The 72,089-nt window shown below is 38.1% G+C and overlaps 5 protein-coding genes across 6 annotated transcripts; 4 read left to right on the top strand and 1 right to left on the bottom strand.

Annotated features, from left to right (window-relative positions):
* The first annotated feature begins 14,087 nt into the window (after window positions 1-14,087).
* Window positions 14,088-18,306, top strand: LSM3 (U4/U6-U5 snRNP complex subunit lsm3). Its single transcript, XM_051214696.1, has 5 exons — window positions 14,088-14,129; window positions 14,176-14,274; window positions 14,313-14,423; window positions 17,436-17,531; window positions 17,573-18,306. Exons 2-5 carry the CDS (start codon window positions 14,242-14,244, stop codon window positions 17,648-17,650), a joined length of 318 nt encoding a protein of 105 aa, XP_051067879.1. The 5' UTR covers window positions 14,088-14,129; window positions 14,176-14,241; the 3' UTR covers window positions 17,651-18,306.
* Window positions 18,307-18,509: 203 nt separating this feature from the next.
* Window positions 18,510-49,427, bottom strand: ABHD13 (Alpha/beta hydrolase domain-containing protein 13). Of its 2 annotated transcripts, XM_051214692.1 has the most exons (14): window positions 49,330-49,427; window positions 49,168-49,295; window positions 49,043-49,132; window positions 48,852-49,001; window positions 48,629-48,818; window positions 48,549-48,595; window positions 46,816-46,896; window positions 46,084-46,380; window positions 30,423-30,586; window positions 29,474-29,750; window positions 28,697-28,856; window positions 26,598-26,887; window positions 24,954-25,100; window positions 18,510-23,237 (listed from the first exon to the last, which is right to left on the bottom strand). In XM_051214692.1, the coding sequence occupies exons 1-14, from the start codon at window positions 49,373-49,375 to the stop codon at window positions 23,145-23,147; spliced, it is 2,160 nt and encodes a 719-aa protein (XP_051067877.1). In that variant the 5' UTR covers window positions 49,376-49,427; the 3' UTR covers window positions 18,510-23,144. The 2 variants fall into 2 exon arrangements, with proteins under 2 accessions (XP_051067877.1, XP_051067876.1); XM_051214691.1 differs by having other exon boundaries at window positions 28,697-29,750; window positions 46,527-46,896.
* Window positions 34,730-42,961, top strand: MS3_00006526 (uncharacterized protein). The gene is made up of 2 exons (XM_051214693.1): window positions 34,730-37,795; window positions 41,707-42,961. Exon 1 carries the CDS (start codon window positions 35,680-35,682, stop codon window positions 36,205-36,207), a length of 528 nt encoding a protein of 175 aa, XP_051067878.1. The 5' UTR covers window positions 34,730-35,679; the 3' UTR covers window positions 36,208-37,795; window positions 41,707-42,961.
* Window positions 49,428-58,106: 8,679 nt separating the features above from the next.
* Window positions 58,107-59,778, top strand: MS3_00006524 (uncharacterized protein). Its single transcript, XM_012945097.3, has one exon. It carries the CDS (start codon window positions 58,197-58,199, stop codon window positions 59,337-59,339), a length of 1,143 nt encoding a protein of 380 aa, XP_012800551.3. The 5' UTR covers window positions 58,107-58,196; the 3' UTR covers window positions 59,340-59,778.
* Window positions 59,779-65,693: 5,915 nt separating this feature from the next.
* On the top strand, window positions 65,694-68,211 carry MS3_00000274 (uncharacterized protein). Its single transcript, XM_051208104.1, has one exon. The coding sequence runs from the start codon at window positions 67,695-67,697 to the stop codon at window positions 68,007-68,009; it is 315 nt and encodes a 104-aa protein (XP_051067875.1). The 5' UTR covers window positions 65,694-67,694; the 3' UTR covers window positions 68,010-68,211.
* The last annotated feature ends 3,878 nt before the right edge of the window (window positions 68,212-72,089 follow it).

Below are 72,089 nucleotides of genomic sequence, written 5' to 3'. Positions count from 1 at the left end.
AACTGGTCGTCTATATTAACTAATTAGCTTTGATGGTTCGTTAACAAGCTTTAATAGCATTTACATGCTTCAGCGACATAGACTTGTTTAAGCATCAAGCTCTAGCAAATATGACCTGTAAATAACGCAAATATACATTGACTAACAATGCAGCAAGGACTAAATAGTTACATGGATCTAATATTCAGTGTTCCTTATCTTATCACCTCATCCTGTTTTAAACTATGCACTATCCTGTAATATCTTTTCTTCCGACCACTGCCTGCCTAATTTCATATTCTTGAGTTCCATTGCCAAACAACAAGGACGACACTTCTCCAAAAAATACGGTGAGTTCCAGCTATAAGTTTTCTGCAATCATAAGTTCATTTTAGATGGCTCATTCAGTGGCACACACAATTATCTGGATTCATTCAGTTGTTCTGATCAGAGCGAGTGGCAAAAACCTCAACAACATCAAGCACCCTGGAATTAATTGCCATACTGCATGTTTTATTCTGGATACTTTTGGATCATTACTACTCCTCACGAATGGCGTTGTATGTGTCGTCCACTGAATAATCTAATTTTCAAAAATAACCCAGGCGAGTTCAACTATTTTACTTAATGATTTTTTTACTTAACATGTATATGTTTTCCGGTTCCTTTTGCTATATATTTGTAAGTGTCCCTAGGCTAAATGCAGTAACTTCTTATGGAATGTTTATAACGCATCATATTCCTGCCTGAAGTTTCACAAGCAGTCTAAACTTTAAAATTATTTTCTGGTCATGTTCATTATTTTTAAATCGTCATATACGTCAACAACCTGCATGTTAACCTAACCCATACATACGTTACACTATATCTCCATGTCTTCTAAATTTAGAAATCATCTGGATCGCCTTTAACATTTATCAATAAACCCATCATAGTCGTTGTTGCTAATCGTATTTGGGTTTATGGATTAGTTTATCATATTAGCAGCCTAAAATGCGAACATAGTTTAGATAATAAGATTAAAAATTTAGGTACTATCAACTGCACTAGTAAAATAACTAAATCCCCAGGTAGCTGTTGGCTTAACAAACGTTTAAAACAAAACTCCGTAGCCTACTAGAATTAACACTAAACGAATATTTCTGAATTGAAATTTACAATTAAATTAGGCGTCTCGGATTCTTTAACGTTATAAATTTCTGATAATTTCGAATCACCTAAATCAACAATATCTATTTTTCCACTGACTAATCCTCAATCAACATTATAACTAGTTAAACGAAATAGTTTCAGGATATCGTCATAAAGCATTGTCATGACTTGGCAATCACGTAATATGACTGATAAAATTAATCAAACTATTAACAAAATCGGTCAACAAATTGACTTATAATTACCATTAAATGGTGTTGTTTTCTTGGTATCTTCATCCATCACAGATGATTACAGTATGTTTCTCTATCAGTTGCTCATTGAGTAAATATCTCAAAACCTTGTTAGTCTAATTGATGGTTTAGCAACACAATCATGCATGCAAATAATCAGTATAAGCAGTCGAGCAAATCTCCTGCAAACTGAAAACATCAATGTCGAATTTACCCCAACACTGACTAAGGTTAAAGCCATTATCATAGACATGAGTTGGGAGTGTACTCCCTTGGTTACAACTTATGTTCTCTCTGATAATCACATGAGCATCACTCACTATTAATCATCTTGTAAAAACTTATTTAGCCAAATCCATCTTGCAGCACCACATCACCTCGTAATATGACACAGGCCTAACTGATTTTAATAACTTATAACCACCATATCAATTAAATCGTATTCCGCCTTATGATAAACTGCATACTTGCAACTAACTTGTATGCCCAATCAGCCAGCAAGTATAAATATAAATAAATAGTCTGCCACAGATCAGAACATCGAGTCTAGAGTATGCCTCTTACGAATACACTCATGTTTAACGATTTGTTCCTAGCTGTCTGTCCAAAATTCATATAATTATCACTCACGTATTTAAATTTTGTTTTGATATACATTCATGTGTATTAGTAGTATTACTAAATTCTATCACGGTCAAGTAAAAATGAGGTTGAGAAAATCTCCCCGTAACTAAATAAACCGTATCAAACTAACTGGAACACTAGTTGGAATTCTCCACGGCAATATTTTGTTCATTCAGTTAGCCTACTAATACAAATCCAATTGGAAATCAACTCATATGGACAACATACCGGCATAATTGTAGATTGATTTCATAATTTTAACCAAAACTAATACCGATATTAATATTTCTACAACATTCATTACTTTAGTACTTCTAAACACAAAATACTTACTACCTATACGTTAAGTTATTAACCAACGGCTATTAACACGCATCGTTTTATTACTATTATTATTGTAACCCGATTTTTTATAGCTCAAATAATCTTCACCCAAATTTTCATTTCAAGCATGTTAAGCATGAAGGCAGATATTTTAAAATTATTACATGTATTTCCCGACCAGATGCTGCCGCCTTCTTTTGATTTATCTTTCAGCTTACCAATACCCGAAGGATTCTTATTATCCTTGGTAACTTCCGGTGCGCGACGATCCCATCCAATTTGGTATCGAACCAACATCACGTTGATTCTGGTGGGAGAGTAGTGTAGTGGCATTGGACAATAGCCACACAATCCACAAAGCTGTGAACACGAGACTACTCAGAAAATAGATATTCAATATTTAACGCGGAGAAATACCTAACAATGGAGAAGGCGCGAACAATGAATTGAATGGACTGGAGTTGATCGAGTGGCATGGCTCGGTCATGCAGGCGTGGTCTCTGCTGAATGTTACCTTATATCTTCTATTCATATTAAATATATTGTTCTTTCTCTAGCCTAACCTTGTTCTACATCATGTATTGGTAATTGATACGATACAGTGAGTTGGTGTAGTCGATGGTGTGACTTCCACGTAAGATCTTATAGATTAGGCAGTTATATCATGACAAATCTACAAATTTAGGATTAGGTCTATTATTAGAGCAGTACTAATATCACAGTAGACCATAGTTTTACATTGGTAAGCCCGACTAGAGAAACGCAACCTATTATTGTTAATCTTATTTCCATTCTAAATTTCTTGATCTATTTTGTATTTATGTTAACCCAATATTCTAACAGTCCTGATTAATGCTCACATGTATTATCGTAATGTTATATTGGTTAGTTCTCATGACATACTAGCTCGATCGATAATAAAAACTGGTCGTCTATATTAACTAATTAGCTTTGATGGTTCGTTAACAAGCTTTAATAGCATTTACATGCTTCAGCGACATAGACTTGTTTAAGCATCAAGCTCTAGCAAATATGACCTGTAAATAACGCAAATATACATTGACTAACAATGCAGCAAGGACTAAATAGTTACATGGATCTAATATTCAGTGTTCCTTATCTTATCACCTCATCCTGTTTTAAACTATGCACTATCCTGTAATATCTTTTCTTCCGACCACTGCCTGCCTAATTTCAAAGTTCTCGAGTTCCATTGCCAAACAACAAGGATGACACTTCTCTAAAAACATACGGTGAGTTTCAGCCATAAGTTTTCTGCAATCATAAGGTCATTTTAGATGGCTCGTTCAATGGTGACCGCACAATTATCTGAATTCATTCGGTTGTTCTAATCCGAGCGAGTGGCAAAAACGTCAACAGCATCAAGCACCCTGGGATTAATTGCCATACTGCATGTTTTATTCTGGATACTTTTGGATCATTACTACTCCTCACGAATGGCGTTGTATGTGTCGTCCACTGAATAATCTAATTTTCAAAAATAACCCAGGCGAGTTCAACTATTTTACTTAATGATTTTTTTACTTAACATGTATATGTTTTCCGGTTCCTTTTGCTATATATTTGTAAGTGTCCCTAGGCTAAATGCAGTAACTTCTTATGGAATGTTTATAACGCATCATATTCCTGCCTGAAGTTTCACAAGCAGTCTAAACTTTAAAATTATTTTCTGGTCATGTTCATTATTTTTAAATCGTCATATACGTCAACAACCTGCATGTTAACCTAACCCATACATACGTTACACTATATCTCCATGTCTTCTAAATTTAGAAATCATCTGGATCGCCTTTAACATTTATCAATAAACCCATCATAGTCGTTGTTGCTAATCGTATTTGGGTTTATGGATTAGTTTATCATATTAGCAGCCTAAAATGCGAACATAGTTTAGATAATAAGATTAAAAATTTAGGTACTATCAACTGCACTAGTAAAATAACTAAATCCCCAGGTAGCTGTTGGCTTAACAAACGTTTAAAACAAAACTCCGTAGCCTACTAGAATTAACACTAAACGAATATTTCTGAATTGAAATTTACAATTAAATTAGGCGTCTCGGATTCTTTAACGTTATAAATTTCTGATAATTTCGAATCACCTAAATCAACAATATCTATTTTTCCACTGACTAATCCTCAATCAACATTATAACTAGTTAAACGAAATAGTTTCAGGATATCGTCATAAAGCATTGTCATGACTTGGCAATCACGTAATATGACTGATAAAATTAATCAAACTATTAACAAAATCGGTCAACAAATTGACTTATAATTACCATTAAATGGTGTTGTTTTCTTGGTATCTTCATCCATCACAGATGATTACAGTATGTTTCTCTATCAGTTGCTCATTGAGTAAATATCTCAAAACCTTGTTAGTCTAATTGATGGTTTAGCAACACAATCATGCATGCAAATAATCAGTATAAGCAGTCGAGCAAATCTCCTGCAAACTGAAAACATCAATGTCGAATTTACCCCAACACTGACTAAGGTTAAAGCCATTATCATAGACATGAGTTGGGAGTGTACTCCCTTGGTTACAACTTATGTTCTCTCTGATAATCACATGAGCATCACTCACTATTAATCATCTTGTAAAAACTTATTTAGCCAAATCCATCTTGCAGCACCACATCACCTCGTAATATGACACAGGCCTAACTGATTTTAATAACTTATAACCACCATATCAATTAAATCGTATTCCGCCTTATGATAAACTGCATACTTGCAACTAACTTGTATGCCCAATCAGCCAGCAAGTATAAATATAAATAAATAGTCTGCCACAGATCAGAACATCGAGTCTAGAGTATGCCTCTTACGAATACACTCATGTTTAACGATTTGTTCCTAGCTGTCTGTCCAAAATTCATATAATTATCACTCACGTATTTAAATTTTGTTTTGATATACATTCATGTGTATTAGTAGTATTACTAAATTCTATCACGGTCAAGTAAAAATGAGGTTGAGAAAATCTCCCCGTAACTAAATAAACCGTATCAAACTAACTGGAACACTAGTTGGAATTCTCCACGGTAATATTTTTGTTCATTCAGTTAGCCTACTAATACAAATCCAATTGGAAATCAACTCATATGGACAACATACCGGCATAATTGTAGATTGATTTCATAATTTTAACCAAAACTAATACCGATATTAATATTTCTACAACATTCATTACTTTAGTACTTCTAAACACAAAATACTTACTACCTATACGTTAAGTTATTAACCAACGGCTATTAACACGCATCGTTTTATTACTATTATTATTGTAACCCGATTTTTTATAGCTCAAATAATCTTCACCCAAATTTTCATTTCAAGCATGTTAAGCATGAAGGCAGATATTTTAAAATTATTACATGTATTTCCCGACCAGATGCTGCCGCTTTCTTTTGACTTATCTTTCAGCTTACCAATACCCGGAGGACTCTTATTATCCTTGGTAACCTCCGGCGCGCGACGATCCCATCCAATTTGGTATCGAACCAACATCACGTTGATTCTGGTGAGAGAGTAGTGTAGTGGCATTGGACAATAGCCACACAATCCACAAAGCTGTGAACACGAGACTACTCAGAAAATAGATATTCAATATTTAACACGGAGAAATACCTAACAATGGAGAAGGCGCGAACAATGAATTGAATGGACTGGAGTTGATCGAGTGGCATGGCTCGGCCATGCAGGCGTGGTCTCTGCTGAATGTTACCTTATATCTTCCATTCATATTAAATATATTGTTCTTTCTCTAGCCTAATCTTGTTCTACATCATGTATTGGTAATTGATACGATACAGTGAGTTGGTGTAGTCGATGGTGTGACTTCCACGTAAGATCTTATAGATTAGGCAGTTATATCATGACAAATCTACAATTTTAGGATTAGGTCTATTATTAGAGCAGTACTAATATCATAGTAGACCATAGTTCTACATTGGTGAGCCCGACTAGAGAAACGCAACCTATTATTGTTAATCATATTTCCATTCTAAATTTCTTGATCTATTTTGTATTTATGTTAACCCAATATTCAAACAGTCCTGATTAATGCTCGAATGAACAAAAATATTGCCGTGGAGAATTCCAACTAGTGTTCCAGTTAGTTTGATACGGTTTATTTAGTTACGGGGAGATTTTCTCAACCTCATTTTTACTTGACCGTGATAGAATTTAGTAATACTACTAATACACATGAATGTATATCAAAACAAAATTTAAATACGTGAGTGATAATTATATGAATTTTGGACAGACAGCTAGGAACAAATCGTTAAACATGAGTGTATTCGTAAGAGGCATACTCTAGACTCGATGTTCTGATCTGTGGCAGACTATTTATTTATATTTATACTTGCTGGCTGATTGGGCATACAAGTTAGTTGCAAGTATGCAGTTTATCATAAGGCGGAATACGATTTAATTGATATGGTGGTTATAAGTTATTAAAATCAGTTAGGCCTGTGTCATATTACGAGGTGATGTGGTGCTGCAAGATGGATTTGGCTAAATAAGTTTTTACAAGATGATTAATAGTGAGTGATGCTCATGTGATTATCAGAGAGAACATAAGTTGTAACCAAGGGGAGTACACTCCCAACTCATGTCTATGATAATGGCTTTAACCTTAGTCAGTGTTGGGGTAAATTCGACATTGATGTTTTCAGTTTGCAGGAGATTTGCTCGACTGCTTATACTGATTATTTGCATGCATGATTGTGTTGCTAAACCATCAATTAGACTAACAAGGTTTTGAGATATTTACTCAATGAGCAACTGATAGAGAAACATACTGTAATCATCTGTGATGGATGAAGATACCAAGAAAACAACACCATTTAATGGTAATTATAAGTCAATTTGTTGACCGATTTTGTTAATAGTTTGATTAATTTTATCAGTCATATTACGTGATTGCCAAGTCATGACAATGCTTTATGACGATATCCTGAAACTATTTCGTTTAACTAGTTATAATGTTGATTGAGGATTAGTCAGTGGAAAAATAGATATTGTTGATTTAGGTGATTCGAAATTATCAGAAATTTATAACGTTAAAGAATCCGAGACGCCTAATTTAATTGTAAATTTCAATTCAGAAATATTCGTTTAGTGTTAATTCTAGTAGGCTACGGAGTTTTGTTTTAAACGTTTGTTAAGCCAACAGCTACCTGGGGATTTAGTTATTTTACTAGTGCAGTTGATAGTACCTAAATTTTTAATCTTATTATCTAAACTATGTTCGCATTTTAGGCTGCTAATATGATAAACTAATCCATAAACCCAAATACGATTAGCAACAACGACTATGATGGGTTTATTGATAAATGTTAAAGGCGATCCAGATGATTTCTAAATTTAGAAGACATGGAGATATAGTGTAACGTATGTATGGGTTAGGTTAACATGCAGGTTGTTGACGTATATGACGATTTAAAAATAATGAACATGACCAGAAGATAATTTTAAAGTTTAGACTGCTTGTGAAACTTCAGGCAGGAATATGATGCGTTATAAACATTCCATAAGAAGTTACTGCATTTAGCCTAGGGACACTTACAAATATATAGCAAAAGGAACCGGAAAACATATACATGTTAAGTAAAAAAAATCATTAAGTAAAATAGTTGAACTCGCCTGGGTTATTTTTGAAAATTAGATTATTCAGTGGACGACACATACAACGCCATTCGTGAGGAGTAGTAATGATCCAAAAGTATCCAGAATAAAACATGCAGTATGGCAATTAATTCCAGGGTGCTTGATGTTGTTGAGGTTTTTGCCACTCGCTCTGATCAGAACAACTGAATGAATCCAGATAATTGTGTGTGCCACTGAATGAGCCATCTAAAATGAACTTATGATTGCAGAAAACTTATAGCTGGAACTCACCGTATTTTTTGGAGAAGTGTCGTCCTTGTTGTTTGGCAATGGAACTCAAGAATATGAAATTAGGCAGGCAGTGGTCGGAAGAAAAGATATTGCAGGATAGTGCATAGTTTAAAACAGGATGAGGTGATAAGATAAGGAACACTGAATATTAGTCCTTGCTGCATTGTTAGTCAATGTATATTTGCGTTATTTACAGGTCATATTTGCTAGAGCTTGGTGCTTAAACAAGTCTATGTCGCTGAAGCATGTAAATGCTATTAAAGCTTGTTAACGAACCATCAAAGCTAATTAGTTAATATAGACGACCAGTTTTTATTATCGCTTGAGCTAGTATGTCATGAGAACTAATCAATATAACATTAGGATAATACATGCGAGCATTAATCAGGACTGTTTGAATATTGGGTTAACATAAATACAAAATAGATCAAGAAATTTAGAATGGAAATATGATTAACAATAATAGGTTGCGTTTCTCTAGTCGGGCTCACCAATGTAGAACTATGGTCTACTATGATATTAGTACTGCTCTAATAATAGACCTAATCCTAAAATTGTAGATTTGTCATGATATAACTGCCTAATCTATAAGATCTTACGTGGAAGTCACACCATCGACTACACCAACTCACTGTATCGTATCAATTACCAATACATGATGTAGAACAAGATTAGGCTAGAGAAAGAACAATATATTTAATATGAATGGAAGATATAAGGTAACATTCAGCAGAGACCACGCCTGCATGGCCGAGCCATGCCACTCGACCAACTCCAGTCCATTCAATTCATTGTTCGCGCCTTCTCCATTGTTAGGTATTTCTCCGTGTTAAATATTGAATATCTATTTTCTGAGTAGTCTCGTGTTCACAGCTTTGTGGATTGTGTGGCTATTGTCCAATGCCACTACAAACTAATGGTATTAATGTTAATTTGTAATGCAAAAATCGTGTTTTTGGCGCTGAATTGGTTTCAATTCCTGCTGAGTAATCCTATCATAGCAAAACTAGACAATTTGCCAAAACCACAGCCATTTGTGTATCAGAATACCGTTTTCAGTATTATATCTTAAAACTTTACACAATCATATACTTTCAGCTTCTTCTTGAATCACTGTAGTGGCAATGAGCCCTAAATACACGATCCTCAAAGCTTAACATGAGACAACTGAGGAAACAGACATTCAACATCTTACGTGGAGAAAAACTCAACGGTGAAGAAGGCGGGAACAATGAATTAAATTAATTCGAACCGGTCGGATGGCATGGCTCAGCCTCGCAGGCGTGGTCGCTCTGTACGGCTTAATTTTACTCATATTAAATATATTGTTCTGTCTCCAGCCTCAATGTACTCTACATCATATATTGGTAATTGTTACGATACGATGAGTTAGTGTAGACAATGATGTGACTTCCACGTGAGATCTTATAGATTAGGCAGTTATATCATGTCACATCTGCAATTTTAGGATTAGGTCTATTATTAGAGCAGTACTAATATCATAGTAGACTATAATTGTACACCACCTCCATTTATACACTTATTTGTCCATTCATTCTTTATTTAAGTTTGTTTCCATTAACCTGCTAGAATGATCCTGCTTAAAGTGTACCTTATCAATAGATTAGGTAGTCAGATCTTCATTATTTCGCCACAAGTGACCTTATTTCAATATGCATGAAAATTGTCTGGTTTGCTTCTCGTCCTCGCTCTTTCGCGCCCACATTTTCAGCCCCCTCGCGATATGCCAACGAAAACGCTTATGTAATTGGTGACTTTGTCCTGCACCATCGTTAGTGCGTCGGATGTTCCAAAAATATACGAGGTTTACAGAAGCTCTCAAATTTACATGGGTTTACTCCTGATTATCAGTTGCGCGACGCGACGTAAACTCAACAAAGCGCGTCAACTGTCATATTGACAATACGGACCTTTCTGATATTATTTACATTCATATGTGGGAAACGTTATTCCCCATAACTGAGTAACCCACCAGAGTGAAGACTGTATCTTCTGTAACAGTTTGATCTTGCCTGTAAACTGGAATGACTCATGTTACAGACTCTCTTGGGTGTACATTATTATCATTATTATTACTAATATTATTATTATGAGCATAAATTTGGTAAGTGCTTGTTCTGTGGCAAGTTTCGCCCACGTAATTCATGTACGTTTCGAAATTCTAAATGCTTAAAATGTATTACGACTGGACACATACAGGCAGTTTATAATATTACTATTCATTTTGCTGCAAGCGAAATTCTGTTCCTATTAAATTGCGGATTTGTAATGATCATTTATTTTTATGCACGATTTCGAAATGCAGCATAGAGTCACATAGCAGTCCAGAATTAAATAACACTTATAATCATTGTAGGACAAAAGTTCCTAGTCAACCAACTTCTTTTCCGATTTTTCATGTTAATGTACCAGATATAGTTTTTCCTTACGATTCACATATTTCAATGAAACGTCTTATTAATCTGAGGAAAATGCGTTGAATGAGTCAAATCATGATCGAAAATCTGAAGTTTTGATAGATGTTGATTTTTCTAATGATACATTATCCTTTAACGACATTCTTAATAGACTTGGGGAAAATATTTCAAAGTAATCAAATCCTGATATCATATCAAACGTTATTTGTCCTCACAATCGATTTATCTTTAGTGATATCCCTAATGAATGTGATGAATATTTTCCGAATCAATCGAATCCTAGTCACTTTTCGGATGTTAGTGTTGAAGACTACAGTCAAAATTTAGGAAACTCCTCTCTAGAAGTACCCCAAGTTGAAGTGCTAGTACCCTATGATTTGAAGTCTTACACTGTGACAAAAATGCCTTGCACTGGTAACATTGAAGCGCATTTTTGGCCAGATTGACGGAAGAACTTTCCGTATATTCTTCGACAGTTTTATCCGTCTCCATTTAGAGTACGGAAACATAGTATTCCCCCCCTCAATACAAAAGGATAAGGGCACTCTGTTGCATATCCAACGGCGAACCACGAAATCAGTTCGAGGACTCAAATTTAAACCTTATGAAGAGCACCTCCAATCACTTAACCTTTACCCATTGGAGTATAGGCGTCTTAGAGGTGACCTTCTAATGGCTTACAGTATCCTTAACACTTCTGGGCATTCTATTAAACACCTACTTAAGTTTATTTCCAAAACTAACCTAAGTGGTAACACCCAGAAATCGAAGACACAACATAGCAGAACGGACTGTAGACAACTTTCACTCCTTAAGAGTTGTCAAATGCTGTAATTCGCTAGGGATGAGATAGTTCAAGCGACTTCCCAGGAGTTCTTTAAGAGGCAACTTGATCTATTCTTAAGGATTAAGGATAGTATCATACTATGATTTGCCAATTTCTTTTTCTTCTTTTATTGTTACTATACCTAGGTTCCTGCCTAGAGGTTTTGGTGATCCCCTGCTCTTAGAATCGGCAGCCTAATAAGCTAAAGCTTCTTCTATTCCGTCCACAACCATTTGAACAGCTTGAGACAATTGTGGTATTCTTGTTTAAATGCCTCGAACTATGTTGTGTAATGTTTCAGTTTCAGCTTCAGTTTGGGAAGGACAGGAGGCTTAATGACCTGTGTTAGTCCTGGTAATGGTGGTCTCTCAGTTGATCCAGCTTTCTTTTGAAACAGTTGACGGATGGAGCCTCAACCACGTGCTGAGGTAATGAATTCCATTCGTTGATGATTCGATGGGAAAGTCGATAGTCAGCTGACAAGTAATTTGTTCTGGGTCTGTGAACTTTTGGAATATCCTCGTAAATTCTCTGTTTTGTAAGACAAGAAAAATGAGGGCATATCAGGTGCGAATTTGGCACTAAGCAATTTGAAAACTGTAATCAAGTCGCCTCTTGTTCTGCGATATGACAACGGGAGAAGGTTCAGCTTGGCTAGTCGAGCTTCATACGGAAGCTTCGCTATTCCGGGAATCAGCTTAGTTGCCGTTCTCTGAACCTTTTCCAGAAGCTCACTGTCTTTTTTTAAGCAGGGGCTGGCCGCTTGTATGTAGTACTCAAGTTAGGACGTACGAACACTGTATACAAAGTCGGAAACGTTTTAGCGTCGACATGACCAAAGACCCTACGTATTGACTATAAGGTTCTAAAACCTTTGGAGGCTATTGCACGGCAGTGTGCAGTAGTCTTTAAGTCTTGGCTAACGATGACTCCTAAGTCATTATGTGTCTGAACGACAGGTGGCTCAGTGTTATTCATCGTGTTTGTATCTGTACCTTGATGACCGATATGCATCACAACACACTTGGAAGTATTAGTCGGCAACTGCCAGGTTTGAGACCATTCAGGTCATTTCTTCAGGTCATTTTGGAGTTCCAAGCCATCACCCTTACATCGTATCGTTCTCCATATCTTGACATCGTCAGCATATAGCAAGACTGATGATAGGAGACGAGAAAGGTCTTACAACCCGAAAATTTACAATTTTTAGGTCCTTTTCACCAGCGTCTAACCTAAGTTGCAGTTCTTTTTCGACCTCCTGTCTTTTTACACGGTCTGCCAACGGTAAGTCCTTTCGTATAAAGACTCCTGAACCCTTTATTTTGTAGAATTATGGTCTACTATGATATTAGTACTGCTCTAATAATAGACCTAATCCTAAAATTGTAGATTTGTCATGATATAACTGCCTGATCTACAAGATCTTACGTGGAAGTCACACCATCGACTACACCAACTCACTGTATCGTAACAACTACCAATACATGATGAAGAACAAGGTCAGGCTGGAGAAGGAACAATATATTTAATATGGATAAAAGATATAAGGTAGCATTCAGAAGGACCACGCCTGCATGGCCGAGCCATGCCATTCGACCAACTCCAGTACATTCAATCCATTGTTCCCTCCTTTTTCATCGTTAGGTATGTCTCCGCGTTAAGTATTGAATATCTATTTTCCGAGTAGTCTTGTGTTCAATTTTGAAGATTGTGTGGTTATGGTCTAATGCCACTACAAATTTGTGTCCATTCCGTAAAATTAGATCACGTTCCTTCGAAGAGCTGAATACTTCTTTAAGCAGTCTGGAATGATTTGGTTTCAAGTCCGCCAGAATCCCTAGTCTGTACACCTTTAGCAAGGTGACCCCGGTCATATTTTGAGGCATGGGTTGATTAAGTAGCTGCTTAATCAGCACAATATCATGCCTAAAACGAGCTTTAGGTTCAGAGCTCTCGCTATCCTTGATTCTATGAAAAATAGCTGATCTGCCGTTATGATCAGCTTTCGATTTTACGACTACTTTCGCGGGGGTAGGATTACCTTTTATATCGCTACTTTTTTTCTTCCTTACAATCTGTACCCACTCGTCAACGGTGCTGGGAGAATCAACAACAGTTGCGCCAAACCTTGTGTTGGATTCTGAAGGGTTGTCGACGACATGAGAGTTCAGGTTATGTTCACCGCTTGAAACCGATGGCGCCTTGCTTCTAGGCGTGCTTTCAACGGGATAACGACAACCCGGACGATGGCAACTGCATTTTTACACTGTCCGGTCATTTAAAAGTAGTCCTTTTCAAAAAGGGATGAGATGCGATGATACTCAGAAACAAAAAATAATCAATGACCAAAAAGCGAAGAACTGTAGATTGTTAGGATCAAAAGTACTAACAGATACAATTGAAAATGAGGTAGTCAAGAGTACCAACGACAAAACTAATTTGGAGAACGGTAAAAACGGTACTCTACTCGAATACTTTAACTGAAATGAATCCAATTAAAGTGAAAACAGTAGTCTTGATACGTAATAAATGATCAAAACAATGAAATTTACTCAGCGAGAAAAAATACCACTGTCATTTTTAAATAGCGCGCGTGGTTCGGTTACTAATAGACAGGGAAGTATGTTGTAAGCCATTTTTATTTAATATACTTAACTATGAGATAGTTTAAGATCTGCTAAACATATTCAAGACATATAATATTTAATAAGCGCATTAGTCAATTCAAGGACATGGAAGGCAGTAACAATCGGGAAGATGAAGAGGTGCTTCTTTTTTTAAGTCTTCATACAATTTTGAGTAGGTGGAACAACCCGTGCTTGTGGAAGAGCCATTGGACCTTATTAGACTAAGCTTGGATGAAAAAATATACGTTAAAATGAAACGTAACCGTGAATTGCGAGGTGTCTTACACGTATGTTAATGTTTGATTACACACCCCTTTGATAGATGTTACAATCAATGAGTATCTCTATATCTTTCTTTAGCTTGTTGCCTTATTTTGGTCTCTTGTGAGAGTATGAACACTTAGACGTTAATTACAAGTTTTTAACCCTTAGATTAGAGGATTACAGACTTAACTCCTGTTGATTCAGTGACTAGACTTAGTGTAAAAACCACAGCGTGATATCTGTCATGACAAAACTATAACATCCGCGATCTAAACTTTCTTCTAGATCAAGATGTCACATGCACTTTCTAGTTTCCAGAGAAACTAGAAACAGCTCTGTTGTCTCTCGTTAAAATTATGTTGTGTAACTCAGTATTTTGATTCTAAATATACTCAGTATTATTTTCATTACGATGTCAAGTTTGTGTAAACATATTGGTGATTTGTGTCTCTAGATTATATTCTACAAACTCATGTTTTGGGCCTAAAAAGTCTTCGTTCTCTGGAGGAAGTCTATTTTAGAAACAGATATTTTGTTCTAAAAATATTATGCCGCTATAATACAAATCGTGTTTTCTGACATAAGTTGTCTTATAATCCCTGTTTAAACATTCCATACAGTACACAAAGGTCTTTTAAACAATCTACTTTCATTGTAATAATGTACTATATTTCCCAGGCGGTAACTAACACCCATCTTTAAGTAGCCATAATACTGGTCCCACTTAGTCCATTTCCCGGTTCGTAATGTGCTTGACAAGGTCGACTAATTTGAACCTTACTAGTGAACATTCTACTTTAATATATGTCTTGTTCTTTGTTTCTGCTCCGTCATGGCTTCTCACGTTAGGTTTCGCAAGTCAGTTTATTCTGTAGATTTATTTTGTATACACGTAAGTCTTGTAAACATAGAATTGGGCTTTTCATCCTTCGGCAGTCCTATGCTTCATGTATCATTGCTTTTTTGCCAAAATTTAAATCGACGTATGTTACGCACTATCTGTAGTTAATAATCACACGATGGTATTTCAAAACTATGCAGTTTACTAATTGGTGACCTTCCTTATTCAAATAAGCTTAAAGTTACGATTTTAGTGGTCAAGGCACTATACTCTAATCCAGTCGACCCCCAAATGCCCTGGTATGGTTAATGGTCGAGTTCGCTCTCACATGGTCATACGTATATAGCCATTGTCGGGAAAGTCCTACTCACTGTTTACGAAGTTGAGAGAACGGAAAGCAAATGTCCGGTGCTTTGACCGGGTCGATGGAGGCAGAGGGTACACCTGGGGGAGTCGGAAAATCCTGGTCCCAAATCAGTGGTGCACATGGGCTATAGTATCCTAAGTGAACAAAAGGCGTACGCGCCTACTGTTGACCACTAGCTACTATAAGACTGCGTCTTCTGACGTTGCTCCACCACCTTGTTGATTAGACCTCTAGGTCAAAGGCTCAGGAAGTGACCCCTAATAAAACCACTTGGTTCGGTTTGGACGCTCAGGCGCTATTCCATCCTACACACAAATCGAATGATGAGATGAGGCGCATACATGTTTTGCATGTTTGAATAGGTAAATAAATTGTCGGTCACCAATTAGGATGCACTTATATTTCAAGGCAAATATTCCTTCTATATATTTCTCTTAAACTATGATTTATAAAATATATTAATTTGCTTCGTCTCTTTCCGCATTTCATTCATATTCATACACACACTATAGTCTTTTCGCGACTCCAATTTACTCGTGAGCTTTGCTCCGATGATCCTAGGTCAATAAATATCCTACGTCACCTACAATCTTAGCCATCAAATTAAATAATGTATGGATTGGCATGTGAAAATAATTGGTTCTGAAACTTCAGTGATATATAACCAGTGTGAAAACCTCATGTATTTTACACGGTGTCTGGTGTTCAAATTGTTTTGTTACTCATCTGTATAAGCATCATCATCAAAAGTGCACTATTTTGTTTTTTCGATACCCTATTTCGTCAAGTCTAGGAGTACTGGTATGCTGTTTGAATACACATTTCTCAGCCCTACTGACCCTAAATTTATATGCCAAATGTACCATCTGCTAGACATAAGTACAATATAATGCTTGGTATTATCTACCTAAGGAAGTGTTTCTTTATGATTCTAAAGATTTATCAAATGGTCTTCCGAGAAATATAATATCTTCTGTTCGTTATTAATTATGTGCGCCTACATTTAGATTCATGTACTCAGAATCAAGCCATTGTTCATAGTATGACTATTGATGGTACTTATACTGAAGGCCGGTTCCAAATTTGCAACTTAATGTTCAAAAATGGAGTGCGTTAAATACTAAGAAAGCTTTCCACAAATTTGTAATGACTTTATTATCAATCTCTACTTACTGTTAGATTTGAGACAATGTTTGTCATCACAGACAATGCTAGTGCATGTTTCTACACAAAATGTGGTTATTGATAAAGGTGTACAGAATCTCCATGAAGGGTTATAAAAGCCAACCGAAAGAATTTGTTTCCTCAGCCTGCCATCATAAAAGTTTTAACAAAATAACTACTATGCTTCATTTATTATGGCTGGGTAACGACCCTTTATTTTTTTCACCTTTGGCGATTATCAGTTAATTGTAAACAGAGATAATTGACAGGTAGTTACACTTAGCTTGTCTATTATTATTGCTAGACCAAGCAACATGTGTAGTTGATCTGTATTTAGTTTACATATATCGCTCTTCAGGTTTCGATGACAATACTGTCTTCTATGAAGTGACCTGACACTGGTAAATCCGGAAACAACTGCATTCATAGTCAATGCACGGTATATAAATTTGGTTATCCTTCTTTATTATATAAGTGACATTTTTGTTTTTGCACGTGATCTTTTAAGCGTAGATTCCATTAGAGATAGCGTCAAGTGGTAATAATGATAGGTTCAGTATTTCATAAGTCAGTTATAATACGAGTCATAAGCCATTACACAAGTATAGTATAATAAAACAGTCCCCCAGATATAAACAGTTTAATGTGTTTTAACTTAAACAGGCTTTCGACTCACATTTGAACATGATTCTGGGGAATGTTGAAGAAACTGTAACAACATTGGAGATAGATGAGGAAACATATGAAGAAGTTTACAAGGTAATCTATCTTGACCTCTAACAAAATACCCTTCATTATAGACTACAAAACGCACAATACCCATGCTGTTTATTCGCGGAGATGGTGTTATCCTAGTTTCGCCTCCACAAAAGGACTAACTCTTGTACAGTCAATTTTCATGCATCGTAATCCATATCCATCAATAAAACATGTAATTTAACAACAGTATGAATATTTCACTCAGTAAATAGTCCTATAACGTTTCAGCGGTACTGTAACATGTTTGGCACACTAATAGTTCTTTAATAACCCATCCCGATCTTGCAATCCTCTGCAAATTAAAATACAAGCATTGAACTACTCATTTTCGAAACGGCAGTGGATTTTTTTACTAGGAAGTATCGACCAGAGAATAATAAGATATTTTCAGCAATTTTCAACGAAGAACTCGATAAAAATGAGAACACAAGGATATAATATGCCGATTATTTAATAAGTAAACTAGCAATGTATATACTGATTCTCAAAGTTTCAATATCGAAGTGTGGTACTCCAATAAGAATCCAGTGAAACTTTTCTATGCTTTAGCATACATTGTTATTTAGTTATAAATTCAAGCAGGTGCTGGTGTGCATCTGACATATATGCCGAATTCGTGCATCCCAAAACCGTTCCTCCCTAGAACTCAAAATAGACTGTTTCTGAGGTGAATTTAAGAATGGTAATCAATACTATTCCAAATTTCTGGATAATAATTGGAGTTATTGGATCAAGTTCTGTATATTGTAGTCCTACCAATGACTGGTTTGAGTAAAATAGCAATAATATTTTACTATAACATTGGGTACTTCAGGTTCGAAGTGTCAGAAATTTGATTCGTCAGGCCACTAGCTAAGAAATATTTTTAAGGATAATATAGTTTCAGTGAAAATATATTTATCCTACGTGCTTCTGAAAAGTATATACTTCATCGAAAATTTGAACGTAGGCAAGTTGACCAAACATCACTTCATTAAAAAAAAACTCGCGAAATACCAAACAATAGAAATTTCAAGAGCAATGTCAACGCCACGCTTCGGAGAAGTACATCAGTAAAGATCGCAGTGATCGTTCATAGCTTAAAAAATTCAATATGAGTAAGTATCACACTTTCTGCATACTGCAATCAAAACATGGATGTAGCAAATTAATAATCACCTCCCAAACACTAACCAAACTAACCGATAGATTGTTTGTCGAGAGGCATCTCCCTGGCGAACTTTACTCGACTATTACATCTAGCTTGACAGTTGTTCTACAATTAATGATTTAAAGTTACTGATAATGAGGACCAGTATAAATTAAGGTCCAATGATTGTTTTATCAGTCTGCCAATAGAAGCGAGATGAACCATTTTTATAACCGTACTGATATTTGTGGCTGTGTAGTTTATGTACAATCACCTGAGGTTCCTCATGGTAGATAGCGAACACCACTTAGATAGCAGTTTACCAATGGTGAAAATCAATTAATCATAACCGACACCAATGAATATCGCCTAAATTATTTGTAACAACGATTCCCATTTTCCAGCATAGGCCAAAATTAAGAGTTACTCTCAAGGTGAGTGTTCATTTATAGCTCTGGAAACATAAAAATCCCACGCAAACATGATTTACTTCAAACTTACAACATGAAATGAGTAGAAGTATCTTAAGTAATACATACACTGAAATTGGAAGAGTACACCGTGATACTAAGCACGGGATAGAAGAGAAACGTTTTACAGAATTCGTATGTCAACAATTAACAGTACTGAAATTAGTTAAGCATGTAAACACTAACTGGGACCGTAACACACTCGGGTCTAAAAGAGTGGAAAGTGAAAACGTTATTCAATCTGATATTTATGCTTCATAATCTAGAGAAAGGATAGTTGAACTATAAACGTTCCCACGAAATCAAGCTATAAAAACTATTCAAAATAATTAATGCACAATGTATAAAAATTTTCGAGAAAAAAATAAAGGACAAAGTGATCAAACAGATACATTGAGATCAATTTCGTTGACAGTACTTCTGATATGTACGCTGGATTGCTCGATAAAACGTAAAATAACGTCTGACCACTTGTTACAAAGCCAAGTATCATTATGATGACCATCCGGAAAACTCACAAGACCATCTCTTCCAGAATTAATGAAGGTAACTGGGTTTTGGGAAAGCGAGTTAGGGTTTGGGGAGTCGTCGTACATTACGCTCGAACTACACTCATTTCGAATATGCTGTTTTGTCACTATATTTTCATAAGCTTCAGCAAGCTTCCACATCATTTTTGGTGGAATAATATTATCCAACTCACCTGAGATAAGCAAAAGAGGTGGGAAAGCTGAGGATTTCTTTCTAGATTTGCTACAACTTTGAAGTCTAGCCAAGGAGGTATATTGATTTGAGAACAACCAAGTGGGCAATTTACAGGGTATATTGAGGATATGACTTGCAGCATCAGTGATAGATGTAAACGTATTTTCAATAATAACACCACATATTTTGTCACTTGATATAGGATTCACTGCCAAATAAATACCTAACGCTCCTCCCAATGATCGACCAAGTACAAATATTTTTTCATTGTTCAGATCACTTCTCATGTATAAATAATTAAGAGCACACGTACAATCTGCATATAAGCCCTCTTCACTTGGCTTTCCGGCACTCTGACCATAACCTCGATAGTCTATAATAAAAATATTACATTGAAAACGGTTTTCTAAAACTTGACACATTGGTAGCCGGGTAGTAGAGTTTCCTGCATTTCCATGCAAAAGAAGCACAACTGGACAAGACTTTCTGCGACATAAATCAGGCTGAAGAAGAAGGAAACCAATAATTGTTGGCCCAGTGTTGCCATTAGGACATAATTTTACCAATTCCCATGTAGAAAATCCAAAAAATGATGGATTCATGTATAAAAATTTCGAAGACGGTGGTTCATCACAAGCATAAACTATTGTCTGTTCTAGGTACTGAAAACAAAACCATAAAGCAAGTAACAATAATAAAACAGAAATTAAGAGAGAAAGGGGCAAAATTAAATAATCGAGCGACAACGAAATTGGTATCCCAAAAACAATAAGAGTAAACAGGCCAGGAACACGAAATGATTTGTTGCAGTTTGTTAATGGGCAGAAAGGCTTTGGATTTATAATCCAGTAACTGAACTGAGAACGAATTGGCCGAAGAAGAAGAAACAAACGTCCAACTAAACCTCGTCGCATTGTTAAGCCTTCATTCAAGCATGAATTCGATTCACTCACGGGAGTTCCTGAGGTCTGAAATGAAAGCCAAGAAACACATGCACAATTACTTCGTAAAAACTGGATAAAGATTCAACTTTTGAATGTAAAGAATCTGAATGCTACTAGAAGAGCAAATCAATCAGGTGTATTCAGTTTCGCAAAAATGCGAAACATGTAGTTTGCTAACAGCAACAAGAGTAATCAAAAGAAACACAAAACGTGATTCTCCGACCAACAATAAAGTGAAGAAATATGGCAAACAGTGTTGTAAACATATGTATGGTTTTAAGACGACAATGCTACGGTGCTCATCTTCAAATGCAAGAACTTTGCGTATCTTAAGATATACTGAATCTGCGCTATCAGGGGATAAAAAAAAGACCAGTTTGTATCACATCCATACTACAACACAAAAGGTCGAATAAATGCACAACAGTCCTTTTGTGTTAATCCAAAGTTACGCCCAATCCAAAGTCACAAATAATTAAAACCATCTGCCGTAAATTTTAAAGTTTCAATATCAAATCGTTACTTCAAATAACACGAATCATAGCTACTAATAACAACATGATAATACATATTGTGTCAGTACTAATAAGGAATTGTTTCTGGGTAACCCCTAGTATTATCCGATCGGATTCGCTGATTATTAATTATTTGAGATCTGATGACAACAATCCAATTTCGACTAATTACAACCATCTAAGCAATATTGATATAAATTAAAAGATTACATCGTGTTTATATGGAAGTTATCCAGATAACCAGGGTTCTATGCTGTTAAAATAAATGGATTGTGAAATCCCAAACTTATTTCACTAAACTAGACTTTCCAGACCTGTCAGAGAAGGGTTATAACCCCATGAATTAGAGCTTCCAACGTTCTTAATAATAAATGTTAGAACGGAACACAAACTAGGTTGATAGGTAATTTGCATTTGTAAATACCTCCAGTGAAATCGGGAAGTGACTATAATTTGATACATGAATGTTCTGAAACCAATAACAACTAACAAAAAATCTGAAAAGCCAAATCCATTCTACTAAATACTGTTTAATAACCAACTCTCTTGAATATAGATATGAACTCGAAACATACGTTTCCATGTCAATAAATAATCAGGGTTGCTAAGAAAAACCAGTCGATTTCTTGGAGTATATATAAAGTCTCTACAGTGATGAAAAACATGGAATGTTCCAAAGTCTGTCAAGTAACGGATTTAGTGAACAGATCAGCTAGAAATCATGCAATTTGTATTGGTCTGAATGAAAAAAATAGGTTAAATTAGTGTGTCTCTTATGAAGACATTTCCCAGCTGAGGTCGCAAACAATTTTGGTATTCAAATTTTAGTATAAAATATTTATTTCGGAGTTGGTTATGTGGGATTTAGTGCCTAAACCATTCCGCGGAACAGACTCAAGAAACATGAGAAATTCTGATTTATGAAGATCCAACGTTTTGGCCTACATGTCATGAGTGACTGCTAATTATAATCTTCGGGTTTTTAACTTGTTCTACATTTTAGTCGTCGAAAAATTATATTGAATCAGTAGTCATAAAATGACAATAAAAGTATTCGGTTAAGTTCAAATGTTGACAGTATTATAGAATGAAAAGTATCTTGTGCTATCAGGATTAGTGTCTTTCAGTCTAAATTTTTCAATCTCAACTGGATTCATCGAAAATCAAATAACTATGTTTAGCGTCAATGCAGATAGAATTAGTCTAAAAAATGCGAGTCAATAAGCCACATTGCTAGCATATTCGTACTACATCCGAAGTCAGCAAAACCGAAAACTAAGTTAGAATAATATTAACCTAGAGTAAGTCAGTTTTTCCAAGTGAAAAATAAAACACCGCGTACCATCTTCAGCACACTTATACTCCAAATACTAATAATATGGTGGTGATCATCTCGACACGTAACAGGGAACCAAGAAGAGCATAAGTGACCTACAACATAGAAACGCGATCATCATATGCCAAAATTCACAAATCTGATAGTTAATAAATTCGCTTTATTCTGCTATTCTACATGTAAGTGGTTACACAGAAATGAAAATAGGTTTTACGCTGCATGACTGTATGCTACTGTCTAGTGGTACGAAATTCTCAAGGTTTATAAATAGCCACATGCATTCAAATGCAGAACAAAAGAAAACGCAAAAGTGATAAACCTTATCCTGAAATTCAAAGAAGATTTGTGGATGATATGTACGTCTAAAGTGGATTACGAACATTTATGGTAGTTATTAGGGGATACAAAAAGCAACGTAAAAGAAAAAGAAAAGTCCTGGATAATTTATACAATTTATTTATACAAATCAGAATAAAAAACATTTGTACAAAAGTAAGTTATCTGAGTATGTTATTTAAGCACTAAGTCCAGCTTTTTTCTCTGCAATCACATATATTAACAGACGCCACATTTTTACAACAAATACTTCTGCCTCCTCATCTAAAACCTGAAGATAAAAATCACAAACCAAATGATAATAGTATTAAAGCCATATAATTAAATGCATTTGATACGATGATAATAATTTGAATATACGTATGTAATCGACGTTGCAATGAACCACATATGATGTAAACAAACACTAATGGTGTGAACCTTTGTAAGATTGTTCTATCATAAAACTAGGTCGGTAAGTTTGTATGAACGACATTACTCACAAAACTAGAAATAGATTCCCACTTAGTAGACAATTAATGTTCAACACTAAAATGGTAGGTTGGACATAGTTTGGGAAACCATAATCTGTTTGTCTAGCATAGCTCGAAGCCGAAAAGTATCTAAGAATGATTCTTCAAAGTAATCCTTTGACCACTATTTTAAATTTGCAACTGCTCTGAAAAGTTAGTGTCAGTTATAACCACAACAATGGTGACCCAAAAATATGGTAGTTCACCCCACCCCAATAACTCTGACTTAGACCCAATTGTATTTAACTACCAATCAGTGAAAATTAGTGTTGTGAATTATTTTTTATTGCATTACTTAATATTGGTCGATATGTAGCACTCTCCCATTTTCTGGCTATATTTATTCTATATTCTAATGTGTGACAATGTGATCAATTATATGAGACGTAAAGCAAAAACATTCACAAAAAGCATGCACCTATTTAGGTTATTGGACAATGAGAGAATAACGATGCGAGGAAATGGAAACGATTGGAAATAATGTTATTGATAAACTGAAGGAAAAAGTGTGAAAACCAATCGAAAATAAGAAATCGGTGGCTTCACAGAATAAAAATTAAGTATTCCGTATATTTGGGATGGATTTTGAGATCAACATCTTAAGCAATTAGTTTCTATAGTCCTGTTTATACTCACACATTTGATATAACGACAGAAACTATATATATATATTTCACGTTTTACTTCTTCCTAGCAATATATTTGTTTTTTAATGGGTAGTTTTCGATACCAGAGATAGTAAAGCTTGATGAGTATAAATCGGATTCGATAGCTGAACCATAATCGCTAAATAACCTCTGAATGTAATGGTTAATATATTTAATTACTTTATTATTTATTTTTAAGATGTGTCGAGATTGTTTATTCTCAATATGTAATACAAACCAAAGATTTCTACCTTCCAAATTAAGATATATTTTATTAGTATATACACCTTAAATCATTATGTAGTCTGAGTACCATAGAAGACATTTAGATATGACTATCGCTAGACAGAAAAAGAGCCGACTATAAAAGCAACACACAGAGGATAACAAAATATGGATAGTCATGTAATATGGATTTTGTGAATCAAACAACACAGTTTGAATAGGAATACACAGATCACATTCACTTACAATAAACACCTCACTACTTAAGAAAATAGGAAATCACGACAAGAATGCAACTAGTTTTCAAGAATCAGTTATCATCAACATCTGATGCAAACGGGAATCGTTATAAGCTAAGTACCTAATACTAGCATAGTAAAAGATGGGACGGATAAATCAAAAAGATAAAAGGGATTAACTACAACTGAAGTAAAAATCTAGTGGTGAATTATACGACACAATGACAATCAGTCTAATATTTAGGAAGCACGGAATGGATGCAACTGTTCCACCACTGGAACTGAATAGATTTATAGATACATGAATGTTTTCTAAGTAACGTTAAAGGTTAGATATTATAACTAATTTTTGAGTAATACTTACCATGGCAATGTCAGCAAGAATACGTTCTGGTGGATTGTGGTGTAGTAGTTGATCGCATATGAAACTGGATAATGTTGCTTCTGCTTCTCCGATATAACTTACAATCTTCTTATCTACCCAAGGCTTTATTCGAGAATTGACGAAATCCTGAAAGAAAACAATTGTTTGGAAAATTATTTACTGTAAATATTTATGGTGATGGATGAAAAGAAGGGATAAATTAATGTTCATATCATGAAAAGCGCATCAGAACTGATCCAATACTGCTGTAAATTTGTGGAAAATACGAGAACCTTTGTTATGATTTTTTTAAAGACGACACACTACTTCACTCAACGAGTTCCCGAATCGGAACACGGTTGAACAGAAACAGTAAGAAAAAGGTTGGTGTATTTATAATTATCATATAAGATTGTAGTCTGCTCCAAGTCTCCACTAATTGCGTTTCTAGCTTCTCTAGAGTTACTGCCGGTCCAAATACTGAGTAAAGGATGAGGGTTGAGCATGGTGTTAGACAAACAGCAGTACAAAGGTTCAATACAACCTTAGTTCGGCATACCGACAAACTCAAACAATTCAAGATAGCTCTCAACAACAGGTTCCAAGCCCTACAAGATCTACTCAAAGGACAGGAAACTAATATAGGAAACAACTGGGAACGGATCAGAGAAACATGAACTTCAAAAAGCCAAAAGGTTCGGGGCTGCAAGGAAAGTCATCATAAGGAATGGATCTCTATCGAAACCCTGGACGAGATTCAAGAAAGGGAGAAAAAGAAGACAGCAATTAACAACAAGCGAACAAAAACAGAGAAAGTCAAGGTACAAAATAAATACACAGAAGCAAACAAGCACGTGAAGAAGAGCATTAGAGCCGACAAGCAGGAATATGTGAAAGACCTAGCAACGACAGAGGGAAAAGTTTCAAGAGAAGGAAATATGAGGCAACTATATGACACAACGAAGAAACTGGAAGGGAAATATAAAGAAATAAGAGAGACCAGTCAAGGATAAAGAAGGAAAGATAGTCACCGAGACTCAAGAAGAGGTACAAATGAGCAGAACACTACGAGAAACTTTTGAATAGACCAGCTACATTGAACCCACTGGACAAAGAAGCAGCACACACAGACCTTCCTATAGATGTCACTACACCAACGACCGAAGAAATCAACATGGCCATCAAACAAGGGGGTAACGGGCGTAAGTAAGTCTCAGCTAACGCTGATTGATTAGGAAGTAGCTAATCAGTGTTCCCCAGCACAATCCTGCCCGAAGCGTGCTTTAATTCAATCTATATCTCTCTAGCACCTATCGGTAATACCATATGAATTGCATGGTGTGTATCTTTCAACTGTTTGGTAGCTCTCTTCGCATATGATTAGTAATCACTGACCCTAATTAAAAAATGGCAAAGAACTTAGTGCACAGAACAGCATTCAATAAGTGAGCTGTACTGAAATTTAATGTGACACTTATTTAAAGCACACAAATAAAAGAAACAATAACATATTTGTTGTTCAAAACAATATTACCCTATATTCAAAGAATTGAAATATAGCACCGAATTGATTGCTACTAATTCAGAATACTTAACAGAATTGATAGATTTGTAGACGGTGTACAAAAAACATACAACACTTACGGCATCAACCATATCCCAGTCAATAGGATAAGCAAATAATTCTCTTTTGTGAGTTGGTATCCCCTCAATAATTCTTTTGATAATTGCTTTTTTTTCTTCTGTTGACAATGCTGAAACTGGTGGTAAGTTGTTTGAATCATTTTGGTTTGAATCGCCTCCATTTGAAGGATTGGATATTGAATTAGCCTTTAAAGCTGACGGTGGCAGCCATGAAAGACCATGTTTTTTCGGTTTCTCATCCTGCTCTTCATCAGCGAATGCCGATGCAGTTTTGCGAACTACTGGTTCAACTAATGTAAACAAGAATTAGGAAGGTAACTGAGATATACAACCATACAAATCACCTATTACTAAACAAAATTTGCGGTATGATTTAAGTGGAGACAATGCTGAAGTAAATAGAATATACATATAGATACGAGTTTCACTCTATCCTGGTGTCCAATTACACAATGGAGATAAAAAAAGCTTTTCGTAATCCTTTCACTTTATATATTTGCACTACCTTAGAAATAATCAAATGTCTAACAGAACCCTAGCGTTCCGCTTCCGCTACACACATCAGGCAGGGTTCTTCTTAGTGAAGATGTGGCGAAAAAACTAGAAACACTTGGAGTACTGAAACTTTGAGTGAATATATTGAAGTTATATCGATCTCTAGACAATATAACTAAGATGATTAGTGAGAATATGTACTTGTTACAACCAGGGTAACCGATTCAATCAACTCATTTATCCAGTGCGAGTTTATGTACCTCGCTTTGTGAAAGTGATACCACCCAGTGGCTCAAACCCGATGTGAAGTGAAGTTTGAATCTGCAGCAAACCGTTGGAAGCCGACTGGTTTTGTCAGTAATCCACTAGTTTCATGCATAAAGAGAAGTAAGAAACTGTCCAAAACATGAAAAGTTAATTGAAGTAGACCTAAAAATTCTAAAATATAGAAACTGAAATGCAGTAAATGCGATACTAATAACGTTTGGTTTGATCTGTGTTAGTCGGAATAAATCTGCAAACTGGAGTGGTTTGAAAACTTGGGAAGTATACTTTGCACTCAATCATAAGTAAACAAGTCATGAAATCAGTGTAAAAGAGTTATTGTCAAAAACGAAAACTATTAAAGTAATGAGTATATTTGATACTTTAATCCATTTACTAAGAAATGTGGCAGCAGTTCAATATGATAGGGTGTTCTCAATATGACCATCAATTCTCAATTAGGATATTGTTTGGCCAATCAATTATAAACAATGCAGAAGCTGTCACACAAATTTGTCGGTCCAAGTTGACACACTATATCAGCACAGTGAGATGAAATAGTCAATGGTAATAGGAAAATCTTGACATTAACAATATGATTCGAGACATAAGTATCAGAGAATTAAGAACCCAAGATATGAGGGAAGATAAATAGTGAATCCATTTGCATCAATTGTGATTTTGAGCCATGCCACCCATTAATATACACTACAGAAGCGGGCAATGAAACTTCTAAATGAAAACTCCACATTAAGAAATACATATGTATATACACTTTCAACCGATAGGTCATAAAAAACCAAATTTTTCACTACATGATGAAAAGTGATAGAGAATTGTGAGACAATATCGCCTAGAAAGATATGCAGGGGTCTGGATGGTAAGAATCCCTACTTGCCTAAACTAAAACAGAGAAATGTCACTAAACAGATTTCAAGCCTCTTTATTGATAACAACAGTAATAATTATTTCAACTATCAAATTGCGTCACAAACAAGACTTTCTTCTAGACAAAACTAGCTCATTGGTTCGTCAGAGAAGCAAATAGATGGAATTGACAAATTTTACGAAGTATTTAGATTTTGGGAGCATGTAAACAACTTACCGATTTCACCCTAATAACTGAGATCGCTATATCCAATTTTCCTCACCGTACTATGTTATAATCTATCTGGAAGCTCAAGTTATTCTTTAAAAATGTTTATGAAATGCGATGAAATATAGTAGAGTTGAGTAGTTTCTGATAGTATCCCTCAAACTTAACAAGCATAACTATAAATGAAAAGCACCGAAATATAATAAGATCAACGATAGGTAGTTTAAAATTAAAACGCAATTACCTGCACTCATTGAAAATAAAAATGTATTGGAACCATCCTTCAGTAAACTGACAGACGTCTCTTCAGGAGCAGCAGGTTCGAACTCAGAGGTAACGCCATTGCATGCAGGTGATAAATTATTGGTTTCAAGTGACTTAACCACACACTCGAGGTTTTTAGACTAAAACAGAATCACAATATACTGATCACAAAAACCACAAACCTAAATAGCAAAACACTTGAAATCGTACTGAAAAACATCAGTTAAATGGAAAAGACCCTTTAGATTAATGTTCCAAGTACTAATTTTTTGTGAACTACCCCTTTTATAGTATAACGAATAAGACTACTAGTAAATCAGTAACTTAATAAAACTGACTACCGAAATAACTGCACTTATTCGTTGTACCTCCAAGGTTCCTCGACGAAGAGTTTAGTAGTACTATACATTACTTGGAAACAGTATGTTATCAAATAACATAAAACTTCACGTATGCATCAACTATACGCTAAGGATTGCTTTGAACTGTTAAATTCAAAAACAATTACTTTATAACATTGTTCGAAATCCATGAAAGCTGAACCACAATAATGAATTGCTTTGCACACTTTGTAAAGCTTGTTTTGATTTAGACTACTGCTATAAAAGAGAACATATAATATTACGAGAAAAACGAAGTGTAGAAAGAACTCTAATTATGTGATAAACAAACAAATGACTTAGCATATGGATTTGAACAAAGAACTAACTGATAACATTTACCCTATAGCACACACTATAATCGAGCTGTAACTTACCTCATCTTCAGCGCTCGGCAAATTTTCACTAACCGGTTCAGGACATTGGTTATCACTTGATTCGATGGACATATCACCATTGACCAGTAAACATCTTCTGAGATGCTCCTGCATTTTTTGTTCCATTTGAAATATAATGGATTCTGCATTCGGATCACCCTCTTCAATTAGCTTTCGACGAGCTGTTTCAAGTTGCTCGATTTCCTTTTGTCGATCACGTTCATCAGCCGCTTCTTCAATTTCACGATCTTTCAAACGCTGGTGGAGGGCACTGCCTCTGGATAAATTTTAAAAAAAAAATTAACTGCTATGTGAATTCAAAGACGTTTAAAAACATGAATTAATACGTTTGCGAGTGCTTTTTCTGAAGGATTTTAGTGCTTTAAAGTTATAACTACAGAAGCAGTGCTTAGCACGAACGGTAGCTGGCTAGATAAATACGCAAGGAAAACGGGAATTATTGAATAACAATAGTATCCACCACGTCGAAATACTAATAGCAAAATCATACGATACAATGTTAACCCTTTTGCATCCTCACGCAGACTTATTTTGTCAAGCACCAAGTTCAAAGTAACATTCAAAAGTCATGGAATACATGAACGACCAATCCACCCAACTTGTTTAGGCAATTTTTGCCTAAATTCAGCAAGGGAAATGTTAGCCGAAATGTTTACAATTCATATGTTAAAATATATAGCAAAAATACTGTGAACTTTAAAACTATAATCTCAATTTCATGTAGATTTGCGCTATCAGTGCTGTTGAAATATATATATATACTGAGTGGAAATTACTAACATACAAACACCAAGTAGTTACTCAAACGTTAGAAATTCCAGCGCCTGTCCCCAAACATTTAGTGCAAGCGATAAATACAAATGAATGCTGGATTTCGTGTACCCTACTAGACCTGATACATTGATGTTAAACTAAAATCAAATTTTACCTGTAATATTTAGGATCCTCTACATTGTCATCATAATCTTCAAAAAACTCTTTTAGCCTTTGAGCTTCGATCTGCAATTCACGTTGTCGTTTCCTTTCATGATCTCTCTCATGTTCATATTCATTGGCCTTCTTTCGTTCACGAATTTCCCACTGCTTTAGTCTCTGAAATTAATAGTTTGATAATGAGAGAGCTTTGAGAATTTCATGTAAATAAATGAGACAAAATAATAAGGTTCCACAAAATCCAAGTGATGCAGCATCTGAATCATTTACAAGTAACAAATTACGTGATTAAACTGACTCAAAAAGATCAAACTGACTTACACCCGACCGACGCTGCTACCTTGACGCGGTGGTCGGGCTTGCCTATCGTGATGACCCAACCGAGCTGTATTGCCTGGAACATATGTTCCCGTAGGTTCTATCATGCCAGGCAGGTCGATTGGAGAACGGTAATACTAAAAGCAGTAACTCAAGGTCTGAGGGCGAAGTCGTACTGCTGACTGTAGAGGGGTGTGACAGCAGTAAGGTGTTTCCCTCGGACAACCAGAATCTGCAGCGATGCTACCTTCTCACAAGGAGGGGTGGGGTTAGAAAAGGTCGACCCTAAAAATGTCACACCTCACCTTACCTCACGGATTTCCGTCTCTGGCGGTAAGGCCCTTTGAAGAACGGAGCTAACACATTAGAAACCTTCCACGAAAAGGCCGTGCGCGACCGGCCTCAAGCAGTTGTCCCTTGGGCTCTGCGGTCACGCTCCCAGGTCGTTAAGACCAACACTAATCCAATTTCCTTTTCAGGTTCCTCAAGAAATACCCTTCCACGGCGTGGGCAGCCGGGAAGTGATATCAGCCCTCATACTCGTAACAACACACGAAACCAAGTTGATCACATTCAAATCCTTCCTACACCTCCTAATACCTCTCTTATCTCCATGACTAACCCTCCTCATGTCTCTTTATCACCTCGCATCGCTAGGGCAAACAATTGGAGTACGCGGAACGTTATTCCTGGTCTCCTGATACCACGCTCTAAATTACACGCAGCTTTTAACGTCCGAACACTGTGCCAAAAAGGACAGCAGGCTTCCTTAGCTAGGACTTTAGAATCCCGCGACATCGATGTGTGCTGCGTCTCCGAAACGCGCATACAGGATCCGAGTAGCGTCATTCATTTGACCTCACCATGCCAAAATAAAGAACCGACTCGATTTACGCTTCGTGTATCTGGAAGCCCTGATTCTGCTTCCCGTGGCCTCGCCGGCGTAGGTATAGCATTGAGTTCTAGGGCAGAACTAGCTCTCTTAGAGTGGATCCCAGTAGACAGTCGTTTGTGCGCTGTCCGACTAAACGGAACAGTAAGGATCCGAAAAGATAGGGACACTCGTCGTTGCCTCTTCGTCGTCTCTGCCTATTCTCCCACTGACTGCAGCTCAGATGATGTAAAAGATGAGTTTTACAGAAAGCTTTCGGACCTTCTCCGAAAAGCTAGGCGCTCGGATGTAGTAATAATGACCGGTGACTTTAATGCTCAAGTAGGTAAACTAAGCGATAGGGAAAGACATGTAGGTGGATCATATATCATCGTGGCTCAAAAAACAGATGATGGCGACCGTCCATTGCAGCTATGTTCAGATAACCGCCTGTTCCTTGCAAATACTAACTTTGAGCATAAGCAAAAACATCTTTTAACATGGCGACCCCCGAATTCGTCCCAACGTTGGACCCAAATAGATCACATCGCTATCAGCCACCGATGGAGGGGCTCGATAGAAGACTGTCGCTCATTCTGGAGCACATGCTTAGATTCAGATCATGCTCTAGTGTGAGCGCGTATTTGCTTGCGTCTTACTGGACGTAGGAAAGACGCTGCAAGGAAACCTCTTAGGGGCCTACTTAATGATAGTCAAGCTAAGAGTATATTTCAGGAACAACTAGGAAAACAGTTAGGCAGCCATGTATGTGATGCCCACCCCGATGCAGCATGGAATGATATCCGAAAAGCTGTGGAAACAGCAGTGATATCTGCTAGTAAGGTAAACCAGAAGGTTAGGGAGCAACACTGGATCTCAGCAGCATCTATCGCACTGATAGATGCTCGGAAACTCATTCCACCCGGCTCTGAACATAATGAAGAGCGGAGTCAGCTTAAGCGCAAGCTGACAAGAAGTCTACGCAATGATCGCGAACAGTGGTGGGTAGCGAAAGCAAGAGATGGAAAAGGCAGCGGCAATAGGTAATAGCAGACAATTGTTCAGACTTGTTAAGGAAACCGGTATTAGGAAACCGACTGTTAGCGAAACCCTCTCAGAGAAAGATGGACATATTACACATTCTCAATCCAGGAGATTGGATCGACGGGCAGAACACTTTAGGGATCAGTTCAACTGATCTACAGCCACACTTCGGTTTCCCACGATCTCTAGTCAACCTGAATGGCAAGTTAATGTAGGTCCTCCGTCCCTTTACGAATTTGAAAAAGCCATAGGAAATCTGAAACGAGGGAGAGCAGCAGGCCCTGACAGGTTTACTCCTGAGATTTTTAAGGATGGTGGTCCAATATTACCAGTGAGATTGACTGAGGTCTTAGGTAGAATTTGGGAACTGGACGTAATCCCATCTGACTGGTCTCAATCACTGATTGTGCCAGTCTATAAGAAAGGACAAAAGTCCTCTTGTGACAATCACAGAGGAATCAGTTTGACTAATATAGTGTCTAAAATATTAGCTTCAATAATACTTCGGCGCCTAATCAAAGCTCGTGAAGAGCAGATTAGAGAAAACCAGGCCAGTTTTCGACCTGGACGTGGTTGTATAGATCAGATATTCACAATACGTCCGGTTCTAGAACACAGAAACACATTCAGACGCCCCACAATGGTAGTATTTCTCGACCTTAAGGCGGCATTCGACTCTGTTGATCGTGAGGTTCTATGGCAGTGTTTGTCACTGAAAGGGGTACCAAAGAAGGACATTAACCTTATAAAGGCTCTCTACTCGAACACAACTGGTAGAGTGAGAGCTTATGGCGAACTGTCATCAGAATTGATTACCTCAAGTGGTGTTCGTCAGGGTTGTCCACTCTCTCCATTCTTGTTCAACTTTGTCGTCGACGTACTTTTAGAGACAACACTTTCCTAGTCTAGATTTTCAAGGGTTGAACTTCTACCGGAAGATTCACTTTTTGACATAGAATATGCCGATGACATAGTTCTATTTAATGAAGACGCTGACAAAATGCAGAGTCTTCTGACCATTCTAGGCAACAATACAAGCATGTTCGGGATGAGATTCTCACCACCGAAATGCTAAATGTTGCTTCAGAATTGGGTTACATCGACACCCGAACTAATTATAGGGAGTGACAATAATAGTAATGATAATTATTTGAATCGACTGATTGTTTTCGGAGCGTTACAAATCACCTGGCCCAGATGACTTACCTCCGGCTCTTTTTAAAGATGGTGGTGACTTTTTGACTAAGGAATTGACGACGTTGTTTACAAAGGTTTGGGAACTAGAGTGTGTACCAACGTCATGGAATGAGTCGGTAGTTGTCCCTATCTTTAAAAAGGGTTCACGTCGTTCCTGTAACAACTATCGGGGGATAAGTTTACTTCCGATTGCGTCCAAGCTATTGGCTTCCGTCATTCTTCGTAGGTTGTTCAAAACCCGAGAAAGATTGACTCGCGAGGAGCAGGCTGGGTTTCGTTCTGGTCGAGGATGTATTGATCATATCTTCACCCTCCGCCAAATGCTAGAACACCGCCATACTTTTCAAAGGCCAACAATCGTAGTGTTTCTTGACATCAGGGCTGCCTTCGATTCGTTGGACAGAACTGTTCTCTGGGATTGTCTATTGAAGAAGGGTGTGCCTGAGAAGTTTATTAACATCATAAAAGCCCTATATACAAACACCTTAGGCAGAGTGAGGGCATACAACCACCTTTCTCCATTGTTCCATTCGAGTAGTGGGGTTAGGCAGGGTTGCCCAATCTCACCATTCCTCTTCAACTTTGCCATCGATGACATTCTGGAAACAGCTCTGATGAATGTAAGTAATGGTGGTGTGGATCTGTTGCCTGGAGAAAGACTTCTCGACCTTGAGTATGCGGACGATATTGTGTTACTGTGCGATAATGCCCAAGGCATGCAATCCGCACTTAATCAGTTGGCAATCAGTGTCCGTAGGTATGGTATGTGCTTTGCACCTTCGAAGTGCAAAGTACTCCTACAAGACTGGCAGGATTCCAATCCTGTACTCACCCTGGATGGTGAGCAGATAGAAGTATTCGAGAAGTTCGTGTATCTGGGTAGCTGCATAAGTGCTGGTGGGGGTGTGAGTGATGAGATCAATGCACGTACAGTGAAAGCCAGAGCGGCTTATGCCAATCTGGGCCATCTATGGCGCCTTCGTGATGTTAGTCTGGCCGTAAAGGTCGGATCTACAACGCGTCGGTGAGAGCAGTTTTGCTCTATGCTTGTGAAACCTGGCCTCTCCGAGTTGAGGACGTTAGACGACTCTCTGTGTTCGATCATCGCTGTCTCCGAAGGATTGCTGACATTCAGTGGCAACACCATGTCAGTAATGCAGAGGTTCGGCATCGTGTGTTCGGGCACAGAGACGATAATTCAATTGGTGTCACCATCTTGAAACACCGACTTCGGTGGCTTGGGCATGTTCTCCGAATGTCGTTCCAGAGAATTCCACGTCGTGCAATATTTGCCGACTCTGGGACTGGTTGGAAGAAGCGGAGAGGTGGTCAGTGCATGACATGGTGTCGTGGCATGAAAGAAAGCTGCAAAGGACTGGCTTCTGTTGGTCCTTCACGACTCCCTGGTTGAGGTCTGAGAGATGGTGCTACACAGTGGCTAGAGACGTTATCAGATATGGCTCAGAATAGAAGCCAGTGGCGATCCTGCTGTAACCTTCTTTTACTTTCTTCATAAAAAGTGGTTGTGTCTCCTTTACCTGAAAGATTTCTTCTGATTGTACCTTTTCGTTCCGTCGTTACTACCACACTACCTTACACCAATCTCTTCGTTATTGTTCTCTCTTTTTTTGTTGCGCTCCTTAGCTTTTTTTTCTTTGTATTCCTCTCGAATTTTCATTGTTTTGTGTGGCGCATATATATTGGCGCTCTCTTGTACCAATATTCATGTGTCCAAATAAATAATAAATAAATAGGGAGTGAAGTGGTTGAGCGTGTCGACCGCTTCACCTATCTTGGAAGTCTCATCAGCCCTTGTGGTCTGATGTGTGACGAAATCTCAGCACGGATACAGAAGGCTCGACTAGTTTTTGCCAACTTGCGTCATTTATGGCGTAGGCGAGATATCCGTCTATCAATCAAAGGACGTGTTCACTGCGCAGCAGTTCGTTCCGTCCTACTTTATGGGAGTGAAACATGGCCGGTAAGAGTAGAGGATATCCGTAGGTTACTAGTATTTGATCATAGGTGTCTTCGAAACATTGCTCATATATCATGGGACCATCGAGTAAGTAACACAGTTGTTAGGAAACGGGTACTAGGTAAGGATGGCAAATCAATTGATGACGTAGTGAAACTTCATCAGTTGAGATGGCTGGGACACGTGTTACGTATGGCCAACGACCGACTGCCTCGACGTGCGGTGTCCAGTGGTATAGGAGTAGGTTGGAAGAAAGCTAGGGGCGGCCAGATCAAAACATGGCACAAGTCCATGAAGTCATTGACAAGTGGACTGAGTCATGTTGGTAGTTGTAGACTACCTGGTTGGGGACCGCGAGATGATAGCAACTGATGGTTAGAGACCCTGAATGACATGGTTCAAAATCGTTTGCAATGGCGCAGGTGCATCTACTCTTTGTGTTCTCCCAAATTCTAATCTTCTGAGTTTGTCATGTCCCTTCCTTCTTCTTCCCAAATTTATTTCACTGTATTATACTCCTTGAATAGCATCTTCAAACCCTAATCTTCCCGATTACTGCTTATACTCTTACCACCTCTACCACTACGGGATTTGGATCGGCCACTACATCTGTGTGATAATGTGATGTGGCAACTTGAACTGATATACGTACGTACGAAGTTCTACGTTGTTACTGACTGACTGAAACTGACTTATAAACCAGGTACTTGGTTATGAGCCACACTTTAAGTGTAAAGCATAGCAGCACCACACAGATGACCGAATCACAGTAGACGGACCTGGGTTCGAACCCGAAAACCAGTGGCTGAAGTTCGAACGCCATCGCTCAACGAAACTAGTAAGAATAACTAGGTTCTGCCAATTCTCAAGTTTAAAACAGACAGGACAAACTAGTCATAAATCATAAAGAACGGAATTATATTTTGATTTAGATCATGAATCGATCAATGTTAGATCGCTATTAGAGACTTGGAAGCACTAGACGGCCGTTTCGTCCTAGTATGAGACTATTCAGTAGTCTGTGTCCACGATCACGCATGCGAGATTCGAACACAGAACCTTCGGTCTCACGCGCGCGAACGCTTAGCCCATAGACCACTGAGCCGGAATCCGATGGTGTTAAAGTCTAACTTCAACCAATCTATAATATGGTGTGGTCATTTTTCACAGATTAGCTACGCTGGTCACGGTTTCACCGTAGAACTCCGAGAATTACCTCTGAGAGTTAATCACTAGTGAGCAAATGAAACTATATTTGTAGAAATTTACTTAGAAAAAACTGCCAAGAGATAAGGATTTACTTTGACTTCAATCGATGAGATTTTAACAAATATATATTTCAATGTCTTACATTAACTCAAACCTCAAATATTATGAAACTATTCATTCAAATTCAGACAAAAATTCTTATAATCAATCACAAATTCACTTCATTTAAACCTATGAAACAAAAAACACTAATTTTTTCAAACAAAAAAGTAGCTGCATACATCTACATAATATACACGATTAGACTAGATTGATGTTCTTTTTTAATTGCAACCACCTGACAAGCTCCATAATCTCGAGTGGCGGAATGGAATATGAACATATCTTAGATTACCAGCTAACATGTGATCATATCTCTTGATGTTTCCAGACCAAAGGTTCGGAGTGACTCTTCTAAGAAAACCATTTACTTTGGTTTGGACACCCTAGTCCATATACAATTATATGATCATCAATGAAAGGCTTTTGCTTGCTCTCGCTACCTACATAAACAACTATTGCAGGTGTCTAATTACACACAAATTCATTTTATCCTTCCCCCTATTATCTATGCCCACATTAATTTTCCAACTCTTTTCGCCTACGTTAAAAACTCTGTTCTATGTAAAAAAAAATCTTAATTCATTGACTAGTAGGAAGTTGAGCGCCACTACTGTACACGGATTTTGAGTCAGCTTTTCCGAAACAATATGTCAGTCAGTCAGTCAGTCAGCTACAACGTAGGACCAGGCACATATGTGCATCGGTCCAGGTTGCCATACCTCATTAGCACAGCAAGATGAACACCGGATTCATAAAAGTAGTTAATTCAGAGATGGTAATATATAGGAGGATTGCAATAAGGATATAGTATAGGAAGAAAGAATTAGTTCGTAGAAAGAAAGATATGAAGTGATTTTAATCTCTTAGTTTAAGGGAAGACAGGGAGTGTATACACCGACGCCATTGTGATCGATTCTGAGCCATGTCACCAAGAGTCTCCAACCATTGGTTACGAAAGTCACACGGACCACAACCAAGTAGTCTGCATCTACCAACATGGCTCAGACTACAAGTTAGTGACTTCAGGCACTGATGCCACGTTTTGGTTTGGCCGCCCCTAACTTTCTTCCAACCATCCCCTACACCGGCTAGCATTGCACGTTGTGGTAATCGGTGTTCAGGCATACGTAACACGTGGCCCAACCATCTCAGTCGATGAAGATTCATAACCTCATCAACTGATTTACCATCATTCCCTAATACCCTGCGTCTAACCTCACTATTACTTACCCGGTGATCCCAGCAGATGCCAGCAATATTTCTAAGGCATCTGTGGTCAAATACTAGTAGCTTACGGGTGTCTTCTACTCTTAAGGGCCATGTTTCGCTGCCGTAAATTAAAACAGAACGAACTGCCGCGCAGTATACTCGTCCTTTTATTGATAGACGGATATCTTGCCTCCGCCAAAGGTGACGTAAGTTGGCAAAAGCCAAACGAGCTTTTCGAATCCGTGCTGAGATTTCGTCAGACACCAACCCATTAGGGCTGATCAGACTTCCAAGATAAGTGAAGTTGTCAACGCGTTCGACTACTTCACTCCCTATCCTTAGTTCAGGTGTTGACGCAGACCAGTCCTGAAGCAACAACTTGCATTTCGAGGGAGAGAAGCGCATCCCAAACATTCTGACATTGTTGCTTAGTGCTACCAGAAGACTCTGCATTTTGTCAGCGTCTTCACCAAACAGGACTATGTCATCTGCGTATTCTAAGTCGATAAGTGGACCTCCTGGATGGAGATCAATACCCGAGAGTTCAGTCGACGAGAGTGTTATTTCCATCAATAGGTCTATGATGAAGTTACACAAAAATGGGGAAAGTGGGCAGCCTTGACGGACACCACTTGGGGTTGCAAAAGTAGATGACAGTTCGCCATAAGCCCTGACTCGACTAGTAGTGTTCGAGTAAAGAGCCTTCACAAGGTTTATGTACTTCTGAGGTACGCCTTTTAATGACAGACACTGCCACAGAATCTCGCGGTCTACAGAGTCAAATGCTGCTTTTAAGTCAAGAAAGACCACCATCGTCGGACGCCGATAAGTATGCCTGTGTTCTAGAACCTGACGAATGGTGAATATGTGGTCGATGCAGCCACGACCAGGTCTAAAGCCAGCTTGATTCTCTCGTGTTTGTAGTTCACGAGTCTTAGTTAGGCGCGTGATAATTATCGAGGCCAGTATTTTAGATACTATGTTTGTTAAACTAATCCCTCTGTGGTTGTCACAGGATGATTTTGACCCTTTCTTATATATTGGGACGATAAGTGATTGCGACCAGTCAGATGGGATAAGGTCTAATTCCCAGATCTTAGCTAAAATATTAGTCAACCTAATCGCTAAAATTGGACCACCATCCTTAAAGACCTCTGGGGTCAATCCATCTGGACCAGCTGCCCTTCCTCGTTTCAGATTAACTATAGCCTTCTCAACTTCAGCAAGAGTTGGGGGACCTACTTCAATGTTCCATTCACATTGTCTGGGAATGGAGGGTAATTGTAGAGTAGCTGAAGGCCAGCTGAACTGTTCTCTAAAATGTTCCGCCCATCGTTCTAAACGTCTGGACTGGGAGCAGATGAGGGTATCGTCTTTTTCCGATATAATCTCACTTACACTTGACTTATTAATTCCAGTTTCTTTTATTAGTCTGTAAAGCTGTCTTGTGTTCCCTATGGTCGCCGCCTTTTCCATCTCTTTTGCTTTCGTTACCCACCACTGCTCACGGTCGTTCCTTAGACTTTTTCTTAACCTAGATCTGATTTGTTGTCGCTCTTCATCATGTTCAGAACCTGATGGGACGAGTTTGCGAGAATCCATCAGTGTGACAGACCTTGAAGAAATCCACTGGTTCCTTGCAACTCTGTGGTTTAAGTCACTAATAGATGTCACTGCTGTTTCCACAGCTGATTGTATGCCCTTCCAAGCAACATCTGGGTCAGCCTCGTCTTCACAACTACCTAAGTGTGACCTCAGTTGTTCCTGGAACCTACTTTTGGTTTTCTCGTTACTCAATTCAGTTCTAACGGGTCTTTTAATGTGGCTTTTTGCGTCCAGTGAGCCGCAAGCAGATGCGCGCCCGTATTAGGGCATGGTCGGAGTCCAAGCAGGTACTCCAGAATGAGCGACAATCTTCTACCGACCCTCTCCAACGATGACTGATGGCAATATGGTCTATTTGAGTCCATTGTTGGTTTGGTGTAGGGGGTCGCCATGCTAGACGATGTCTCTCCTTATGCTTAAAATTTGTGTTTGCTAAAAATAAACGATTGTCTGAGCATAGCTGCAGCAGACGATCACCATTATCTGTTCGCTGTGTCGGAATACTAAAATACCCACCTAAATGCCTTTCTGTTTGGTTTAAACTGCCTATCTGAGCATTAAAATCACCTGCTACGAGTACTATGTCTGAGCGTTTAGCTTTCTGAAGAAGTTCGGACAGCTTTCTGTAAAATTCATCTTTCACTTCATCTGAGCTGCAGTCAGTGGGAGCGTAGGCAGAAACGACAAAAAGGCAACGACGTGTGTCCCTATCCTTCCGAGTTCTTACGTAGCCGTTCAGCCGAACAGCACATAGACGACTGTTGACGGGGATCCACTCTAGCAGTGCTTGTTCGGCCCTCATGCTTAGTGCTATGCCTACACCTGCCAGTCCACGAGAACTTGCCATCGGGTCACCAGATACACGAAGGGTGTATCTCGTTGGCTCTCCGTTTTGCCGAGGTGAGGTCAAGTGAATAACCACACTGGAGTCCTGTATGCGTGTTTCGGAGACACAACACACGTCAATGGTAAGAGACTCTAGGGTTTTAGCCAAGGAAGCCTGTTGACCGATTTGACATAGGGTTCGTACGTTGAAGGCTCCAATGTGTAGTTTGGAGCGAGGTTTCAGTAGACCTGGGACAGTATTTTGCGCACTAGAATCGTTGGCTATGGTGACACTTGAGGTGGAAGCTGAGAGGGGAAATTTAGAGTTGAAAGTCGATGTAGGAGGAATAATAGGAATTGAAGAGGGAGGTTGATTATGAATACAGTGGTCTTGAGTGCTGTTAGAAGTGTGAGGGCGGTTATCACTTCCCGGTTGCCCACACCGTGGAAGGGTTGTTCTGGAGGTACCTGAAAAGGAAATTGGATTAGAGGTGGTCTTAGTGACCTGAGAGCGTGACCGCAGTGCCCAAGGGACAACTGCTTGAGGTCGGTCACACACGACCTTGTTATGGGTAATTTTTGTGTTAGCTCCGTACTTATTGAGACCTTACCGCCGGAGACGGATATCCGTGGGATAAGGCGAGGTGTGCATTTTTAGGGTCGACCTTTTCTAACCCCACCCCTCCTTGTGGGAAGGCAGCATCGCTGTCATGCTGGTTGTCTGAAGGAAACACCTTACTGCTGTCACACCTCTGTACAGTCAGCAGTACGACTTCGCCTTCGGACTTTGGGTTTGTTACTTTTAGTCTTACCGCTCTTCAACCGACCTGTCTGACATGGTAGGACCTTGAGGAACGGTTGTTCCAGCCAGTATAGCTCGGTTGCTTCATCACGATAGGCAAGCCCGACCACCACGTCAAGGTGCCATTTAAACTCATCTTTTTCAACATCCGCACACTAATGCAGGTCGGATAGAGTTGCTTTTTAAAAGTCTGAATACCAATGTCTGTTGTTTATCTCAGACCCATATTCAAGGCTCCAGTGAAATACTAAACATTCAACCTCTAGAAAGCGCGTTCGACAGATCTTGTAGTAATTGCCGATTTTAATGTGCAGGTCGAGAGTCTAGACGCAGAAGAGAGTCTTTTGGGTGTCCAATGAGGACCTGTTGGAAACATAGCGGCGACTGTCTCCAGCAGCTTTGCGCAGATACACGCCCAAACTAGAGCATGATTTGTGTCTAAATATGCGCTCTAAAATGAACGAGTCTTTTACCGAGTGCCCTCCCAACGATCGCTAATGGCAATGTGATCTATTTGAGTCCATCGACGAGTCGAATGTGGGGGTTGCCACGTCAGGACATGTTTATCCTTATGTTCAAAGTTGCAACTTGCCAGAAATAGATTATCATAGTATGGTTGCAACAGGTGGTTGACATGTGTTTGCTGATCTGTAACTCTGTAAGATCCACTTAAATGTCTTTCTGTTTGGTTTAGCTTACCTACTTGGGAATTAAAATCACCTGCTACTATTACTACATCACATAGTCTAGGTTTTTGAAGGAAGTTGGATAGCTTCCTATAAAATTTATCTTTAACTTTATTCAAGCTGCGATCAGTGGGACGGTGGACAGATACGAGTCCTTACTGTCCCGTTTAGTCGAACATGGCACGAGCGACTGACTATTGGAATCTACTCTAACAGAGCCTGTTCTGCTTTTTGATTAATGCTATACTTACACCAGCGACGCCAAGGGAAGCATCAGTGGGGTTTCCAGATACACATAGTGTAAATTTCCCCGGACAAGGTGAGGTCAAATGAAAGACCGTACTTGGATACTGTACGCATGTTTCGGAGATGCGGAATATGTTGGTGGCGCAAGATTCTAGAGTCCTAGCTAAAAATAACCTGTTGTCCTACTGGACACAAGGTTCGAGCATTAAAAGCTCGAAAATGTAGTTTAGAGCTTGGTTTCAGGAGACTAAGAATAACATTTCGTGAACTCAGAATATTGGCATTGGTGGTGCGTGGTTATAATAATATATGAGAAGGATTAGTCGTGGGGGATGGAAGAACTATTAAGAGGTGAGGGAAGAATTTGATCATCGACATGATCTTGGGTGCTGGTAAATATATGAGGGCGGTTGTCACTTACTGGTTTCTCGCACCGTTGAAGGATACTTCTGGAGGTACCTGATAAAGAAGCCGAATTAGAGGTAGTCTTAACGACCTGAGAACCTGGCCGCAGAGCCCAAGGGACAACTGCTTGAGGCTAGTCGCGCACAAACTTTTTAAGGGTTTTTTTAATTAGTTAGCTCGAAAGGTCTTACAGTCGGAGACGGAAAGCCGTGTGACACTTTAAGGGTTGAAATTTTCTAACCACTTCCTTCCGTTGTGAGAACACAGGATCGCTGAAGATGTTGATTGTCCGAGGGAAACGACTTACTGCTGTCATAGCCCTCTACGGTAAACAATATGACTTCGCCCCAGGGCTTAAAGTTGCTGCCTTAAGACTTATCGTTATCTGGCCGACCGTGCCTGCCATGGTATAATCTACAGGAACGTGTGTTTCAGCCAATATAGCTCGGTCGAGTTATCATGATAAGCAAGCCTGATTACCAAGTTAAATTAGCAGCTACGGTCATGGATTGATTTTCTACCAGAAGACTCATTTGTTGACTTAAAATACGCAGAGGATATAGTTCTGCTTGGTGTAGACACTAACAAAATGCAGTCCTCTGACAGCCTTAGGCAATAATACAAGCATGTTTGAAATGCGATTAATTATATATAAATGTAAGATGATACTACAGCATTCGTTTGCGTCATCTCCCGAATTAATGATAGGGAGTGAAGTAGTTGAACGCATCGGCCACTGTCTTGCAGTCTTATCAATGCTGATGGTTTGGTGATATCTCGGCACGGATTCAAAAGGCATGTTTGGTTTTCGACGTTTGATTGCCAATTTGCGTCACTTGTGGTATAGACGAGATAACCTAACAACCAAAGGGCCAGTTTACAGCGTAGCAGTTCGCTTTATTCAAATTTATTGATGTGAAAAATAACCATTAATAATCGAGGATATTTGTAGGTTTATGATATTTGATCATAGGTGTCTTCGAAGCATTGCTTATGTATTATGGGATCACGCAACAAGCGATTTCATTTGAATACCCGAACATTGGTACAAAGAGGTACCAAATATGTATGCGCCAAACCTCATCATTCGATTTGTGTGAGGGCTGGAATAGTACTGGGAGCTCAAACCGAACCAAGTGGTTTTCTTGGGGGGTCACTTCCTAAACCTTTGACCTAAACGTCTAATCAACAAGGCAATAGAGCAACATCAGGAGATGCAGTCTCATGGTAGCCGGTGACTAACGATAGATTTATACGCTTTTTGTTCATTCAGGATCCTGGAGCCCATATGTACCATTGATTTGGAATTCGGGTTTTTCGACTCACCTAGGTAGACCCGCTGCCTCCATCAACCCGGTAAAGCGCTGGATATTCTCTTTTCATTCTCTCAATTTCGTGAACAGCACCCCCTCAGTGAGAAGGCAGTGGCTGTATGCGCGAGGTCATTTGAGGGGGAAAGCTAAGTCCCCGTGCCCTCAGACGTACCAGGGCATCCGAGGGTTTGTGTTAAGAATAGAGTACTAGATAAGGATAGGAAATCGACTGAAAGGGTATCAAATCTCCATCAACTAAGGTGGTTGAAAATGTGTTAAGTATGTCCAACCAACGAATACTGGGGTAACAGAGAGTCTGACAGTAAACTAAGGTCGTTGCGCAATGACATTGTGCAAAACTTGCGTAAGGACTGAGAAGCCTGGTGGTCGGAGAGTACTAACGAGTTGGAAGCAACAGCTAGATCTGGTAACCGCAGGAAGCCCTCTCAACACATCCTAGTCACTGGAAGCAAGAATTTTGAAGTAACAGAAATAACCTAAGAAGTTGAGGGGATGCCAAACGGTAGCAACTACCGAAGTCTTGAACGACGGGCGGTCTGATTGGGAATTAACTCAGTTAGTGTGCTGCCTCAGCAACACCAATCAAGCTGTCTTGTTCTCTAAGGCCGGTGACAATTGACCAACCTAATGAGGAAGTCTGCGAGAAACTCCAACTCCCAAAGCGCCATAAATCACCAGGCTTAGATGACTTGACTCCGGTTCTTCTTAAGGTAGCGAGCCACCGGTCAGAGAGCTAACTGGTTTGTTTGGGAAGGTTTGGAAACTAAAGAATGTACTGACGACTTGAAATGAAACGACTGTTGTCCCCATCTTTAAAATGTCTACGTATTTCACACAACTTAAAGGATAGGTTTACTTCCAACCGCGCCCAAACTATTGGCTTCCGTCATACATACACACCAAAATTTATATTTAACACTAAAATGCGCATTTTTGCAAAGCATGAGTTTTATATTTACGTAATTAATGAACGGATTTTGACGTGAATACAAAAACTAAGGCGTATAGTGAAGTATTTCAAGTGGAGTACCATATTTTTTCCGAGGGTGAAAACGAAACTCTTGGGAATGCTATGCACCATAGATTATGCCCAATTGGTGCTTAGACCCGAATCCAAATTGTGAATAAAGAAATGGTTAATACAGATGTCATTCATTTCATACTGGAGTATTTTGTTTACTACAATCGATATTTTAGATAGGTTTTTTAAGACAGTGATCTAAAGGTCTTGTTTTTACCGTCCTTCCATCATAGGAATAATTTAACAAGTTTCTTCTACACTGGCAACGCAACCATAGTTACCATTCTACAGGATGCTCGAATGTTCATGGACTAAACTAACATGTTCAATAGTTTTTTTTTCAATATACGGAGAATTCAGATCTATCAAACATTTAACCAAACATTTAGACTCCAAGTCTAAGCCTTCCCTTGTGTAAAAACAGTGTAAAGTTCCAGAATATCACAACTGTTTAAAACTAACGGGTCAATTAGAACATGGCAGTATTTGATTTATTTTAGATGCTTTTTAAACGTTAGTTCGATTGTATCCGACAACTACCGACGCATTTCTTAGAGCTCTTAAATTACCAATATTAATTATTTATTTATTTATTTGAACACATAAATATTGGTAATAAAGGGCACCGAATGCATATGCGCCACACAAGTCACTTGATTACTTCCACAGCTCTAGGTCAGTATTAATTCCCCTAACCTAGAAACTTATACACAATGTGCTATTTCAGGATCAGCATGACATTACAAGAAAATCCCCAGCACAGATCGTTATGATAGGTCAATCCTAATTAAAAGCAAGACTAACCTTCTGGTATGATTCTTCTTTTTCGCGAAGCTTTTTCTCTAACTTCTTCTTGATTGATTCTTCTTCATTATCAATATCCTTGTTCGACGTCAAAAAACAACTAGTTATTGGTCTCTGTGACCTAGAAGTCAATGAACCTGAGCGACTCCTACTTCGGCGACCTCTCTCTCGGCGGTATTCACGATCAACCCGGTCATTCAGAGAATATGACGAATGTAATTGCAAGTTTGTAGAGCTTGAGCGTCCAGAATCTGTACCTTTCGAGCGTGAATGTTTGTTATCATTCTGGTCTTCCTTCTGACTCATAAGAAAGCGGGTGATTTTAAAATAGAACATTCAAGTTTAGCATGGACAGTAAACGACGATATATGGGACAGGAAATATGAAAATAAATAGAGCAGTTGCTCTTCAATACTATAACAGTATATCATCGTAAGACTCACCGATACTGACATGGGCAGACAACTGAGGATTGACACGACACACGCCATGCTAAAAGTTAATTAAATATCCCATGTAAGGGATTTCCATTATGCTTAGACGCAAAAAAAACTAAGCGTATGGGCCGAACTAACACTAACTGACCTTATTTACGTAATATAGGAAGTAAACTTACATTATTGCAAAAGGGAATTAAAATGGATTCAAATTTATACCCATTCACAAACAAAAAGGTTCAGAAAATCAGTCGGCACTGTAATCTGTACCAAAAACACTAAAAGTTAGCTTTACCTCGTTTCGTTTACGAAAGCTCTCAATTTCACGGTTAATGAGATCTTTACGATCGTTGTCAAGGTCCATATCCTCAATAGTCTGAAAAAAAAAGAGAATATATATATATATATATTTGACCGGGGCAGACTAATAGAATCATATTTCATTTCGGTATATCAAAATGCAACATTATTGTACTTTTAATGATAGCGATTGAAAGGCTAGCTTGTCGAAAAACTCAGCAGACAGAAATATCCTGGAAATTTACCATAATCTCAGTCAGTCAATTATACGGACCCTGAACCTGTTATATTTCCATCGGTTTAAATTATCATGAAGGATTAGCACAACTAAATATCTATGAAGCGAATCTCAGAAATAATAGTAACAGCATCAGTAGTATGAAAGATTAGATGCAGAGAAAAAACTAAGAAAATAATGATGTCAGATAGATTGAACTAAATGCCATTTGTGAGAATGCTAATAATAAGTGACTGCAGAAAAAGAAAAGTATAGCTTATTTACCTGACTAGGAGGAAAAGTCAATTGAAGTATGGTCTTTTGTATAGGTTTTAACGATCAATAACTAGCTCGTTTCCACTTTCTAGATCAATGAATTTCCGGATACGAAATCGATCCTCCGAAAATCAGACGTTACTCCTAGGTTACCTACTACAAAATCAAACGAAATGGGGTTATGACCCTAAAAAGCACCACTTGATGTTACTAACCAGGATGACGATTCGCCTCCAGTTTCAACTAGGTCAGTTTTATAAGAATGCAAGTTAGCATACATCCCCAGTACACCTACCAGTAGTAGGCACAGTAGCAAGAATTCTAGCTAGAGGGAGTAGATTCTGTTTTAAAGACAACGTGGTTCACGATGGCTGTCAATAAATATCCTTTTTCGAAACATTTTGGAAGGTAACGATTTGGTTGAAACGTTCACTTTCTCGGTTTCGATTTCAAGCCCCTCCTAGATGTTCGATGACCAACTGATACACTTTAGTCTCTATAGAGCATGCCACCGTACAGTTCCAGTCATTGGAAAATTAGAACTGACATCCAGTAAACTCATAAGAGATCCCTTCTGCCATAATTCATAACTGTAAGCACTCCAAAAAAGTTCACAGACCCAGAACAAATTACTTGTCAGCTGACTTTCGACTTTCCCATCGAATCATCAACGAGTGGAATTCATTACTTCAGCACGTGATTGAGGCTCCATCCGTCAACTGTTCCAAAAGAAAGCTGGATCAACTGAGACCATCATTACCAGGACTAACACAGGTCATTAAGCCTCCTGTCCTTCCCAAACTGAAACTGAACTTATTATCAACTAACGTGAGCTTTGATATACATGGCATCATCTATACAAGGCCAGTTTATAACTAACTGGACACTTCTTATTGCTATTTAAGTCCAACTTTGAACTACAAAGACTTATTAATTTAACCTCAGTCGAAAACTTTAAAAATCGCTAGAGCCCATGCATGAATTTTAAGCTGATGAAAGTAAACCTAGCCAAGCCCGTAATGAAATATAACCTAGTTCTTTCAAACATGAATAAAACAACCAACCACAGTTTTACTAAGGTACCATAACAGCGTGTCAACGAAAAAGCTAAAGAGAACGAACTTAGTCGACTTAAATCTAGATATGCATGCAAACCAGGAGTCATTTAGGCACCAATCGGCATTTTAGTGTGGCATTTATTGAAAAAGGCATAAAACAGGTTACCAATAACTTACAAGGTGACGCGGTCCCTCCATGTGAAGGTCTTGTTTCTTGGCAGCACCTAGAAAGTGAAATCTCGTAAATGAAATCAAACCCTCATCCTCTAGCATAGCTTTGTTCTCTTTGATAATGTTTTCAAGCGATGTCTTAACGGTTTCATCATCTCGTTGAGTCGATTGGTCGATCTCGTCAGAAGTGGCACCCAAAGTGCCCTCTTCGCCCACCTTTTCTTTCTTTTTTCTATATTCGTTTAACAAATCTTCGGTCTTCGGATCAACTTTTACCTGACAAGGAAATCAAACAAATCTTGTTCTTACTAGCAAGGCCTTAGGACCAACTTTAAAACCATTTAGGAGACGTACACATCTCATGGTGGATTCAGGGTCTTCGTATTCACAAAAGCCGAAAGCCTGGAGCTTTCCGGATGCCCCCTGAACTCGCTTCCAGCTTAGGATGTTTCCGCAACGCTACAATAATTAGGAATATGATTTCGGAAAATGTGGATTACCATTAAAAGCGCCTTTATGAGTTGATCAGGAGCGCATTCAGCTATGTTGCCAACAAAAACAGTGGTGACCGGAGGCTTTTCCCTCACATACTGCAAGAGTAAGTCAGTTACATATGCAAATCTACAATTGGAGTTTCAGCAACTGCAGGCACAACCGGGGCGGCAACATTCGGTGGTGGGATTACCGTAGGCACAGTAACCAGTGGTGGAGGGGGTATGGCCATTGGTGCCATGGGAGCAATGCCAACGAATCCTACTTTATAAAGCAATAAGTTAAAAACACTGACCATAATATTGAGGAGCCAACCCAAAATACGGATTGTGAGGATACATCACAGTCAGAACAACAGCCTAGTCAAATGGAGGAACTACAAAAATAGTGCAGTTGAACAAATATCCCTTCACCAATTTCAATAAAATATAATCTTCAGATTTTGATTAACCCAACTAACGGGAAATTTATCACTGAACGAGGTAAAAGTACCTAAAGATCAGCAAAGTATGTATAGACGACCCATTTATGAGATATAAATTTCGAAATTTGAACTACATTGTGTGGAAATAGAGGACTATTAGTTCCTTTAGATCAGTATCAAGAGAGCAGAAGGGGAATCTCAGTTATAAGAGTATATTAATTTCTCTAGGTTCCTCTTGAATCTGGATGTCGAAAGTATCACCTAAAATAGTTCTAGTGACTGAATCAGCTTTACTGTTTAGTTCCAATAACTTTGCCCTCGCCTTTCTTTGAACACGTTACAAGAGAACGATATGATTTTCAGTCAAAATAAAGAGAAATCTTCTTTATAAAAGCATGCAAAGGTGTAGAGTTTTTGCTAACTAATCTTATGATTAAGCACGAAAAATGTTCTGGATAAAATCCAGGCTAGGCAGCCTAAAATTTTGTAAAGAAGTCTTGGTATAGTTGTATTATAAAGGTGCTAAGTGCAACGGCGTTGCTAAAGTCCGAATACCTGCGGCGTCTTTACTTTTCTACATACTAATTCAGTCGCATATCTGTCATGGAGAATACATCCAGAATGAGTGCTGTTACGATGGTACTGGACAATTGTGCCATTGGGATTCCAACATCTGAAAAATTGGAGATGTCAGTGTTCGAAAGGAGAGATGTACGCAGTTGTAGACAGATCGGAGGACGTGAGTTCTTCATGGTATCTGGATGAGAAGTGCCATATGTTAAATGTTACCAGAACTGATCACAAAGTCTAACTGTGGGCATTTCGCTGGTAGCTAAAGCAAAAATAAACAAGACTTGCATTAGTCCTGCATATCTACACATCTGAGGGTTTTTCGGTGTTATTCAATTCAACATTTAAGTGTCTACTCACAGTCACCTTGGTTAAGTGGTCGTCTGTCCTTCTAGATCCTTGTATGATCTATGTCTTTGTGGCGTCAAGCCCATATAAACAGTCAGCGATGGTACAAAACATTCTGTTCGTCTCAGGTTCGTTGTGGCTGTAGATAAAATAACCATTCAGCCATATCAAAGTTACTGTCCTACACTTGCTATTTTTCAAACTTATATTCCCAGTTTTATGTTGACTTCTTTTTGATGATAAAACAACTCGCAACATATTAATTCAATCTCTCATACCGTGACTAAATAGGTTGACATTTGACAAAAAAGAACGATAAACGAAAGGTCTTAGGTAACAAAATTGATAACGTTGTTGGCGTTACTGAGGACATTTTTTGTTTCATTCTTGGATTTAACTAACAGCCTTCCCACTTCTCGTCATAGCTTTTCTTCTGTTATTTTTATCCATTCCTCCTTGTTACATTTCACAGTTCATTGGTCGCTGTATGTGTAACTTAACTGATTGATTGTCAATCATTCTACGGGTTGCCACTAAAATGAGCTTTACCTATTGACATAAAATACTCCCACATGTTCCATTGCAAAGAATTATGGGTTGTTGAGGACTCATGCACACGCTTTCCTTAGGTTCATAGCTTTCATCAAGCGTCTTCTGTTTATTACTTTATAACGACTATGAACTTTCAATCCGGAATTTTCTGTTGTCTTATCACGCTACTAGGACTTATTCGGTACAGAATACCCGCCTAATACTGACAAACAATTCGGTTCGTATAACTATTTGATTAACATTCGATAGCTCTACATTCAGCTGTAAACGTTTCACAACGAACCGACTTTCGTATACTTGTTTTATTCGGTATTTACAAGGCTGTCAATGCAGACGTTGGATATGATGCAGCACAGCTGGTTTACAGAACGGTACTTTGACTCTTAGGAAAATTCGCGGGTTCCTCATCTTCTCCGCTGAATATGGGTCTAAACTCCCACTCAACCAGGCTCACGAGCGCCAGAGTTCCAGTTAAAATATGCTTCCACTCGACTACAGTCAACTGATGTTTATGTTTAACCTGTCTTACGATATATTACGCACGTTTTCGTACGTCCTAGCTGATTTTGACATCCCTCAAAATAGCATATATAGGCCCATTCAAAGTCCTTTCACGTAAACATAAGTACCATATCATCGATTATAATGTAAGTAACGATAATATTAGCGTTGATCATTTTGAAGTCGCATATTTAGGAGACCCCGATAATGTTTATTCTCCTCCCGTACAACCGCCCCCAAATGCCCTGGAACGGCCGAGATTGGGGAGAGTCAGCTCTGCCTCTCGAAATGCTCTTACATGGTCACGCGTATATAGCCTCTGCCAGGGAAGTCCTACTCACCGCCTCGTGGCGAGGGTGTTTACAAATATGAGAGGACGAAAAGCGAATGTCCGGCGCTTTAACCGGATTCCAAACCAATGGTGCACATGGGCTCCAGTATCCTGAGGGAACAAGTGGCGTATGAACCAATTGTTGGTTACCGGCTTCCATGGGACTGCATCTCCTTACGATGCTCCACTGCTTTGTGGATCAGACCTTCAGGTCGAAGGCTCGGGGTGTGGCACCCTAAGAAAACCACCTGCTTCAGTTAGGGCACCCGGGCAGTATCACAGCCCTCACACATATCGAATGGGATTTGTGTGGCGCATATGTATTTGGTGCCTCCTTTTACCAATATCTACGTGTTAAAATAAATAAATAAATAAAAGTTGAATTAATCCCTCTATGGGTATCACAGGATGATTACGACCCCTTATATATTGGGACAATCAGTGATTGCGACGAGTCACATGGGATTTCATCCAGCTATCAGGTTTTGGCTAAAATATTAGTCAACCTTATCGCTAAAACTGGACCAGTTTCCCTCTCACGTTTCAGATTAGCCGTAACTTTTTGAGCTTCAATTATAGTTGAGTGGGAGGCTATATCAATGTTCCATTCAGGCTGTTTGGAAATGGTGGGTAGCTGTAAATGTAAACAGCGCAGGAATTAGCGTAAATGAATATTGGTAAGGACTGTTTCAACTCCAATTCATGCAGCTACAGTGGAAAATACTGTGGTAAGTAAGCAAGGAGAGATGATAAAATTGACTGTATTTTTAAACCATACACTTTGTTCTTTTACAATGTGACTCAAGTTGGTAATTACGTTTTTGGTTGTATTGTGTTCTCTGAGCCAAATAATTCAATTGAAAAGCTTTCATTCGGATTCTGGACAACGTCATCGCCCTTTGCCCTATGCAGATGTGAACTATTTACATATTCAACATCAGCTCTTTCTAATAAACTTATTTGTAAGCAACGCAAGAGATAGAGGAGATAAGCGTGATTGACTATCCAAAGAAAGGGTGTACTAAATGCACTTTCGGTCTGCAATTGAATACTGGTCTCCGTTTTTATACCAGTTTCTGGTAAACATTTATACTGCAATAACTATTTCCTACCTATCTTACTTCCAGCTGGCTTCGCAAGTGTTTACAGGCCTAACATGAACAATTCCCAAGAAATAGAAGTCATTTATTAATGGATCATTTGTGCTAGATTTAAACTTTAATAAACGTTTTCATTTATAACGCATCAGTCTTTTAATTACGGCAATGCTTATCTATCGTGACAGGTCGAAATTCGAACTACTAGAACGATACACCATGTTCAAGGTTGCAGTATTTGGTAAACAGTATGTATGACTAATCGCGTGTGCGCCAAACTGGTAATTATTACACAAGAACGCGAAACAACATCCTTGTCTAACAGCCACATAAGACTGCACAGTACACTTGTAGAATTATGGTCTACTATGATATTAGTACTGCTCTAATAATAGACCTAATCCTAAATTTGTAGATTTGTCATGATATAACTGCCTAATCTATAAGATCTTACGTGGAAGTCACACCATCGACTACACCAACTCACTGTATCGTATCAATTACCAATACATGATGTAGAACAAGGTTAGGCTAGAGAAAGAACAATATATTTAATATGAATAAAAGATATAGGGTAACATTCAGCAGAGACCACGACTACATGGCCGAGCCATGCCACTCGATCAACTTCAGTCCATTCAATTCATTGATCGCGCCTTCTCCATTGTTAGGTATTTCTCCGTGTTAAATATTGAATATCTATTTTCTGAGTGGTCTCGTGTTCACAGCTTTGTGGATTGTGTGGCTATTGTCCAATGCCACTACACACTCTCCCTGCCGTTACGCTATAAGAATAAGTTATTGGCCATATAAATAAATTTATGTAAAACGAAAAAGTTTACAATGTTATAACTTCTTGTTATCAAGAAGCATAGCTATGGTCGGTATTAACAATGGATTCTGACGTTGTAACTTCATCATTGCCACCGATTGAACTCATCACTTGTGCGCATATGTCTTCCGATGCTTCGAGGCATAAACGGATGAGTCTACTTGCCAAATGTTCACTAAGAGCGTGGACTGAGTGGTAGTTGTTAGTGAACTTCTCTAGAAGATCATCACTCCCTGTAGAGATTGACGTGTTGTCCAGCGCACGAAGAACCACGTCCATTATGTATTTCCTTGTCCACCGGTTGCTATGTCGAAATAAGTCTGCAAAACTTATAGTGATAAAGGAACACACATATACCTCCACGAATCAGATCTTTAGAATGTGCATACAGAATATGACCACAGGGCAGCGTGTAGTCATTGAAACTCTCACAAGCACATCGTGCACGTGAAGTATCAACAACATACATCATACCCTTGTCGTGGCACCGGATGTATTCTCCTTCTATAAATTCGTGTCTCATTGTCCGAACACGTTTATAATTTACAGCTACAATTTTAGCTGCAAAAGATGTGAGCTCATTTAAAAGAGTTCGAAATGACATTGGAACCTGGAATTAATGATACATTTAACTATATTTCTTACCTGAAGAATTGGAAAACGTTAAAGATCCTTTACAGCGTCATATGGACCCAAACGTAGGTCAATGTCTGTTTTGCTCCAAATTTTTCAGAACGTCAATAGCAGAGAATCACCTCTTCTGAGACTGTGCGTGGACTGCACTGCTGATATTTCGGTCGCTGCCGAATCCGTAATGAAAGTGCGTGTATCATAAGTACCGCAAATTGTATCTTTAAAACATTCCAATAGCTTTTCGACACCTTTGCGTCGTTCTTGACTGTAGAGAGCATACATAACAGTCTGCTCTTGCCAAAGACTATCAGTCACCACTAGCTGGAACAGTGAAAAACTTTAAGATAAATTTATTACTAATCGTTACTTATCCAACTTTGTTTGTCTGATATGTCAAACCAATACATATTACCTCCGGAAACGCGTGGTAAACAGCTATTTGCTCCCTGCAGCTGAAGTAAATCATAGATATGTTCCCATTTTCATTGAATATTTTTACTTCAGTGTTCGCTTGAACACGCTGTAAGATGTCATTGATATTTTTAGTGTATAAACTCAATCAATTACAATGTGAGTTCAACAACCTGGGTATAATTGTGAACGCATTTTGGCGATATCGTCCTTGGTAAGTTGTTTATGGAATTTCCAAGAAACCATATGCCGTAAGCTACGAGTTGGTGTATTACTCAGTAGAAGCGTTCTTAAATATAAGCGTTCACTTGACGTCAAGTGTGACGATTAAAGAACTCGACGTCTTTGGTCTGATTAATAGGCTTGGCATAGGTAAATCCACGGGACCCGATGAATCGCATCCTAGGCTACTGAAGGAATTATCTAACTTCGTTGTGAAACCTTTAAGTATATGCTTTAACCTATCCGTAACGCAGGGTCGTTTACCAAAAGACTGGAAGAACGCCTCAATAAGTCCCACCTTCAAAACAGGTACGAAACATAAACCTGAAAATTACCGACTCCTTAGCCTAATTAGTGTGTTTGTTAAAATCTTAAAAAAGATTGTTCAAAAGGAACAGCACGGTTTCAGAATTGGTAATTTGCACGACAAGTGGTGGATGTTGTGAGACCGGAACTTGTAACTAAAAATTGTCTTGAATTCGACTAGTTGACTTCTTGGAGAAAGACCGTAGTGCTGCTTACTCAGGTGTCCAGTGCTTATTTGTTTTCAGTTTCAACTTGGCTACCAGCAGGTATTGATCTGAAATTATGTCGAATCCTCTCTTTATACGTTCTCCAATGAACTTCTGAATCTTTTTATCGATGCAAACGTGATCAATCCTGTCCTGTATAGTGTGGTCTCGTAAAACTCATGTTACTCTGTGTAAGCGTTTGGAGAGGAATGTGATGTTACCTATAACCATGTCGTTGAAGGTGCATCAATCTATTCATTTTCTAATTTTCTCCTTCCGATTTCCCATTTCATACCGCCCAGTCTGATAACTAAATCTAATCCCACCTAATTGGTCTCGAAATGAGAAAAATCCGTCTTGTGACAGTCGCAGAGGAATCCGTTTGATTAATATGTCTAAAATATTAGCCTCGATTATCCTTTAACCCTAGTTTAGTGCTCGTAAACAGCAAACTCGGATAAACCAGGCTGTTTTCAGACCTGGACGTCGACGTGTAGATCTTCGAAGGGAAGAATCAAGAATGACACAAAGCAGAACAAGGTCGGTATCACAAAAATCCACAGGAAGTTTGTTTTATTAGAAGGGCTAAAATCTCTTCTAGAACGACAACAGCTCTCATATTTCTGCGAAGTAGATTTCCGCCTGACCTTTGTCCTCTGATCGGTTGTCATGCTTTTGTACTTCACTAGATTTCTACATGCTCAAAAGTCATGATCTGCCACTTCAGTATCAAATTTTGCACAAGTTTCGTCTGAGTTGCTTGTTCCACCACAAATACTAGGTTACCTGCAATTTACGTTTTCTTCCTGTCTTAGCCATGAGGGTTTGATGTACTGAGTATAATTGACTGTTGTCATTTACGTAGAGAATCAATCTTATTAGAGAAGCTTTTTTCGTTTCTAAATCCGCAACATCTTAAGCCGTACTGAACCCCGATAACCAGGCACAACAATAAGCGTTTGAAAAGATACATGGTATTACAATTCTTTTCCGCATTTCTCAGTCTTATTTACCAGTTCATATCGCCCCATGGTGCTTTCATGTGTGATGTCCATCTCTACTTTGGAATTCAAGCCTCTCATCCGAGTAATCTTTTTATCCTGTATATTTTTCCACAATAAAGAGAATCTACAATATTTCATAAAACTGGGTTTTATAATCTTTGCTGCCATAATTTGTGTGTGAAACACGGCGATATATTGTAGTTCTTTCTGACATTTTTTGAGCGAGTGTTTCTTTTGACCAAGAACCATGAACCTCCGACACCGTCATGCCATAAAACCTTCTCCATGCAACTTTGGTGCAGCTCTCTATGACAAAAAGCTACTATATGTCTACCAACTGTAATCTTTCTTGTCTAGCTTGGTTCAATTTGATTTCACTTATCTCGATCGTCGCCGGATTATTTCTCCTCAGTCAACCACGATCTGAACGGTCTCAACATTGTCTGGACACTTCAGGTTTCGATATTATTTGTCGCTCTGGTCATTATGACGGCCATCGGTTTTGCGACTCCTGAAGAATTTCAGATTTCACCACAAGCAGTTGTAAGATTACGGAACTCCCAAGGGAGGATTAAAATGATTTATCTGGTAAATGTGTTCCAGAAATATTCCTTCTTGCGGGTTAGGGTTACCAACCACACACACAACCTGTTTCTCATTCCTGAGCCTGAGAAGGTCACTAACCCCAGGGAATCAAAGCCTGTGATGCTCCTTAATTTTTCTCCGGGTTTAAATTATCTCTGCTACTGAACTCATCTCCTCCGCTATATATGTGGTCTGAGAAATTAATTTAGAAAAGATTCGAATATCTTCAGACTATTATATGAAATCTTAGAGTTTTAGATAAGAGATTATGCCATCCATAACCGAATTTTCACACTGAATTTTAGCACTGGAGTTTGTCTTAACACTTATAATGAATGATGGTCAGCTTTCGACTAGTTTGAGCGATAAAAAAGTAATAAATGACGTATGTACCAATATGACGGTGGTGATTATCGGTCAAAATCCAAGAGTGACGGCCTAATCGGACGGTCGTAACACCCCAGTCAATCGAAATTTTCATAACCGATGAGGGCAGTTGTGTGAGGTTTTGCTCTCAACCGTTGTGGATTGGGTCTTTAGATTTCACGTCTGCTTGTAGTTTCGGAACAATTATAATGCTTTAATAGAGCACATCTACGTGTTTTCTTATTGAAGAGTCCTTCAACTACGATAATTCCAGAAGAATCTGGAAATACTTCACTCACCTAGGTCGGAGATACGCTAGTAAGACACTCTACAAGGCTTTAGAATACGGAGAGTAAAACGATTGATTCCCAGTTGATTTAAATGTACAGAAGCATTCATAAGAAAGATTTGCAGATGTTACGAAGTATATTTACGATAATTAACTGCCCTAAAAATGTAATGGCTTCATGTGAACTAAGACCCATATGGATGACAAGGCAAATTTTACTTTACATTTATGCCTGGAATACCGTCATCTATTAACTCGAGAAATGTGATACATGGATAACAAGCTGCTGGCTAACAATAACTTTTCACATCGAAATAAACAAGGTATAATTAGTATAGAACAATTTTCGGAAATCACTTTGGTAGGCATGTTGTTTTACTGATCTAAATTAGAAGTAGCGTTGCACTAACTGAAAGTAAGGTATATATAGCCAGCAAGATCGAAAGTATCCCATATTTGTTCCTCAGTTTACACTAGACTTCGAGATGCAGATTTTTGTGAAGACATTGACTGGTAAAACGATCACTTTGGAAGTCGAACCGAGTGACACCATTGAGAATGTGAAGGCTAAGATTCAAGATAAAGAAGGAATCCCACCCGATCAACAGCGTCTGATCTTTGCTGGGAAGCAGCTGGAAGATGGTCGTACATTGTCTGATTACAATATCCAGAAAGAGTCCACTCTTCACTTGGTGTTGCGTCTTCGTGGTGGTATGCAGATTTTTGTGAAGACATTGACTGGTAAAACGATCACTTTGGAAGTCGAACCGAGTGACACCATTGAGAATGTGAAGGCTAAGATCCAAGATAAAGAAGGAATTCCACCCGACCAGCAGCGTCTGATCTTTGCTGGGAAACAGCTGGAAGATGGTCGTACATTGTCTGATTACAATATCCAGAAAGAGTCCACTCTTCACTTGGTGTTGCGTCTTCGTGGTGGTATGCAGATTTTTGTGAAGACATTGACTGGTAAAACGATCACTTTGGAAGTCGAACCGAGTGACACCATTGAGAATGTGAAGGCTAAGATTCAAGATAAAGAAGGAATCCCACCCGATCAACAGCGTCTGATCTTTGCTGGGAAACAGCTAGAAGATGGTCGTACATTGTCTGATTACAATATCCAGAAAGAGTCCACTCTTCACTTGGTGTTGCGTCTTCGTGGTGGTATGCAGATTTTTGTGAAGACATTGACTGGTAAAACGATCACTTTGGAAGTCGAACCGAGTGACACCATTGAGAATGTGAAGGCTAAGATTCAAGATAAAGAAGGAATCCCACCCGATCAACAGCGTCTGATCTTTGCTGGGAAGCAGCTGGAAGATGGTCGTACATTGTCTGATTACAATATCCAGAAAGAGTCCACTCTTCACTTGGTGTTGCGTCTTCGTGGTGGTATGCAGATTTTTGTGAAGACATTGACTGGTAAAACGATCACTTTGGAAGTCGAACCGAGTGACACCATTGAGAATGTGAAGGCTAAGATCCAAGATAAAGAAGGAATTCCACCCGACCAGCAGCGTCTGATCTTTGCTGGGAAACAGCTAGAAGATGGTCGTACATTGTCTGATTACAATATCCAGAAAGAGTCCACTCTTCACTTGGTGTTGCGTCTTCGTGGAGGTTAATTTTATTTCAGTTCATTTACCTTAATAAACTTTTAATTTAACTTAGTTCTCTATTTGTTTTGTTCTTGATTCTTCGTGTGTGTGTCTAGTGTAACTGTGACTCCTAATCAATGTAGATTTGCTGGTGTTATGCAATTAAGCCTATCGAGTTATGTTGTGCCAGTTACCTGAATTTAGTAAGTTTCGATGTTCTGATTTTATTAGGATTAGTGTCGTATTGATTTGGATCCGTCCTTGATCTTACTGCGTTGGTCGCATTGCTAACTTGGATGCTCGTCGTACGTTATTGCCTGCTCGGACTCGTATGCTGAAGTGTACGTGCGTCCTGTCAACTAGTAATTAATGTTCGTAAAAAGTCTCGTGGAAAAGTTTACGTGCTCTAGGCTAGCCGAATATATATATATTCTCTTCATGACTGTCTGGGTGACATGTGCGTGAGTCCAGACTACCTGGCTGAGGTCCGAGTAATCGTTTTTAACAGTGGCTACGGACTGGTTGAGATAACTAAAAATAGTTCGCAGTAGCCCGGGCGCGTTTATGTGATCTTCCCTTTGATTCTAAATCGAAGTTTTAGTTGTTAGTCCATACTTCCCCAAGCTATCTGCGATGCTTGTTCCTTTTGTCACCATTGCAGTTACTACTCCCGACAACCTGGGTATTGTTTTGATAATTTCGTCTTACCATGAGAATGGGGCGCGAATGGTGAACCAAGCGCAGGAGGTTAATAATATCGAGGACTTCGTGAGCTCATCTTTTCAATTATAATCGGCCAGACTCTTGACCGGTATCTTTAATGAAAACCAGTTTTGAAATAAATATCTTAGTAAGTTTTGCGGCGTGGCTTGATGTCATTTTAACGGGACTAGCGTGTTTGTTTCCAGGAGCTCTTCATGAATGAGGTGTCATTTGTCTCATTGCCCTATCAATTTTTCTCAACCTCGTCAAATATAGGTGTGATAACGTAGTCCTGCATGGTATGAGGTTGTGCGCAATCGTTCGTTATGCCTAACGTGTCAGCATCGTCTTAGCTTTTACAGGTTGGGGCTTGATGTCTTCGCCCGAATCAATAGCCGTTGTGCGACAGTTCGATAACCTGAAAGTAAAGCGAGCGTCTGGTATTTCCACGTTTGTTCACAACACTGCTGTTAGTTTATTCAATAGTTTGATTGATAATGCTTATTAGTCGTCCGTTAACGTATAAACAGGCTTTCAGTTTGTACTGGTTCTTAATTTCTAGGCTACAAGAAAATCCCAGTCTCCTTAGACGTGGGATGTTGATATCAGTATTCCTCTTAGGCGTTAACTGGTTAAGTATTAGCTTGAATTTTTATTTACGACTAGTAGGATCTTCTCTAGTCTCATTTTGTTTTAATAACTTCGTCTAGCAGTATCACTGAACATCTTACATTACGTAAATCTTTCGTCCTTAAACTCATCTGGTTCTTCTGTCGGTCTAAATCCGGATAAAGGATAAGGGTTGGGAGTGGTGTTCGAAGCCCTTTGTTAAGGAAAGCTGCTCCGAATCACTAATCAGAGCTGGAGATCCTTAGATAATGCATGTACCTTTATTTCTTTTGACACTTATCATTGGAGGGGCTCTGGATATGTCTGCATTCAAAGTGTTTTGAACGTTCTTGAATTACTTAATTCGAATGGAGCCTTAAATATTCACTAACTGGAGGATTCGGAATACTTATGTTACTCATCTCTGTTTTTGGCCTAAGGCTTGAGAAGCAAAAAAAGACGACTTGGTGTCATACACTAATGCCTTCTGGTTGGTCACTTTCTGATATAATAGCAACAGATTTAAGAGCATATTTAAGCATACGGAGGTTTGAGAATATAACGGAGAGCTAACCTGGCGACTTATTCCAATACCATATTACTAGAACAATTGATAGGATACCTAAAACTAGCTAAGCTGACCATTAGTTAATTTTCAGTTTCGTACTATCGACATTAATGGTATACTGACCCTTGGTCTCTGATTCAGAAAGTCACAAGGCACTTGAAGTTTTTAGAATAACAGTCTTCTTCGATTTCACTTCAGATGTCCTTTTAGATTACGACTTTGGACTACAATTTGGGCGTGCTGGATAGATGATCATAATTCCATGCTTTCAATCGCTGGCAACTTAAGTTTATGAGAAAAAAACCTATCACTTTATGATAATCACAGAAGAGTCAGCTTAACTAGCATGGTTTTTAAGCATCTTTGCCCATTAGACATTTGATTAGAACATAGGGATAGGAAACCTTGGGTAGATCAGATACATCTTATGTTTGGCTCGAAATGTATCGACCAATCGTCGTCTCAAGACATAATAAAACTCAACGGACTAAGACTATATCCAACTGCGTTGATCGAGAGGTCTTGTGATAGCATCTTTTATTGAAAAGCGTTAAACAAATAGATATAATCAACGTAGAAAATGGCAGATGTATACTTCAGTTTACATTACCACATTTCACCTCAGCATAATGAGACTAAATTCGCAAAAAGATAAGAAGCTGAAAATAACAATGTTTTCCCTATGAACACTGAAAAGGAGTAACGTAATCGTAGCACTTAACTGTGGTTAGTAGGTGTTAATCGCGGGTATAATAATATGGTCAAGATTTGGGAAAATGAATGTGTCTGTTCCGACATTACCATTTTTGAGCTACTTATGCTAATGTTATGGTTACTGTTCTATTTCAAACCACCTACAATCAAGACTTCAACTCTATGCTAATTGAATTAATAGAATGAATTAATCCCATATCTTTGTTAAGTTGTATTAAACCTTTAGATGTAAAGCCATGTTACCCACGATAACGCGTACATGATGTATCTGTAAGGATAGCAGATGTCTCAACTGAAAAAGTCATACGATTTTACGACTACTAACTAAATTATCACCTTGTCTTAGTACTCCACATCTAAATCCATCATTTCACAGTGTATCAGAGGCTCATTGAAGGCAGTTGCAGTTCAATACAAATAAGCTATACATGCCTTATACCTCTGCAACTGTAAAGTAATGCGAAGTGGACTGCTGTTCAGCATGATCCCCCTTTGAAAGATAAATGGACGTCTTACGCAAACGATAAGTGATGTTTCTTGTTAAACTTAATCTAGATTTTTATGTGTGTGCTTGAATTCGCTTATTCACCAATCTGTTAGTGTTGAAACAATATTTTGTATTTGAAGGGAGTAAACTACATCTAATTAATTATCATCACTCAGTGTCCAAAAACCGTTATTTCAGCGCCTCTTTAGAACGTAAATGTATCACTTGAGTACTTCAAACCTATAAAAGAGTTTCTAGATAAAATATTTGAGAAATCTTACTAATAAAATCACTTCTTGTAGGATATCTGTGGCAAAATAAAATAAAGGAAAAAAACAGGATGAGTGATTTCTTCGGACAGGGTCTATGATAAGCTACTACTTAGGTTAACTACGTCTAGCAACCTTCATCAACTCTGTATTCTTTTGAATCCATGTATGTGATTCAAAAGTGATATTTCTTTCGCTTGATAGGATTTAGTCTTTTATTAAGAGGTTTTTCCATGAACTCGCGGAACACAAACTGTTTAATGGAGATGCAGGAGAAAATCCTAAAGGAAGACCTGAAAATGTGTGGTACATGTTTACTTGCTGGATGCAAAACGTTGATCAATAATTTTCCCCAGCTTCATGATTGATTCGACAGTAGAGAGCGATGAGGTTGAACCTACCAACTCCCCAAGTCACTTGCCTATATAGGTCACTCATGTTCAAAAAATCACACAGCCCAGTGTAGATGTTGTGTTAGCTTCTCTGTCGAAGACTTAGAATTTTACACAAGATTAGATTCTACGTGCATAATTTTCTGCTTCAAAAGATAATATGAAAATACTAAAGTTTTAGATGCATAAGTTCTTTCAAAGCATTGTTTAACTGTGGTAGGGCTACTAACTAATCAGTGATTGGACATATTTTACGAACAGAATAAACGACTTGATTTGGAACATATAATGACCGATCTGTTTTAGATATGCTTCACATTGTTAAAATCTGTTATGTCGAATTATATTCGAATGGACTAGATGCTTAAGGATAAACAGACAAATTCATTACATTATCAGTTGTTAATCTTAGTAGTCTTAATGACTGATGAATTCTGTCAGGAAATTAAAAAGTACTGGATGTATTTATCCGTTTGCTTTTTGCAATAATGCATCCTTTCCCTTAGATATCAGGGATTGTGGGCGGGTTGAGCGACCACTACTAATAATAAATGACCAATGGAGTATTGATTACGGCCAGAATCAACGTAAATACTCTATAATTACCAGAATAATATGGAAATCCTTGATTATTAGCTACTTCTGGACTTTGTCTGCCTACAGTATTGAGTTCAGCCAGTCGGAAAGTAAACAGGATCAAACAAAAACATATATCAATTCAATTAGCCACACCTCGTAAACACACCAAAAACAGAAGGCTAATTCAATAGTAGTAAGCCGTAGCAAGTGAAGACAACCTAGTAGAGAATAAAATAGTAATCCGTCACTGATACTATGTGTAGATTACGTCGTATCCCAAATTAATTAAAGTTAATGTGAAGATTTTCAATTTGTTTTAATTACGTAGATGTATTATGCTCACCTTAATAACTAGATATTATAGGATCGGTCACAATTCTTGTTCGGTGATCATCAACATGTAACACCTGTCCAATCCCTTTCATTTTTCAATGGTTTTACAGTTGAGGATAAGAAATTATATTCTTATCGAACAAAATGTAAATGACAGAGCTCATTGTTAGGATCAGCTATTATTTGGCGACAATTTTCGTATCTAGCTATCGACCAAAATACATGACCTAAAACAGATTTAGCTGTCTGATGAATGACACAGCTTAGATGTGTTTAACTATTTAGTAAATGTTTATCCCCCAGAATCTATAGCTTTAGTATTGTGTACTTTATGTTAGCGGTAGCTACTTATTAAATAACTGCTCATGCATTCACTATAATTTTGTTGGATATTTAGCTATTAACATTCTTGTCTATATTTTGATCAACTTGTATCTTAATTATGAACTTAGTATTAATTATCTAGAAGCCAAATATATACACTCTAGTAATGAATCCTTAAACCTCAAAAAGAGGTTTCTAGAATATTGTAATCTATTGTCGTTTTATTTGCATATATTTGATTTTCGGACTAAAGATAATATTCTACAGTGATCATTGTTAGAGCATATGTTCCTTTTTTTGGTTGTATTACAATATTCAAATTAGTATAACGGCAATTCTATCTCTTTGATTCTTAAATATTATTTTGTATACTTCAATTCTGTGATCTAATCAACTAATACCACTATAGTTAGTTGTCAAAAAAGTTATGTTTACGTGACCAGATAAAAAAACAACTTTGTCTAATTTAAAATTGACAGTGTCGTACGATAAAACTTGTGTTATAGAAAAATTCAAAGTACATTACATTTTCCATAAATCAATATTTCATAAACCAATCAGTTACTTAAACATTTATATATATTGATTGAATTTTAGCATAATTCTAGCTTCATCTAACCAATCAGATCACGAAAGTAAGTTAATAGAGTAATCTAGGTACAAATAGTATTAGATTTTAGAGTATACTTTGAAAATCATATGATCTACGAAATAGTTTTTCGTAGACTGATGTTTTAACCTAAACACTTATGGAATTTGGTGATACAAGATAGAAATTATGATGTAGTAAATTTTTGGTGCTATCATATAATACAGTTTTGTATCTATACAACTGTTATCTGAAATATGATAAATGTGATAATGAATAATTTTTATGTTCATAGTTGAAATCACGAGTTGATCTAAGCTAGACCACCATTGAAAACCTGGAAGCACTGGATGGGGATTTCGTCCTAGTATAGGACTCCAGCAGTGCGCATCCACGATCTTGCACACAGAACTCGGACTCGTGCACGAAATCTTAACCTTGAGACTGAAGGTCCTGAGTTCAAGTCCTGCGTATGGGATAGTGGATATGCACTACTGGAGTCCCATAATAAGACGAAACGACCATCCAGTGCTTCCAGGTTTTTAATGGTGGTCTAGCTTTGATCAACTGATTTCAACTGTGACACTACTAAAATCTCTACAAATCCTCATACTCATTTAATTTTTATGTTTAATCATCATAATTTAACGTAAGAAAAATCGAACGTTTGGGGAAAATCCTATTTTATTGATGTTTTATTAGCACTTGTAGTTAATAATAGACTATTGAAGAGAATAAGAACCATTCTGGTATGGACATTTGCCGAAAGCGCAATACACCACCTTTTCTCCTCAGCATTATTTTAGTGTTTCTTAGTAAATTACAGGATATGTAGGAGCGAAACTGACTAAAAGTTTAACTCGGGTTGGCTTTTTGAAGTTATAACAGGTGTGATGCATTAAACTGATAGAATACAAGTTGCAAGTGAAGAAATTAATATATTCGGTGTTATGAATATGTCGATTTAACTGACTTAACCCAGATCGAATTTTACTAAACACGCTTGGGGTCCTCCCGATAACCGCAACACGTTTGAGTTGTTAGGTGACGTGGTTCATAATCGGTAATAATGACGCAGATACGTTCAACCTTTATGTACCTCTAAATCTTGATTCTTCATATTCCTTCATGTGGCTTTATTCCTTTTGTCTTTTCATCCAACATAATAACTATATAGTTTTGTTATTATCGTTGGTACTACATTATTACATCTCATCTTCGAAATTTCATCTTATGGTGCTAATGAATTTTAGGGACGTGGACGAACTAAAAATTTTACCAGGCTAAGCATTGATGATGATTGACATACTAAACTCACTGTCGCTAATGGAGTCGATAGGTGTGAGGGCAGATGTAACATACTCTTAAGGTTGATTACAGAATGAAATACCAGTTTCCCAGCCTATCGAAAATAACTATTTCATCGACAGAATTGTAGCCTAGACCTAACTTTTCGACAAGTGAATTAGTTGACCAAACGAATGTCAATTAATTTCATTGTTTAATGAGTTTTTTGGAAATTTTTATGATTGCAGTTCTTAATAATGTTATTCACAGTTTATAATTTCAAGGTGACTTAACAAATAGTTTTAGCCATCTATGGATTCGCACGAGTCCTTATCTCCTCAGGAAGTGCACATGATACGAAAGTGACTGTCTCCACTTCCTTAACCTATAAGTTTAAATTGCATATTAAGAAAATCATTGGGAAGTAGGTTAAGGTATTTGGATAAACTCTACAAACTGACGGTAATATTAAAAGTATGTTATGTTAGGGTTAGTCTGTTTTTTCCATATGTTCAGTAACGGAAATATATTTTTCTGATCTTGTGTAAGAAATGCTTAGGGGTGCATCTAACTAAACCATACCTCCATACACAATATCACATTAAAAGATATTTCAATAAATACTGATGAGTGTAATGGTTTCGCTCTTACAAATTTATTCTCATTTCAATCACTGTAGTGAGCTGATATTGTTCTATTTATATTTTCAATACCTTTTATCAAATCTTAAGTATTATTGGAATCTCCCATACATTACGTATTAATTAATGGTCTGTTTTCACTGTTGATAAATAATTATTACATCTAATTGTGATGAATTGATGCCTTACAGTTTATTCACTCAGTAGCACAAATAGTTTTCCGATATAGAAGCATAGTACTTAAAAAATATCAGTAGTAAAAGTCACATATTGCAATATTATGTAGTTAGCGAGATTTTCAAATGAACACTATCTTGAGTGTTATCATTTACATTTTATGACTGCATTACAAGTTTGTACTTATTGAGAGAGTAGTAAAAGAAGGACCTATGGTATAAAAGTACACTTTAAATGAAATGATCTATTTTGAAACATAAAATATTAGGTAAACGGAATATACCCACTGAGACACAAGATAAGAAAGCTTGGTTCAGCGAAGTTCTCTTCGGCAAATTCATTTTCAAAGACATTATAACTGCCTTTGACAGACTTCTACTTACCTTGTCATTCTGAAAAATAAGTTACGACGATAGGCTAAATAAACCGTTATTAATTCTAAATATATTCAGCTCCTGTAGCTCTTCTAGGGTTACTGCCGGTCCCAAGTTCTTGTTATGGAGGAGGGTTGGGCATGAGTTCAGTAACCCCATCAAGTAGAAAACAACCTTACTAAAATATACCAACCGAACTAGACAATTTAATCTCTGATCTGGGAGTTGAAGGATATTTCAAATGAATTATGACGCCTAATGGTGAAAACCGAGATTCTTCGGAAGTCACGAGACCGATGCCCATTCTAACAATCAGAGCATCAATTAATATAGGTCCATGGAATGTTCGGACAATGTAGGGGACTGGGAGGACCAACCAAATGGCAACGGAAATGAGGAGATACAGCTTGGCGGTTCTCTGAATCAGCAAAACCCATTGGACCCAAACTGGACAGCAAAGGTTTGGTACGAGAGAGATGCTGCTGTACTCCGGTTAAGAAGAGGAAAATGCTCCACACACTCAGGGATTCACTCTCATGCTTTCCGAAATGCACGAAATACACTTATAGGATGGGAATCTCATGGATGCAGGATCGTCAAAGCACCATTCAAAACAAAGAAGGAGGGAATCACGATGAATATTATGCTGTAATCAAATATAGCAAAGTGCCCAAGAAAGGATCTCACCATCCTGATGGGAGACATAAACTCCAGAACCAGAATGGACAACACCGGAAATAAAGATATCATGGGACAACATGAACTGATTGGGATAAAGCAACGAGAATGGTGACAGATTTACAAATTTATCTGCATTCAACAAAATGATTGTAAGTGGCACAGTATTTCCACACAAACGCATACGCAAACCTACATGGATCTAACCGGACCACACCACAACGCGAAGTACCAAATAAACCATATTTGCATCATTAAAAAATTCAAAAGATCAATGGAATGCGTGAGGAAAAAGAGAGGGGCTGACATATCTATAGATCACCACCTGGTGGTTGCCAAGATGAATCTGAAGCTTAAGAAACACTAAACAACTGGGGGAACAGCATTACAAAGGTTCAATACAGCCCTCCTTTAAACATTGACAAACTCAACGAACTCAACATAGATCTGAACAACATATTCCAAGCCTTACAAGATATACTGAAAGAATAAGAAACTACGATGGAGGAAAACTGGAAAGGGATCAAAGAGGCACTAAATCCAACGTGTCAGAAGATGTTGAACCGCAACATATATAGTCATCATAAGGAATGAATCTCTATCGATACGGTGGACAAAATTCAAGACAGAAAGAACGAGAAGATAGTAATCAATAACAAGAAAACTAGAACAGAGAAAATCAATGGACACGCTGAAGCAAACAAGCAAATGAGGAGGAGCATTAGAATTGACAAGCAGAAATACGTGGAAGAGCTAGCAACGACAGAGGAAATAAAATAGACAGGTTGAATGCAACTAGACGATTTGGACTTTGCAAATGAACTAGCTCTTCTGTCATATACACACCAACAAATGCAGGTGGAGACAGCCAGTGTAACAGCAGTCTCAACGGGAAGAGAAAAATCCTGAAATACAACACGGAGAACACTAAACTAACCACACTTTTTAGCGAAGATCTAGAAAGAGTGGAAATTTCTGCGCTTCTGGGCCCTTTGCTCTTTCTAATTTTTATCAATTGTATTTGTGAATGTTTTTGTGTGGGTAAGCCCCTTCTGTATGCAGATTATCTTAAAGTAGTGTATTCTTTTTCTACTCTGAACTCTATGCTGAACATTATGCAAAATTACATCAGCATGGGGCTTAACAAGGTAGTTCAGCGGCGCTCAAAATGGCAGCCGGAGATCAGTGCAGCAAAATGCGGATGCATATACTTCGGTAATACATCACTCAACTCAGATCTTTCCATAAATGATGAGGTGTTATCTAAGCTACTTACAGTAGTAGACTTAGATTCTCTTACAATTTGTCGTTTGCAGAACAGGCATTGAAAAAGACCTCCAAGGCTAAACGTCTCATAGGTTGCATAACTCGAAACCTAAATAACAATGAGTCACGTATTTTGATGTACAAAGTTCGCGTTTAAGCAATCCTAGAATGCTGCAGGTTTTTTTTATTAGTGTGGAATCAGTACAGAGATGATTTACACTCAGGATTCTTAGAACTGATCATTCCTTGAATTATAATTTCAGATGTAATAAACGGGGACGCGACCCTTTATGGAAGAGGAGGCTCAAACTAAATTTTATATTTTTCTTCAAAATACTTAATAAACTATCCTGTATACCCAGTCAAGTAATTCAATATGCAGAAACTTCTAATTACGACATTCGCGACTCTTTGTGACTAATGAAACAAACCCATTCTAAATCATCTCTCTATATGAATTACTTTACCTGTATATTTCCCAGACTCTAAAATAATCTATCCGTAAGATAAAACTACTCCCATCTTTTGTTCGCTGCATTGATGCATACTGCTGCTCTGAAAATGCATTAAGAGTTCTAGCACCTGTAAGTATATCTTATTCTACAAGTGAAACCACTAAGTCACATGACACATGCATTATGGTAGACCTGACTGACATGTTTTAGTAATTGTTGCTTTGCTGTTCCGTGCTCTCTGTTTCCATTTTACTTTCTCTAGTTGTAGGCGCATGAAATGACCTTAAGTGCACCGTTTATAAATCAACAGGATGTCCACTTAAAAAGAATTAAAAGTTCCCGGCCGATGCATTGCATTTCTGTAATACATGTCATAAATGTACTACCTAAACAATTTTTGAACTAGTAAACTTAAAACAACCTTATATCACATGCTTGCTCTCTACATATATGTTACTATTTATATTAAGCTGATTATGTCTGTAAACTAGCATGAATTCTGTAATTATTTTCAGAATATATATTATTATCATCGATAAACAATGAAGATCTGATGCGGATGTAAAGGCAAGGATTGGTAAAGAAGGGACGGCATTCCTATGGTTGAAGAACATATGGGACTAAAAAAAACTATCAGCCAACATCAAAGCCAGGATTTTCAAGATGAACTTCAAGACAATCCTACTGTACGGAGATGAGGTTTGGAGAACTACTACAACCAACATCAAAAGGGTGCAACTATTTATAAACAATCGTCTACACATGGATCCTGAAAGGAAAAGAGGAAGGTCAAAGATCACACTGCGTTGGGAATTGGAAGCAGACATGAAAAGAATGAACAGCAACTGGAGAAAATTGTAAAGGACTGCCTAGGACAGAGTTTGATAGAGAATCCTGGTGGGCGGCCTATGCTCCTCCATGAGTGGCAGCATGCGCAAGTAAGTAATGTGAAACTTTGTTTTCACCACTATACTGTTTGGCATCCTATCAATATTTTTTTAGTACTCTAGTGAATTTATGATTTCTTGTGAACTATATTAGTTAAAAACTCTCGTATACTGATACTTATACGTAAAATGAGGATGATTTGGCTTAGTGATTGTCAAAATAATGGACAAAATCAAACACTGAAAAATGCATTTGCATGTTTAATATGACCTCGCAACTCAAATCAACGAGAATCTCACATTTCCATGACTATGTATACTACAAGATCAACTTCCTTCTCTCTAGAAAAATATGAAAAACTCGACCTTGAAAACCATTGAATTGACAGTTTTCACTGCTAGTTGACAAGTTGACTAATCTAAAATGATCTTCAGGTAGTTCCCTACATCATCCATACTTCGCTGTCAATGAATTTTAAGATCGAGTTAAAAACGTCCATCATCAATCATTTGGTTATATTTGATTTTATTTCATATTGAACCACTTGTCTACTCCCTTTTATTACCTTTCCACGCATTCGTTTACTTTTAGACTCATACAACAGCTAACCTATGATGGAAACCCTGTTCTATCTAAAGGATCTGCACCTCAAGCCTGGACTCAGATTGATCACATTGCGATCAGCTACAGCTAGCGTGGTTGTATGCAAGACTTCCGCCCCTTTTCGAGTACCTATCCGGACTCTAATCATGCCTTGTTTGCGCTAATCTTACCTTACTTTTCAGTGGTCGACAAATTCATCTTCCTAAACGGATAAATGTCGGTAAACTGGTTGAAGCTTCTGTTGCAACTAAATATAAAAACTAGCTAGGTTCAAGGATAGCTAGTATCACACTGGAAAGTATAGATGAGCCTCGGCTGCAATCGTATGACGCTATGGAAGTGGTGAGTAGTGTCGCTTGTGGCTTTGCGAAACGTATCGCTTACAAGCACTTGGTTTCTACAGGCTTCTCACAACTCATTGAAGTTCATTTGTCCACTACGAGTAACCGCAGGTTTAACGATAAACGAAGATTGTCACGAAATGAAACTGGGCGAAGGACCGAGAAGCCTGGTGGTCGGAGCTCTCCAGAGTTAGAAGAAACAGCTGCATCTGGTAATTGCCACAAGCTCTTTCAACTCCTCTGAGTCCTGGCAGCAGGAATTTTGGTGTGAGTCAAACAATCTGTGAAGCTGAGGGGATGCCGATCAATAACATTTACCGACGTCCTGAACGATGGGTAGAGTTTCTCGAGGAAGAGTTCAAATGGTCTGTTGTCCCTGTTGTAACGGGTGGACTGCAGGTTAGATGCGCAGCGTTCTATCGATCGGTTACAGTGACACGGAAAACACGTAGTGACGACCTAGAGTCCCGATTGGTCCTGCTTCCCTGTCTAGCCCAGCCA

The sequence above is a fragment of the Schistosoma haematobium genome, chromosome 2 (genome assembly GCF_000699445.3).
Source record: "Schistosoma haematobium chromosome 2, whole genome shotgun sequence".
Taxonomy (NCBI): domain Eukaryota; kingdom Metazoa; phylum Platyhelminthes; class Trematoda; order Strigeidida; family Schistosomatidae; genus Schistosoma; species Schistosoma haematobium.
This window is presented reverse-complemented; position numbering and strand designations above follow the sequence as displayed.

Bases quoted from the DNA above. Each gene is read 5' to 3' on its own strand.
- LSM3 (XM_051214696.1), top strand. From the start codon at position 14,242: ATGGAAGGCAGTAACAATCGGGAAGATGAAGAG. The intron at 14,275-14,312 runs GTGCTTCTTTTT...AATTTTGAGTAG, and splicing joins ACAATCGGGAAGATGAAGAG to GTGGAACAACCCGTGCTTGT. The intron at 14,424-17,435 runs GTATGTTAATGT...TAACTTAAACAG, and splicing joins AATTGCGAGGTGTCTTACAC to GCTTTCGACTCACATTTGAA.
- MS3_00000274 (XM_051208104.1), top strand. From the start codon at position 67,695: ATGGAATGTTCGGACAATGTAGGGGACTGGGAGGACCAACCAAATGGC.
- ABHD13 (XM_051214692.1), bottom strand. From the start codon at position 49,375: ATGTATCCTCACAATCCGTATTTTGGGTTGGCTCCTCAATATTATG. The intron at 46,897-48,548 runs GTAAGTTATTGG...TTTTTTTTTCAG, and splicing joins TGGAGGGACCGCGTCACCTT to ACTATTGAGGATATGGACCT. The intron at 26,888-28,696 runs GTAATTGCGTTT...TGTTTACATTAG, and splicing joins TTTATTTTCAATGAGTGCAG to TTGAACCAGTAGTTCGCAAA.
- MS3_00006524 (XM_012945097.3), top strand. From the start codon at position 58,197: ATGCAGATTTTTGTGAAGACATTGACTGGTAAAACGATCACTTTGGAA.
- MS3_00006526 (XM_051214693.1), top strand. From the start codon at position 35,680: ATGTGTGACGAAATCTCAGCACGGATACAGAAGGCTCGACTAGTTTTT.